This window comes from Anser anser (genome assembly GCF_964211835.1).
Source record: "Anser anser genome assembly, chromosome: 2".
NCBI classification, from domain to species: Eukaryota; Metazoa; Chordata; class Aves; order Anseriformes; family Anatidae; genus Anser; species Anser anser.
In genome coordinates, this window is record NC_139721.1 from 56,764,972 (window position 1) to 56,837,060 (window position 72,089).

The window sequence follows — 72,089 nt, forward strand, 5'->3', positions numbered from 1 at the left end:
AAATAAGCTAATGACAACACAATTATCTGCTTAATAAGTAAGCATTTTGCACAAGGTACCCATCTTGCTGGAAGAGCCCCAGCCTCTGTCTAGGAGGACAATATCTGCTCCTGATGTGAACACACAGTTGACTTCAGTGGTATTAAAATTGCTTTCATGTACGCCTAAAAATGTTTGTCTGACTCTCTGGTACAAATGTTTTCTATAATGAAAACCTTCACATTTTTGTTTCATATGTACCATCCTTTTTAAAAGAAAGACGAAGCTAAAGAAATTAAAGAGAAAAATAAATTTTAAAAAGTTTGAGAAAAAATGTTTGCTGATGTTTATAAAATGGTTATTAAAGCAGTTAGTATCAAGAAAAATTGCTACTGTGTATATACCCATGCTACATGAATTTTTTTGTAAATGTATTGAATGAAGACTTTCAAAATCTGCATTTGAACCTGTTTCTGTATGACAATGAAGAATGATTTTGCTTAAAGCATGGCAACTGGTCATTTTTTCATGGTACCATTACAAAAAGAAAATTAGACAAACAAATACAGTGAAGTGATTGTAAAAAATGCGAGTTGGAAACATTTATTTTAAAGACTGCTTTTCTACATATGAAAAAAATATATATATACATTTAATCATGCATGCCTAAAGATGCCATAATGCTAAAATAAATGATAATGATATTAAAGAAGTGTTTTGTTTTTGTTGTTGTTTTTAAGATCAAAGTTATATGTTATTAGTAAACAATTTACACTGAACACCATTCAATGTACTAGCTTCATCAGTAGTTTCGTCACATCCTCTCTATATCTGTTCCACACGGAACTAACAAAAGCTTTAATGTTGCAGACACTTTGCATTTGTGACAGCTTTCTAGTTAGTGTCAAGTGACAGTCTTCTACAGATGAGTAGGAGTAATTGTCTTCAATTTACAATAGAGATAAGAAAGCTAAGGTCTTCAGTTCCCTGGCAGGGTCTCTGTAAGTGATCCATTGGATCACCATAGGCTTCAAAGTGATGCTACCTGAAGGTTACTTGGGGTCCCCATGCCTCCTCCACCCCTTCTGTCATGCCAACCTGTTCTGTTCTTCAGTCTTAGACCCAGAATTCAAAAATTGTGCCAGGATGGGCAGCTGGACCAAAATCCAGAGCTTAAAGGTTTTCACGTTCTTCCTACAAAAAGACTGCAGGATGTTGCTTGTGCTGGAGCTTGTGTTTCCTTTAGCAGTGCAGGTGTTACATGCAGTTGCTGAAAGAGGGCCAAGGTCACGCCAGGACCAAGCAGTATGAGTTTCTAAGTGAGCTTTCTCTCATGTTAGAGCTTGCTTTTTGCAATGATGCTATGCAGGAAATGGTTTAGCAAGTCCCTAGACAGAAAATCTCATGCTGGTACATTTAAACTGTTACCTGTTTATGCAAGATATTTTCCTTAAGGAATTAAAAGGCCACCTTAAGTCTCTAATAAAAACACAGCTTAGAAACAACATGTATCATTGTTTTGTTATCTATTGCTTCAATAACGTCCCTATTACATTTGCTAGTCTTTTCTGGGCCAAACTTTATTTGCAGTATAAAGGCTCATGGAGTGGCCCATCTGGCTCCTGGCTTGGAAGAGAACCTTATGTGCCAAAATGCACCTCTGAGACAAAGCACAGGAGATGTGTAATGGGGCTCAAGCTAGAAATGTCAAAACATTTTGCATATCCTCATATTTGTGGCATCAATCACAAAAAAAAATCTGGAACTCCTGCAGTCTTAAAAATATTTTAACATTATATCATGTAACTATTTATGAGTTCTGCCTTATTCTTTGCTCACAAGCAAGAAATTTCATCTAGCCACCTCAAGCCTCTGCATTCAAGCCTGTTGATTTCTGAGTGAAGAGACATTTTGAAGAAAGATATGCTCAGAAATTTGAAAAAGCAGGTGAAAACTGCCGTGTTTTGGATGTCAGTATTTTTTGGGGTGTAGGTTAGTTGTCACAACAGAACAAGACATGCTGATATAAAGGAAAATATAAGTAGTTGGAGTGATGGTGTTCTTTAGGTTAACATGAGCAAATCTTAGTGCCAAAATCTCTCACGAATCTACCATCCAGAAATCCACAAAGAAGTTCTATTGCAGCCAAGAATCTGAACCTTGGCGAGTTTACTGGACTGAATTTAAGCTTGGAGTTCATCACATGTATTGGTGTTCCCTACCTGACTCATGTCATGACACAGAGAAGAATTAGTTAAGGAAAGTGCATGTATGAGCAGTGGGAATGTACCCTCACTGTTGACTTAAATTAATCGTACTAAAGGCAAAAGCTTATACTATGTACCTGACCCTGAGCAATGTTAGCTGAGAAGAGAAAAATAATTGTTCAAATGAGAAAAAGTCCCTGTGCTCTTAGCATTTACAGGAAAGAAAGGGTAGAGAAAAAAAAAAAAAAAGGATAAGAATTACTATCTTATATCTAATACCAGCTTAGCCAGCGTGGTTAGTGTTAATGAACCTTGTGTGAGGGGCCCAAAGGTTGCCACATATGGACTGTGCTCCTTTCTTACAAGAGTGACAAGCAGGAAATTTCTATTACTGCTCCAGCTAGGTCTGTAATGACTCCTCTGCCTTTTCTCCTGCTGTAGGTAATAGCTTACCCATGCAATTCCCTTATTTTGTCTTCACAAAGTTGAGTATAAATTATTTCAACCTCTTTGTGGGGGGCATTTGAAACAAAAGTTATTTTTAGGGAGAAATAAACTCTTTCATGTAAGACGCAGGAGTTGTTGCTCCTCAGGCAGCTGAGAGAAAATGAAAGGCACTTCAAGTCTTTTTAAAAGCAGGGTTCTGATGTTTAGCTTGAGATCAAAGAGAGAACAGAGAAAGGAGGGGAAGCTGAGTTTCTACTAAGCTACCAGTATATACAGCCTCATATATACATCCTTTGAAGGATTTGCCATTACGTTTCTGATCTTTGAACTCTTATTTTATGAAGGTGAGTTGAATTTTTTTTTCAGTTGTCTTATTGTAAAACTAATGACTATGCCTTAGATGGTTCAAGCAGATTGTACTATCCTGAAACAGAAGAGCACAGTGGCTGGAACTTGATTATTGCCATCACACTTCTGTTTGTGGGAAAAATGCCAGAGAATATTTAAAAGATTAACAGTGTAAAATAACATTTACCATTAAAAACAAAACAAAACAAAACAAAAAAAAAAACAAAAAAATCAGTATTTTGATGTCATACTATAATTCTTTAAGGTCAGTTCTGTTACCTTAGTATATTTATTTTGTATGCAGTAAGCCCATTTATTTTCTTTTCAAGTTGTTTTATTTTTTGAAGGTGATACATTTCAAAACCAAAATCACTTAGGACTTATAGCCTTGCTATGGAAAAATAAAAGATATATTTCCAATACTATGTGGGATGCCACACATTTGAGGTTCTGACAGGAATATAATCAGCAAAAATAAACAGGAATTTCTTTTAATAGTTTCATGTGGTAGTAAAAACATTTGTTAATACAAATCTTTTCCTCTGTAGATCTTTAAGATCTTTACTAAGATGGGGAATAAATGTAATTCCCATTACTTACAGCTTGCGAAATTGATACAACAGAGAGAAGAGCTGCCTTGCTCGAGGGAAAAGAGTTGGTTGAAGTAAGAAGAGTGGAAGCATTCTTGCAACAGTGGTTTGAGTGCTTATAAATATTGATGTGATACTGCCTTACATTGTGATGCTTTCTGAGCAACGCAAATTCATATGAGATTCTTGTTATGTTACTGTGTGGTTTTGTCAATAGAGAATGATAGTTTTTAATACAAAAAACAATGCACTTGCAAACATATGGTAGAACCCCTGGAGAGGTTCTGATTTGGATCAAATGAGCTGAGTGATAGAGTCAGAGATGATAACATGAGGAATTTGTTTTTGCTCAGTATGTTGAGATCTGTTTGTTTCTTCCTGGGACAAAGACTGAGTGGTTGTTCCCTTACAGCCTACCCTGTTTCTTTGTTGCAGGCCTATATCCCCATTGCAGGAATGGCATTACAGCAAACTATTCAACCTACAGACAAATGAAGTTCTTCAAGTAGGTTTTGTTGTCACTGTCACTCAAGAAGCCTCACTGAGGGAAGGTGCAAGGCTGCAACAGAAGGCAGAAAATTTGGCTGTAGGATCAGCACTGATTGTAGCACAAGCAGATTGCTGAGCAAAAGCAGAGAACATAATTTATGTTTCTGGGAAACACAGACGGTCAGTTCAACTGATGCAGCTTTCTGTAGGATCTCCTGGTGCTTTCTTGGCATGCATTAAGTGGGAAAAGAAGAGAGGGAAGCTTTGTGAATCTTTAGAAAATCACCCACTAAGCTCTCCTCCTTATCAAATATCCCTTCTTTGTGGGGAACTCATCCCTGGGAGGAAGCCTGGGCTGTGGAACCCTGTGGGAACATCCCTATGATTTCTGGATATATCAGGAGTGTGACTGGAAACACTGTGGCTTATATAGGTGTGTTCTTCAAAGGTTTCACAACACTTAGACTATTTTAGCTATTGAATCACCTTAACACAGAAGAGAGCAAGCAGTTAAAAGGCACAGCCACTGGAAACTGAACAAATTATCATACATTTACTGGATGACATTGCAGATACACACTGGAGTAAAATAGAGGTCAGTACTGATATAGGTGGATGAGCTGTGGGAAAAGGAAAATTCCGTCTTCGTGTCATCCATACTCCCAAAGCTCCTGCCTATTATTGCAATAGTCTGGGACCTGGCCTACTTAGCAGGCTGACACAGCTCTGCCAAACAAAATGAAGCCTACACACTACCCATTTCTCTTCCATCTCGTTTCTACTGCACTGTAGGTCCCAGTGCTCCTGAACTGCCAAATGAGACCATCACCTCAGTAAATCTGTCGTGGGCCTCTTCTGAATAAAGGGCTACAGATGTGCCACCTTTGGTCCCTAACAGCTCAGAATAACAAAACCAATAATCCCTAGAATCCCTCACTTCCTTCTCCTATTCCCCTCCAGTGCTCCCAGACACTACTGTGACTCCCAGGGCTGCCAGGTCTCCTTCTGATACCTGTGTCAGGAAGAGCCTATACAAGACCATCGCTCTAACAAGAGGTGGAAGAACCTTTTGGGCAGACAGAATACTCCCTAAGTCTGCGCAGCTGCCTTGGGTGATGAGAATGACAGGCTTTGTATCCTCCTTGTGGGTTTTATTTTATTTTGATTTTCCCTCAGTTTTCACCTTTGAGCTCTTCCACTTGGTGAACTGAGATGAAGTATCTCAAGGTGAACATACTGGATCCTCCTTATCACAGCCACCACTTTCTCTAACCACTTGCCCAAGAACTACTCCGAAGAAGCATAGCTCCCAAACTTGCCTCAGTTATAAAACAAACAAAAAAAACCTACCCTAAGCCCTGACGGCATTGGTCTCTGTCTTCTCTATCCCACCAGCTACTCTGCACTTATGTTTTTTAAAAATCCTGGGAAAAATCCAGCTTTTAGTAGTTACCTGCCTCTCTCACCTCATTCTTATTGCTAACCCTAAAGCAGATATGAGTGAGATGATAATCAAATCCCATGGGTAATTCTGGAGGCTTTGTGGTAAGCTGCTAAGACAACTTGTCATGAACTAGGCATAACTAGGGCTGAGTGGAAGAGAGGGAGATTTAAGTTTCTGAGAAGTGGGAGCTAATCATAACAGACCAGGCATGGGTATGACACCTAGGTTGTTAGGGATTGCATATTGTACCTGTGTGATGGGATGCCCCAGCTGTAAATGTACTTATAGATTTGGATGCCAAAAATGCAACAGGCATCTAGGGATGAGATGTTGGTCAGGGGTTAGTGGAGAGAAACTACACATAGACTCTTAGATCTAAAACATCCCTAGACATCTGAATAACGGTAAATGAATCTCACTGACTGGACATTTTATGCTAAGCAAATTAAACAATTCAAAGTCTTTGTTATATTGCCAGAACAAAGTTACATCCTGAAGCAGGGAAGGATCTGGCCACAATGGGGAGAAGGAAATAAGGGAGGCCAAAACTGGTCCAAAAAATAAAATAACTTGTTCATCCTGATAAATACCATCTTGGCTCATCGAATAGAAGACCTAAGGGAGGAAGATCAGAAAAAGAAGTCAGAGTTTGCATTTTTGACTTTTAATAATAATTTTGATTACATAAAAAGGAGAGGCAGGCTTTATGGGTTCCGTGAAAGCAGCAATCTCTCTATCTTAAGAAAAATATGTTGTATGGCTTTTCTACTTTCAAATCCAATTTGATCTTTCAAATTCACTTTTATGCCAAAGTTTTTTCATGACCACCAAAACAAAGGAGACAGTAAATATTTGTCTTCTTCAGACAGTTCAAAACAGATGAGTATGCACATAATAAAGAGCACAAGTATAAGCAGTAAGCAATTTTGGAAATATATAGAGAGGAAAATTCTCATTTGTTCATACCAATGACCTGGAAATATATTAGACATAGACAAAATCACCAATTGCTTGTGGCAAGAAATATCATGAGGTCTGTAGCAGAGCCCTGCAAAGTCTAGCTTGTTACTCTTGCAAGTGCCATTATCAATAGAAATAGCGATGTAGTCACTGCTGCTGAAGGATCTATAGTGGTGTCAAGTTTTTAACTCCCCCAATGTTTTATGCTTCAGGATACAATCATTCAAGGTGGTTACCTAGTTTAAGTGCATGGATTTGCCATAAAGGATGGCTGTATGGATCAAATCAATCTTCAGCCCCAATCTCTTACCTTGAATAATTCAGCAAATTTTGTTTTTACATCTGTTTTTCACCTGCAAAATGAAACAAGACATACCTATCTAAGAAGTTATAATCAGCAAAATAATGTCAAATATCATCAGGTACTCAGACATCACAGTAAGAATTATTCTGACTATATCAGATGTCACATAGCCCTTCATATCCCCCTCAGACCATTGGTTTCACTAGAAAGAAACTGCTGTGACTATTCTGCAGAGAAAAAGCAGGATTTCCCTTAGGAAGTCCACACTGAAATATGCAGAAGGAATGTATGACCAAATTGCTTGCTTTGTTATACATGTATAAGATTCATGCAGAATTTGCAAGTAAGGCTATTTAGCTGTCTGCGTATAAATAAAGAAATGGTTACAATCTGAAGGTCCTTTTTTTGACTATAATTCTCCTGGTACATAGCATGCAATTAAGTTTCTAGACGACTATATGTTTCTAATCTGTACACAAAATTTGGATTGAGTTAAAACAAAGAAGACTCTCCCTGCTATTCACACATTCACAAACTGCTGACATATTGAAAGATTAAAGGCTTTATTAAGTACAAGAAACATAAAACAGTTAGAGTGAATGACCACAACAATGTCCTTCTCTGCATTTTTCCAAGTATGGCTAAGAAAAAATACTGGACATGTTGCTAGAAAATCCAGTGCTACTTCAACAGCAGTGCAGCTTCCAAACCAAAATATAATATATATCCAATGTATTTTACTATTTTTAAATACTTCTCCAAATCCAATCTCAGATTCTTCCAGTGGCAATGTTTTTGATTTAAGCTCTTTCAGAAATTTTGGGTTCACACTTTCCTGTACTTATAGCTATGGATTTGAAGATTATTTTGTGTGATTGAATCCTGTGTGTACAGGATTTAAAAACAAGTGCCAGTGGATGTAAAGCAGCTGACTAGCAGGAAGAATACGCTATTTATTTATTCATTCATTCATTTTACTTCACTGAATTCATATATATTTGTCTCTCTGACCTGGTTTGGCAAAGACTGTATACAATAGGTGTGAGAAACATTGTAATGCAAACTACACTCAGAACGAGCGTCTATTTCCAAAGAGGAGTGTGTATAATTGCAGATAACCATCATCATCAAGTAATTTTCCTTAGTTAATATCTCTTTATTATAAATCCAACCAGAATGAATGTGACATGATCCTATGTGTACAAATATCCGTTATTATTAGACCAGCACTGTTCCAGAGAGCTTTTTCTAGATGTTAACTCTTCTCTGAGAAGCACAGCAAAGACTGCATTTACTCCTGACATAATTCTCATACAATTTTTAATTACAGTAGTTCTGTTTTCTCTCTGTCTTCCACCTTGTTCGCCTTTTGGAGGTCGGTCCCTCAGCATTCCAGGTGTGCAGGTATTAACATGGTTGGGTCAAGGCTTCTTGTAATAACATCCACTTAAAATGATAATTAGGGATGGACAAGCTGACTCTTACTTTGCTCTGATGATCTCAGTTCCATGAGACATCCCCACAAAAGGTCTAATTTCTCTGTCTATATCACAGAAAACCTGGGCTAAAAGCTACAGCTAAAATGAGAGTTCAAACAGCTTCAGTAAAATGCCCGAAATGTCCTCTTCTTTCCACAGTTTATTTTCTATTACTTTTCCCACTTGCTATTTACACTAACAGAGAGCTACGTCCTTGTGAACTTAACCTGAAAACTTTCCTTTACCAGCTTTAGATGTTACTGAGGAAATTGAAGGTTAATTTGGGGATTTTTCTTGGCTTGCTCCATTGCTCACCTTACTTTCAGTCCCTTTTCAGCCAAAGCTTATTAAACTCAGAACTGAATTTATTCATATAATCATCTCTGCTCTCAGGAAAATAAAGTGGGCTTTAGTCTAGCACTCAAGTTTGTTCAGAAGATAAATGCAAGTGTTTTTTTTTTTTTTTTTCCGTTTTTGAAAGAAGACACAACATCAAAGAGCAAAGCAAACAAACCTGCAGCTTCTTAGTTTTCTTTTTTTCAAAAGAACAGTGCAATTCAGATGGCGTTTAGGTTTCCCCCCTTTCCCATATTGAAAGTATCAGTTTGGGTTTTAATTGTTGATTTCTTTGTGGTAACTGTAACATATCAGATGAAGGCTTTGAAGGAAGAAGTCTAACGTCATCTTTGCAACTCAAATACTGAACACTTGATCAAAAGCTCTTCCTTCTTGTCACTTAATCTGATTAAAGCTCATTTAAAAGGTGTGTGCAAAAAATGAGAATTTAGCTTTTAGGCCAGATACCTGCACTGAATGGTCAAAAATATTTTATAGTGTCTGTAGGTAGCACAAATTTTACATGTCTGTGCTGTAGATACTTGGTGCATAAAAAACAGATCCAATCCTTGAATCATGTTCTTGTATTCTTATTTCTTTTGTTTGTGTTTTCCAGAAAAAAGACTTACTGACTAGTTTTTGCACTTTAGCACATCCTTAGCTGAAGAACCTTTGGACATCACCTCTGCTTTGGTGGTCTGCTGCTTCAGATGCTGTCTCATAAAATTTATCTCCTGGACAAAAAAAAAAAATATATTAAAAGCAAATCTCGCAGTTTCAGGACATACAGATAAACTAATGATTTTTTTCTTCCATGTGCCTATCTGTTGAGGGACTTTTCTTCTAGATACATTGAAAAATAAAATGGATAATTTATCTCAGTCCTTGAAAATCTGCCTTGGGATTCTGAGTGCTGCAATCACAAGTGCACAGGGGCATCATTCTGGAGGCCAGGGTGGAGGACCAGAAGGCTCACTGCATATGTGAGTGAATCGGCAGCTCAGTGCGGGAGACTTGACTCTGTCTTACTGCTGTTTAGGGAGGGTGGGTGCCACAGCCCATACAGTGGGGGAATGGAAGAGGAGCAGGCAACCAAGACAGGCACTGCAGCATCTGGCTTAACAACTAGCTTTTAGCTTTGATCCATGTATTTACTCAGCATGCTTCGCAGTCCTGCAGCACAAGACAGAGATGAATCCAGGCCTGTGGAAATCACACTGAACTACCCTTTCTCCAGACATGGAAATCACATTCTCTTCCTCCTCTTCCTCCCACCCTCTTCAGAGAACAAGTGGAAGGATTCAGTCCCTTCTTTCTACCTATGGTTACAGTGACTGTTGGTGAGGCGGCAGAGATGGATAACCCCATTAAAACATTTTTGTTTCTCAGAGCACGTTGATAAATTTTTCTCTGCTCATACATTATTAAAACTGTGAGACCAGATTCTCAGTGGGGGCAAAGTGATGCAACTTTGGAAATCAATTATGTTATAGGGATTTAAACAACAGAGAATTTCATCCCTCTGCCTCCTGCATCTTAGTTACTAGTATGGTTGCTTTACTCCAAATGCAATTGTGTATGCATTTCCTAAGAATCATGGCTTACAGAAAATGAGAAGTGCTAGGAAGTATTGCCATATAGAAAAATAAGAGAAGAAAAACAGAAGAGAAAAAAAAAATCCCCCAGCAACAATCTCTCAGTGTTTTAGTTTTCCAGAGTAATGATATATAATTTTAACTTCTTTAAAAACAAATCATGGTAATGGAGACTCTTATTTGTATTTATTTTATTTTATTTTATTTTATTTAATAAAATGTTTAAATATTTATTGCAAATAAAGACATTTATATATCACATTCTGCAGCAGCCCTTCACTAACCAATAGTTTCTTGCATGTCATTTGTTACTGTAGAATTACCACTGCCACCATTTGCTAACTGAGGGGCATCATAAACATCAAAATTTAACACTGTTACATTTTCTGCCTCTCAAATGGAATTTGTGGTATGTTCCCAAATTCTATTACTGCATGCATTTCCCTGGCTCGAAGAGGGGAGAGGGGGAAAGGGGAGGAAGAAGAAGAAAAAGGGAGAGGGGAAAAAATATAAGCAATGTTTTTATTAAACCTTTCTTTTAGCTTTACACAAGCTTTTTTCTTTTTTTTTTTTTCTTTTTGTAGACTGCATGTATTTTTAATGATTTTTCTGTTGCTTCTAGAAAGAAGAGAGGCTGAGAGAGAAGGAAAGAGAGAGCACTCAAATAGAATAATTCAATTTTCTACTTTGTGAAGAGAAAAATCTGTCTCTGGGCTACATCTGAAAAAATAATAAAAAATGATGTTTTCCCTTTGTAGCTTCTAATACATTTTATTTTAAGAAAAAAGCCCTTTTTAATCTCTGCTTCCTTTTTGGAAAATGAAGTCATGTGCTTTGCAAAATCACAGTACAGGTGATGCACTTACTTGAATTTATAAGGAAACAGGAGTATTTTACACTGGAACAGAAGATAGCTTACAAGAAGAACACCCCTCTGAAAAAGCGAAGTCACAGAGCCAGTATACTTTGCCTTCTTTAGCGTCACATAGAGGAAGTAGTGATGAAGGAAAAAGGAGCTGAGAAAATAATGTGTCTTTCTCCTAGAAGATGTAAGTAGATGGCTTAGTAACCATATTTGCTTAATGAAAATTTTGGTAAATTATTTGGTGCTATCGACTTTTGCAATCGTTTTCTGTGTCTGCCAAAGGTAACATTTTACACAGAGAAGATGGGCTTTTTATCCCCAAGTATATTCAGGTATTAGCTTTTGGTGGGAGTTTGGAGCTGAGGGAACAGTACAAACTACTACTCAAGGTGAAACCATTGCTCTCCAGGCCAAGTTCAGGAAGGAAAGTCTTGACACTGGTGGTTGCAGAAATCTTGTGTTGCCTATGAGATGAGATAAGAAGCCTACTACTGCCATTGTGAAAGTGTATGGAAGGGAAGCAGTTGCTGCACCCATTGAAAGGCTCCAGGTGGTATTTCTTCTAACACAGGAACTGCATCCAAAGTGATGGAAATTTGACATCCTGAGGGACAGAACAACTTAGGCAATTTTCACAAATTTAATGAACCTTACGTCTCACACTTACAGGACTAAAGGAAATGTATGTACACTTTTAATAATATAGAAACATAGGATGGGGAAAAAATTTCCAGGCTACTCCTCTGCGTTGCTTAGACTTGGGAGGAACAGGAAGATGTGACACAACAAAGCATAGGATCATGTCTGTTCCACCTATGCAGTTTTACATACCCTTTAGGCTAATGTGAGGGGAGAACTGGCTCAATGCACTCGTTTGGAAAATTGGAGCAGGAAATGTATTCCAGCATCTACCTATGTTCATATTTGGCTTTTGCAACAGAAAGTATAACTATGTTATACGTGCATCTACAAGTCTTTGTACTGGTGTCCATCAAAACAGTGATGGCTCACACCGTGGAAGACTGGTGGCTGAGAGGAGAATCACATGCAAATCAAGGAGATCATTATTAAATAGCAAAGTAAAAAGAGGTCTGAACTTGATAGAACACTTTATATTTCATAACTTGCTTGATACAGCTCAACATTGTTCCTATTACTACGTTGTTCCTATTGCAAGTAATTCCTTATACTGAAGTAGTGTGGGTAAAACTCAGTGTCTGAACCATGATTTAGTAGCAGAGCTGTGGTTTCACTGCGTACAATTATCTCTTTGCTTTAATGGTTGTTTGGGTTGAACATCATTTTTTGCTTAGGGGAGATTGAGAGCTGAGCACTCACAGATACCAGCAGGATTCAATTTGGATGTAAAACCAGATCTGTGCCTGAATTTTGGTATATTTATCCACTACTTACTGTTACAGGGAAAAACCTGCTCAGCTCATGTAGTTCAAATCAAATCAGGTTTGAAACAGTTTATATATCTTTTAAAAGCATGTGATTAACTCAAGAACAGTGAACTATATATTTGGGATCAATATCAGCAGTGTCTATCATCAGATAAACATGCAGGAGACCTTGCCTTAACTTACCACACCATCTTTTCCATGCCTATGAGGTGTTCTTATCCAGCTCATGATGGCTTCTGATGATGCTGAAAGGGTTTTGATGAAGGGACTCACTGACATCATAGCAGCCCATGTTTTGAAATGCTGTAGCAGAGAACATGTCCAGGACTAGCTCTGTGTTATGACTCCTGCTGAGGAATGAAAACTCCCTGGCTCCTAACAACTGTGTTTTAGAGAAGGTGAATTGTGATTATTGATACTTGAAATAGCTATTAATTTTCACTACTGATGAAGACCACTTTGAAACTGCAGCCAGCCCCACGTTAATGCTAATAGAAGATACAAATGAAGAGGAGTATTTTAATAGGAACACTCAAGGACTGATGCTTTTAGCTGTCATTAGAGCTGATAGAAGTTGTTCACATGAATCCATGTATACTGAGAAGTGAAGTAGACCTCACATATAAGGAACTCAAGCTGTTCTATTTAAAGCAAAGTTGAATGGTTTACTGAGAAACGGATAACCTGTAGCAGGATGGCAATTATGGCAATCTTTTTCCAGCTGCAGACTCTCTACTTTTCAAAATATCTACCATTTGCCACTGTTTGCAAAGAACATCTAAAGTGTTTTTGTTGTTGTTGTTTTTTGCTGTTGTTGTTTTTTAAAGGCACTCTGATTTATGTCAGCCTGTCTTTTCAGCCAGGAAACAATATGTTTTGTGCTGAACTGCTGCTGTCAAATCTACCTGGTGTCTTAAATACAGGAGGAATTCCTGCAGCACTGTAAACTTGTGTGGTGTTTGGTTGTTACTTTAAGGTATGCTTCATGAGTTCATAAGTTAAAACTAAACTGAAAGGTCTAAAAGGTTCTGTGAGTATTTCTTGGGGGTTAACATAGAGACCCATACTTTTAATGAAGTCTTACCCAAAGGAGTAAAGGCTCATTTTAAATTCTGATTTCCGTAACAACAACAACAAAAAATCCTTTCTGTTGGAGGAATTTAAACAGGTTTTAGAATGGAAATCTACAAATCTACTGCTGACCTAAGGTTCTCCTCTCATTTCCTTCTCAAGTTGTTTAATGAAATTAACAAAGCTGTCAGAGAGGGGGAACTGAGCTCCAAGATTATTATCTGAATTGATGGGGATTACCCATTGTTTCTTGTTCAATTGAGTATTCTCACTTTACCCAAGGCTAATATTCTTCTAAAAGATCTGCTGTTTTGTGAAAGAGAAAAAATCCACCCAGAGAGAAATTCAGAGTGGTTAAACTGGACTCCAGCTCTGAATTGTCATTTTGAGAGCAACTCTCTCTTCTCTGATGTCTGCAGATGGATCTCAGGGAGAGGTAGCAGCCTCACAAGGCAAAAGTTAACTTATAGAAATATCCACCTCTGTGTCTTACTGGCTCTCTAAAGGGCTGCAGAGCAATGCTGTCCAAAGGAGTGACTTTTATAACTGTTTTTGGCTAAAGGAGTCAGATTTTCTTTAAATATTTAGAATTTGTTATGGTGGCCCATGTTGGTTTTGCCATTAAAATTATTTCAATGTACTTAATAAACCCAGTTTACTGTATGTTAGGGAGTACTTCTCAGGAAGAGCATGGCTTCTATACTCTACCAGGTAAACATTTTTTTGTTTGTTTGCTTGCTTTATTATTTTGGGTAGATATTAATACACTGCTTCTGTGCAGTCTTAATGATTTAGCTCTATGTGCATTAGGAAACATTGGGCTAAGCACAGGAGAATGTGATAAAAATCATAGCTAGCCTACAAGTAATACCATTGGGAAGTATGCAGTATACAAATATATTAAATGGCAGTGCCTGTTTCATTGGGCTTGTGTCCTGAAAGACAAGGTGTAATAAGAAAATGATTTGGGGAGAGCCCACATCTGATATAACAGCTCGAACCCACCAAAATCAATGGTAACCCATGAGGCCCTCAAGAGACTGAATGTCACACTGAATACATCACAAATTTTGTTTCCTTCAAGAACTTCTATTCTGAATACTCTTTCAGCTGTAGCACTAAAACCACTCTTGTTAGATAGCTAGGAGTAATCTCCTTTCGATGGACTATGCCCTTTTATCTCTTTTAATTTTACTAGATGAGTCTGCCCTGTTTAATACTATTGACCATGAACAAAAAACCTTTTAATTATGATTCAGGCAATATTTTCTTCTTTCTGACACTGCATATCCTTTTAGGTTCCATTTATTTTTAATTAGGATGCTGGCATTTTCCAGTCTCCCAGCCAAATGAGTGCTTAGCAGTATGAATAAATAGTGGCATGTACATAGGAATATTTTGCCTTCTGCTGAGCAAGGGGAAGAAGAAGACTTAGTGTAACCTTTATAATTTTACAAAGGATGGATCAGGACACTTCAATAATGCTCAAAAGAGCAGTGAAGGAAAGACCTACACAATGCCCAAATCAGATTTCTACTTCTGTTTCAGGATGCCTGGAAAGACGCTACATGATAGCTCATCAGTTTTAATTTGCTGTCTGTTGGACCACATTAGTCTGAGGCACTTCTAACTTGTTCAGAAAAGAAGTCTGAGTGTATTCAGTCAGTAAATGGAGGATAATAGGTTGGATAGTTTTATGATGGTAGGATAATATATATCTGGTAGGATAATAGATGGCGGATAGCACTCATTATTAGCTTAGTTCTGTTCCATTCAAACCAGTGAAAAAGTGTTATGGCTTTTCACTGCTGAATAAAGGGTTAAGTCAATGGTAAGTGAATTTTCAAAATCCTTAGTGTGTAAAGTAAAATCATTTGTTTCTTGTATTCAGTCTGTTTCATCTGATTATTCATACCTGCCTTTGGCAACAGGGTATAGCGGAGCTAGCCAGACCAAAAGTAAAACACCTTCCAGGTTAAGCAGTCAGTTTTAGTGATGAATCAGATGCTTTGTCAGAATGCTATTTGTAGCAACCTAAGTTGTTCACAATTTGATGTGAAATTTTTCTACTTTGTAGACTTCTGTGAATTAAATTTTTCAAGACATTTTAAGGTGTTGGCTGGTTTGCAAGTGTACTGTTTAACAATTGTAAATATACTGTCCCCAACATATTCTAACTTTGAAAGTATTGAAAGTTTCGAAAATTATCTAGCTAACAGATAGCTGTCAAACTGCTAGAGGCTTGGAGTATCTATTCTAATAAACATCTCAAATTTATCCAAATTCATAAGTTGCAAAAGGAGTCTGTTAGTAGTACAATTAAAAGATGTTTGGAATTCATTAGCTTTCTGTTTGGCATGAAATACTCAGAAACATCAATTCTAATCATCTTCCATTACTTCCTTGATAAAGGAATGGTTAAAGGACAGCAGCACATAAAGTCTAACTCTGAAACAGTGCCTTTTGTCTGACTTCTGTGCAAAGTATTACTTTACTCCTAGGTGTTCCTCTAGCCTCAGAATGCTGCCACCAGTACATCTTAGCAAAATGTATTTGCTCAAGTGTCAGGAACCTTTTGTTTTTCATTAGGACATGACTAATTTGGTAACTGAGGTATAGGCTTATAATTTACTCAGATATTTTTCTCTATATGCTGCTTTGATTTATTATAAAGTATGCATATCTATTTATCCAGCAAAATGGACAGTTTTACAACTCTCTTTCAGTGATTCTTCTCAATATTCACATTATTCACATTCAAAAACAAAGAAACATTACTGTTGTGATCCACTTTTTTATTTATTTTTATTTTTATTTTTATTTTTATTTTTATTTTTATTTTTATTTTTAATTTTAATTTTAATTTTAATTTTAATTTTAATTTTAATTTTTATTTTTATTTTTATTTTTATTTTTATTTTTATTGTAACTTTGCATTGGATTCGTGAATATGAGACATTCTTCTGAAATGGAACAGAAGCTTATTCTTAAAAGCTGCTTACACATTTCCCATTTCAAATTTGTATTGATGCTAAATCAAGGCTCTAGGCAAGAAGCAGGAAAACTGCAACTCTTAGGAAGTGTTCATGTCTTTAATATGATTCAGATGGCTAATATTACTGGTTCTGATGCTTTGCAGACTGTATGGAGCTGACTTGCAGAATCCATGCAGGAGGGAAGCTGAGGCCAGGCTACTGCAGGGTCTCACTGTCACTGTGCCAGGCCTCCAGACAGGCAGAGAGGAGAGAAGAACATTTCTGTGTAGTTTCTCAGCATTGCTTTTATTGCTTGTGATGAAAGCTGTATAGAAATAATGGCTGTGTGTGATCAAATTAAGTTGCCTAATATATATCTTTAGCCTTGTAAGAAACCTCCATAGTTCTTTGTAGAGCCTCACTTTTTTTTTTTTTCTCATGATTTTGTTATTAATTTCCCATATTACATATTTAAGATAACTTGATGCTTCATTCATATACACTGTCTTAATTACTTTCACATAGTGCAACGTAAAAGGGATTGTTTCTGTTTGTGTACTGTACCATACAATTGTACTTGTCAACACCAGCAAGGCACAATGGATACCTGCTGCTGCATAGGGAAGGCTATGGAACAAATCGTCCTGAGTGCAATCACACAACATAAGCAAGAGAGTCAGGGTTGGGAACCAGCCATCATAGGTTCATAAAAGGTGAGTCCTGCCTGACCAACCTCTTCTCGTTCTATGACTGGGTGACCCACCTGGTGGATTAGGGAAAGCCTGTTGACATAGTCCACGTAGACTTCAGCAAGGCCTTTGACACGGTCTCCCACAGTATTCTCCTGGAGAAGCTGGCAGTCCATGGCTTGGATAGGTACTCTCTTTGCTGGGTTAAAAACTGGCTGGACAGCCGAGCCCAGAGAGTAGTGGTGAATGGAGTGAAATCCAGCTGGCAACTGGTCGTGAGTGGTGTTCCCCAGGGGTTGGTGTTGGGGCCCATCCTCTTTAATATCTTTATTGATGATTTGGATGAGGGAATTGAGTGCACCCTCAGTAAGTTTGCAGATGATACCAAGTTGGGGGAAAGTGTTGATCTGCTGCAGGGTAGAAAGTCCCTGCAGAGGGACCTGGACAGGATAGGTCAATGGGTGGAGGCCAATGGGATGAGGTTCAACATGGCTAAGTGCTGGGTCCTGCACTTTGGCCATGACAACCCCATGCAGTGCTACAGGCTTGGGGCAGAGTGGCTGGAAAGCTGTGCAGAGGAAAAGGATCTGGGGGTATTGGTCCTTACTTGCCTGAAAATGAGGTGGAGTGTGCCCAGGTGGCCAAGAAGGCCAACAGCATCCTGGTTTGTATCAGGAATAGTGTAGCCATCAGGACCAGGGAGGTGATCGTCCCCTTGTGCTCAGCTCTGGTGAGGATGCACCTGGAGTACTGTGTCAAGTTTGGGCCCCTCAGTACAAGAGGGACATCGAGGCCCTGGAACACGTCCAGAGAAGGGCTACAAAGCTGGTGAAGGGCCTGGAACAGAAGTTCTATGAGGAGCAGCTGAGGGCACTGGGGTTGTTTAGTCTGGAGAAGACGAGGCTCAGGGGAGACCTTATTGCTCTCTACAACTACCTGAAAGGAAGGGAAGTTGTGGGGAGATGGGTGTTGGCCTCTTCTCGCAGACAGCGATAGGTCTAGAGGGAATGGCCTCAAGTTGTGCCAGGGGAGGTTTAGGTTGGAAATTAGGAGACATTTCTTCTCAGAAAGAGTAGTCAGGCATTGGAATGGGTTGCCCAGGGAGGTGGTGGAGTCACCATCCCTGGGGGTGTTTAAGGAACGTACAGTACTGAGGGATGTGGTTTAGTGGGTAATATTGGTGGTAGTGGGATGGTTGGACCAGGCGATCTTGGAGGTCTTTTCCAACTTTAATGACTCTATGATTCAGTGAAATGCTAAATCAAGGGAGCTTAATTTCAAAGCAAGACACTGATCCTATGGTGATAATATTTTATTACATTGACAAGATGTCTGTTATACTGCAGCATGCCTATACGGTTGGGTGTAAACAGTTGGACATCCAGTCTTCCCTCCTCTGAGTGGATGCTGGCCAGCTCTGGCCTGGAAGCTGTAGCTGGTAGTACCTCTCTCAGAGCTGTGACCTAGTTAATAACCTCTGCCAAGGTTACATTGTCATATTAACTGGTGTCCTGCACCATGCTGGTACACTTCTGTGGCTTCTAGACTGAGCTGGGCTCACTTTGACCAGCTACAAGCATGAACAGTGCAAGCGTGCATCTCATCCTGTCTCTGTAGACACACCTTGAGTAATTGCATAAAGTTATTCCTCTGGAAGGCTGTAGGTGCAAGAGCTGGACAGTTTGTTCCAACTATCATATTCACATTAGTCTGTTTGGCTCAGATAGGAGGGTAATGTTCTACTTTACCTAAAAACAGTCCAAGAGGGGCTGCTTGTATTCCGCAGGTTTCTTTATAATGCAATAGCATCTAGGACTCCCAGGTGTGGCTCAGCACTCTCTGTACTAAGGGCTGGAATAAAACAGAATTTTGGTAAACAGAAATCTGACTTAAATTTGATGTTATGATTGCAAGTCAGTAAATCTCTGCTCTGAACAGCTGGGCCAGATGTGACTTCAATTCTGTCTACAGTCTGCACATTTCTGAAAACAAAAATATTTGAGTACTTCAGAGATTTTCTCATATCAGAAAGCTACTTTGATGCATTCTGGAGTATGAGCTAATTAAGCTCAGCTTTAGTTCCATTTAATTTTGACAGAAATGGATAAATTACATGTTCAGAAAGTTTTATTTAGTAAAACTCAATTATTGTGGGTGAAAGAAATATGGGGCAATGATTCATTCAGACAAAAATCTTATCATGCAGTTTAATGTAAAAATCACTGCCTGCTGCATAGTTAGGAAATGAAAAAGCCAACACACCACTTAAAGCATATGAGAAGCAAAAAGACAATATTGCTCGGAAACTCTACAAAAGAGCAGAAACTTTTTTATTGAAGAAGAAATAATATATATATTTTCATCTAATGGAAACTGCAGAGCACATCAAAATCAAATGTTTTAAATTTTAAATTAGCAAGAGATACAGTTCAGGGTGATTTTTGCCTGCAGGAAATCTTCCAGGCAGTTTTCTGTCATTCTAAATATAAAATACACCATGTAAGAAATGTTTGCCTCATTCTGAGGCATGTGATGAATGTTCACCAGGAACCAGAGACCATTGCCTCATCTCAAGTGGAATCAAATCAGAGCTTTCCTGGGGAAAGCAGAGATAGACCTCTGAAATTCAGTCTTTAATCTAACTTCCTTGTACACCTTTAATCTTACACAAACAGACAAAGCAAATTTGTCTTCACAACTTGATGAGAGATGACCACTGAGAACTGCACAGTGATTCTGTAATTGTGGAAATATGATAGTGGGTAAACAAGGTTGTTAGAAAAGCCACTTTTTTTTTCATTCAAAATATTTTCTCATTCAAAAGAATTAAAAAAAATACACTTTGTTCACTCGAAAGTCAGGAGGATTCTGTCTTTTGAATATGATCTTTGGAGAACCGCCTCTCTCTTTTTGGAACAGGAATTTCAGATAGATGTCAAAGATCTGCTTTTAAATGCCAGAATAATACAGATATAAAGGACAGGTATAAAACTCCGTAGATGTGCCTTATTTACAGACTATATATGGCCACAAAACATGCACACAGTCTTCAGCTATTTTGGAATATTACGTAGCACAAAAAGAATTGGACTGGAATCCCAAACTGAGTTAAACTTTCTGAAGTATGGCATTATAAACATTATCCTCTGATACAGAGTTTAAATTGCAGTTTGTACCACTAATGCAGTTTGTAGTACTGTATCACATCTCTAAGTTTAAAGAACAGTAATAGATAACAGCAATGTCTAAATTCATAATGCTTTTGCAGAGTTGTAATCCAGCATTCATGCATGTATTAACACCTCAAACATTACTATTTTCCTATGCACCTCCTGTTCTTTAAGAAAAACCTGGGTTTATTACTGGCTACTGCTTATATTTTATTTTTCTGAAGCCTCTTTTTCTTCCTCCCACAAAAACTAAAACATGGGAATTTCAATTTAAAAGGTCAAGTTAGTATTTGTTGCCTTTTAACTACAGTTTTCTATTATAAATCATTACTGAGAAATTATCTGGAAAAAGCCAGGAGGGTATTCTTTTTGACATTATTCCAGGGCTTAGTTTTCAAGCTGTTTACTACAGAGAAAACACCACATTACAAGTTCTGTCCACATGTAAGATAGCATGCACTGGGACATAGTGATAAGCAGATGGCATTATTTGCAGTGGAAGTAATAGCAACCAGAAGCATTGCTGCCTACATTATTTTGCAAATGCTTTTGTATTATGTTGTGTTAAAATGTGGAACTTTGTGTGCTTTCCCTTTGCAGGGCATAGGTGTTGATAGCAATTGGAGAGAGAGCTGGTGGTAATAAGTAAACAGAGAGTAGTTGTTTGGAAGTACGTGTTTTTTAAAAAACACAACCACCACATTCACTAACAAAAGACAAAGCAAGACAGAACAAATACTAGTGACATGTTCCAGGAAATGGAGGGAAGATGAAATTGGATGTTGGTTCTGTCATTAAAGATGTTGTTTCTAAAAGTCTTTATATGTATATGCCATTCAGAAAATCTGAAGCTTCTAGGTTTTATTACCAATAATACTGCCTAATTTACCACCACCATCTGCCTGGCAATTATGGCTGGAAGAAGTGCATCCAAAGCAGATTATTTCTGAAAATGACATGATGGGACACGAGTGCATTGTGAGATGTAGTGTGATAGGGAGATTCACAGGCTATCACAGACCCAAGTTAGATAATTTCCATAGTCTTATGCACAAAAAAACATATGCAGGTGTGTACGTAGATACACAATATGCACATATATAAATACCTATTGTGTATCTATGCATGTACAGATGCATAATAATGTAGAACTGAGACTTAACATTATTCCATTATGGAAGAGCTTCATCAGATTAGGGCAATATTCCCCTCTTGAGCCTTAAATATAGCTCTCCATGTTTAAAAAATAACAAAACAACCAATCTATAATATTATTAAAATTATTTCCTTTGGAAGAAATTTTTGTACGAACTTGGAATTATAGCTTTTCCAGATATATGCCCTCATTGCCTTTTGCACTTAGAGCTAGACTGTAACTTTTAGAGTCGACGATACATTGAAAGAGATGGTGCAGAAGGGACTTCCATCTGTGGCAAGTCCCAAAGGCATTCAGCCTCCAAAAGCACAAAGAACCATATGCAACAGTGGCAATGATACCTGCTGGAAGACTGCAGTGTGCCTTCCCTCTATCACTGGCTCCAAACAGCTGGTATGGAAAAAGGATGGGCAATGAGCATAACTCAGACTGTTCCCTGCTGTGCTGTAGAGCAAAGCTAGCTGTTTCTCCTTATCTCTGAAGAACAGGATGTTGTGTCACCGTGGGCTGCAATGAGAGGAGAACTTCTGGCACTGCAAATTTACTGCAAATGCTAGTTAGGAGGAAGGACACCAGAGGTAAGAAGCTACTATGTGTGCTACACACAGCTATACCCTAGAGACGATACAATCAGAAGAGAACCATGTTCTTGGGAACTGAGGTTTTGGGCGTGAAAGGAAGAATGTGCATCCAGTCAGAGGAAAAATGAAGTGATTTGTACCACAGTAATGGCAAGAGATCTGATGACCTAGAACAGGCACTCAAGTAATGCAATGCATGGTGCAGTCCTTGCACTAATGAGTTTACTGTCTAACCAGGTGGAACAGCCAAGAGATGGGAGAAGAAAATACTTTTTTTTCCTTTTTTTCCTTTTTTTTTTTTTTCACATGAAAGGGAGCCTCTGCCCCAAACCTCAGATTTCCTAATGTCTAGCATTTGGATTATGACATGGAAGCACACAGAGGCATGTGCTTAAAACTATGCAGGAAGCTCTCTGACACTGAAAACATTGGAAACTGGACCCCCAGATTTCACGATCTTTGCTCCCATGGGTTGCTCAGGAATATAGAGGGCAGAATTAGAAATTAAACTATGATTACCAAACAACTCAGCTTTAAGATCAACTTCTGAAAGGGTTTCCTCTCTAGGGTTCAGTTAACGTCACTGTGGCTGTAAAATGATGTACACAAATGTGGGAACTCTAAACTAGCTGTGTTGTGTACTCTTATTCAGTTAGCCTTGTAAGCACAGAAAACAGCAGTGATGGTGTTTTGCTCCTCATGCTGGCCCTTTGTGGTGTCAAAGCTTGATTTTCCACTGAGCTAACTAGTGTGAAAGTAGCTCAACTGTGTCTGCTGCGCACATGTGCCACAACTTCAGCAGACAGACTCTGTGAAAACAACAACATAGTCAGAAAAGTTATGCTACAAGGAAATACTAGCAGAAGTCCTGAGGAAACTGTTGCAATCATTCACACCTCCTAAGCTAACATGAAGTATTGTCTATGTCTATGTGAATGGATCAGCTGCAATCATAAAAAGGCTATTACAGAATGAAAAGAGGGTGACTCTGTTGTTTCCAGAAGAAAAAAAGAAATCAATGTAGAAAAAAAAATCGATTGTAAAGTGTAAAAGCTGTACCAATTAGTTCCCTAATATATGGCCTTTTGAAGTGCCAAAGAGCATTTTTAAGTGGTACATTTTTTCTAATATTTGAATAGATGGACTGCTTAATGGTAAGGAAACAATCAAGTAAAGCCAAAAGACTATCTGGAAAAAAAAAAAAAGTTCTTTTTTAAAATCTAAGAGCAATGTGTTAGAAATTCAATGTACTTTATTTTCATAAAGGATGTTATGCATACTAGCTTTCTACGCTAACCTAAATATTGCTGTTATATTGAGCTTGAAACCAATGAGGGTGCTTCACTGTAAACAAGGGAAATGTTTGACCCACTAAACACAATTAAGTTTGTTTTAGTCTGGAATGTGAACTGAAGTCTGTGAAAATCTTCTCCTCACAAAGCTTCATAGTATGGTACATCTGTTTCTCTCATCCAGTTTACCTCATTCTGAGTAGCCAGGTATTAGGTGAAAAACTAGAATGTTTTTAAACATGTACTATGCTTCAATGCAATAAAAAAGCAAAAAGCTATTTTTCACACATTATCTAGCTAGTGATCTACAGTATGTGATAATGAATAAAATTAGTATAGAACCTATTAATTCCATTACTCATCTGCATATCAATATACAAGAAATCTGCTGCACTGGAGATATAATATTCATTATACAATTCAGAAAATGAATTAATAATGGCTTTGAATGCATCTGCATGTATGAAGGCACATACAACAGTAAGTGAGAAGACCAGAGAAGCAAGTAGTCCATGTAGTCCTGAACACCACCATCACTGTGATCACTAAAATCTTTTCTCCCTTGATATCTAATGGAGATACCCAGAAAATTCTGGGCTACCTGTGATTTTCCAGCAATTTTCTTGACTTTCAGAGGATAAAGTTTGTATCCATATGTTCCTGAATTTTTCACTGCAGTGTCTTTTGCAGTTGTAAGTGGAAAATGAATTGAAATGTTTTTTATAGGAACATGTGGGTTAAAACTGGCTGAAAGACTATAAACAACAGATTATGATAGTGACTAGGGGAAAAATATCTAGTAGGGTAATGAAGGGTGCACTTTCAGGATTGTTTCTATTTAACATCTTCATTAGCAATCTGGAAGAATGAATAAACAGCATTTTAACGAAATTCACAAATGATACTAAACTAGGAAGAGTCACAAATACTAGTGAGGACAGAAACATAATGCAAAGGCCCTAGGGAGAAATACAGGCAGAAAATAACAAAACGAGCCACAACTTGAAAAAAGGCATACCAATACATTAAAACTAGAGTAGTATGAATCAATATGAGGGAAAATCCACAAAAGTAGTAATGCTGGAAGACAGTTAGTGAGCAACATATTAGATATGAATTGCAATGTGATATGCTGGCAATAAAAGCCAATGTACTCTGAACTGTATATGCAAAGGAATAAACTTATGGAACAAAGAGGCAATAGTTCCTCTAAATGGTTCTGTGCTTACTGAAAATGGAATATTCTGTTATGGCAACAGAGGGGTATTGATACTGAAGGAGACCTCCAAGTCAACACAGCTGTACTTGGATGTAGTGGTAGGTGTGGTGGCTAAAAAAATTCTGCAAGAATGCACATAATACTGTTTAATTGTAGATGTAAAAAAAAAAAAGACAAAAAAAAACCATATTTGTGAGTTGTAATGGTATTTTATGATGACACATTTGGTCAATAGACACCAGGACAAAATTAAGCTTTTTAAAGTGCTAAAGCAGAGCTGGGCTCTACCAAGAATAGAGAGACTAGAGGGGCCTTGCTTGTCAAAGACAAAATCTAGCAGATGTTCTTGGGTGTGCATAATTATGTCTATAACTTACCATGGGTTTAAGTGTTATTCATCTGTCTAGCTTCACTGCCAGGTAGGTGGAGGGGAATGTGTTCCCTGCACTGTGTATCACTGGAAAAGTAGGAAATATTGGTTGAAAGCCTTATTTTGAAGGAATGTCAAGGATTCCCTTATCCACAACAACTTGTGATGGAACAAGGTCCTCTCATTCCATCTTACAATGCTCCATAGATGCTGAAAATTTTGTTAGAACTATCATATGTTGTTGGTAGATTACATACATGCTTTAGTTAAATATGTGTTACAGTTTTCCATGTCAGGTGAGAAGAACAATTTTAGAGTTAGAGGCTTTTATAAGGGAAAAAGTAGCAAACGTATAAAAATAAATAAAAGACTTATCTTATGCACAACCTACACTATGTGGTGTGATCCCAGGGGAAAGATTAAGAAAGACATCATAAAACCCAGACTCCAGATTAGTAATAAGAGGTTAGAGAGATCTTTGAGAAACGATTACCAGTTAATTATTAAAACTATTTGCCTTTCTTGCCCAATAAGTCCTGGTACCAGCCATGAACTGTAGATCATAGCAGGTCCTGATTTTTCAGTTTCCTGAAAAGTTAAAGAATTATGCTAAAAATAGACAGATATGTACATACTTCATTCACTTGCCCTTTTCAGTTAAGTAAGGAGCAGAAGACGGGGAAAAAATACATACCCTGTGTTTATCACTGTTCTGTGATTATCACATGTATACAGTATACTATAACCATAACAACAGCCACCTCTATATAAATGTAATAAAACTCTGGAGTAAATACATGCTAAATTTAGCAGAGAGATATAATGAAATAACGCCCTGGCAGAGGACAGAAGACCAAATTCTTACTCTACTAGCTGTACATCTTTTGTTTTTTCTTCTGCTACCTGATCTTTCATTACAATTTCTTGGCATTCAGCACATCTCCACAGAGTATCCCAAGCACAATGCTTGATACTTGCCCAGTAAGATTCAAATGATGCTAACCTATCTACATGTGTATGCAAATTTACAGCTAGGTAAAACTATGAATAAAATTCTTATTTATACTTAAACTATTTTGGCCTGCTATAGAACTGACATAGTGATACAACATTTGCTTACTTGTGGTGCCTTTTTTACCCTAGCACAGTGATGTAAAATGGTGATATTGTAAACGAAAATCCTGTGTATTGTACATACTTACTGAAATTGTCTTAATATATTAAGTTTGACAGTATCAGAAAGTTCAATACATCGCTATTTATTAAGACTCAAGAGAGAAGTTGGTCATTTCTTTATATCCCTTCGGTATATTCAGTACCCTTTATAGCCCTTGGGAGTTATGCATAGATATGAATGGAGAGATTGATAAGCAAAAATATTAGAAACATATCTTGAAGTTTTGCATATGCCTTGGAAATGTATAGTCTACTGCATGTGCAGGTTGGATACGAGGAGAAAATTATTCTCAGAAAGAGTAGTTAGGAATTGGAACAGGTTGCCCAGGAAGGTGGTGGAGTCACCATCCCTGGGGGTGTTTAAGGAAAGGCTGGACGTGGTGCTTAGGGACATGGTTTAGTGGGTAATATTATTGGAAGGGGGATGGTTGGACCAAATGATCTTGGACGTCTTTTCCAACTTTAATGATTCTATGATTCTCTGATTGTATGAAATAATGGATTTGCTTTTGAACAGCTTATCAGTATGAATAAAGTAGTCCATAGATGAAGAACAAAGTTTTATACTTTCCAAGGAATTTATCACATCTAAAGTGCTATGAGACTACAAATTGTTAGAAATACACTTTGCCAGAAAGTAGACATCCTAAAGTGTATGGATAAAAGCATCCTATAGCTACATGTTGTAAATGTATAAGTAAACAAGCACAAGCATACCATTACTAAAATAAAAATATATAACACTAATAAATGATGTGTAGATTACCAATTTGTAGCAAATTTGTTCTACTAGTTACCAGTCTTCAGTGCTGGAAAAAAAAATCAATCACTCTTGTGAACTATATCTTGGTAAGTGTAATATATATCGGGGTTTAATCAAAATTTGGTAAAAAAATTAGTGCAACTACCTTTCTGTTTCAGTACATCAGGGCTGCTAGTCTATAACAACTGAGCTTAACTCAGCAAAAGTCTATGTTTACTGCTTATTTAGAGAGCAGTGCCAAAGCAGACATTGCACTGGCTTCAAAGAATGTAAGCACATGCTTTATGCCTCAGCATTGATAAGAGTAGCATACTTTCTCTAAAAATAAATTAATTACCTGCCATCTATTAAGTGATAAGCTTAAGATTGTAAGCTATTTCCTGCTGTGTACATAGCTTAGTGAAATTTAGTATGGTATGTTCATAAAATTACAGAAACTAACATTTGATTAATAACTGCATAATAAATATTATATCGTAATAAGAAGTTTAGTTTGCAGTCCTGCAGATACAGTCTTGTGAGACCCTGATGACACAGTGTAATCCTATTAATTTCAAAGGACATATACTTGTAAAGGAGGGTTCCTTGTTATATATACCTCAAGTACATAGAACCAAATTCTCTGTCTGTAAAACAGCTTTGGAAAAAGCCTCTTTGCTTTGACTGCTACAACTTCAGAGTGCAGTTTACAAATGCACCATTTTCCAGAAGGGAAATCCCTCTGCTCCTAATGTTCCAGTATTACTAAAGACAGTCATTACCAGGGTCTAGAGACAGCTTCTGTTTATTATTGCATATTACAGAAACGTCATGCTTATCCTTTTTTGAGTAATAGATAATATATATATATAAAAATGCACTTAGAATCCTTTGGGTAACATCTCCTACAATTCATGTGAACAAATCCTCTTCTACTAGGAAAAAAAATATCTCAATGGTTTTATTACTACATATATACTAGTGTCCACTCTTCAAATAAGCACATGGGGATATTGTTAAATACATAATTCAAAAGCTTCTTTCTTAATGTCACTGTAAACGTATGAAATAGCTGTTCACAGGCATATTTCTATGTAGAAAGCAAGGCACAGATAGGAGGTGCAGAATGAATGGCACGATCCCATTCCACAGACCAGAAACATTTACACTAAGTATGGCTATTAATTACATCAAAAGGCAATTGAAATAAAACTGTAGACTGAGAGTAGATGACATGAGGGGCCTTGATGGGGTAGCAATAAGCAAGGCTGCTTGACCCAGTGTGTGGATCAGGATGAGAAATTGGCCTGGCTAATGTGAATGGCTGAATGTTGAGCACAACTAAAATTACTTTCACCAGCTATTTACCTGGGCAAAGGCATGGTAAAGGAGAAAGTTCTCAAGAGACATTATTTAACTGACGAACAGCTGACCAGGGAAGAGATGATGTCTTGACACTGCTGCCACAGTGTACCCAATAATATGTGCAGGGTCATATTTTGGGGAAGCTACTCTGTGCTGTGTCCTGTGACACTCCAGAGGAGGACTCTGAAGACTCTCTTCCTCCAGAAACATGGGGGAAGTTCCTCTCTCTCTCTTTCTCTGGCTGCTTCAGGACAATATGATGACCATCTACCCTGACACTGGGCCAAAGGTAATTTCATGGCTTTAGAACTTAGAGAAATATTGGATGAAATCCTGGTGATGAGCTTGGCATATTCCTATTGCTGCAGAGGCACAAATGATCTCTAAAAGCAGATAGTTGAAGTCTCTTCTAATACTATGGAAAATCCTAAGCACAAACACATACACACAAACATCCAGGTTCTTGTCACAGAGAAAGACATATCTACAAAATATAAGTAGATTAATATTAATCTCATTAAATAAAAGTGCAATATGGCAATGTGGAAGATTTATGTTAAAAAGAAACCCAGAAATTAAAAGCATGAACAAGAAATAGAGAAATCCATATAGATTTTTAATAATGTTTATTAATGTTTGATACTTGCTGAATCTGAGATCCTGCAAACACTTCTGACAGTAAATGTAATATTATTGAGTTCCTGTCAGTTGAATGAGACAGTTAGTCTGAGTACAATTATTTCCATGTATACATGTAAGCAGGATGAGGACCCAACACATACTAAAATCATCAAGAACACTACTGCTGACAGGAAAACTGCTATAGGTAAAGTGAATGAAAAAAATCTTCAATATACAATAATTAATTTCACAAACATGAAATAGAGCAGATTGAATTATCTGTAGCACAACTCTGTAGAGAATTAAAATTCTTTAGAGATAACTTTGAATGTTGGGATCCTTAAAAGATAAATTTCAGCTCATAACACCAAATCTGGTTAATAGAAAATGGCATTACAAGGTATCACATGATATCATCTGATAGATTATAATAGGAAATTAATTAAATGGTGATTAATTATTTAAAAGTAGAGCAGATGATAGCAATATCTGTAATCAAAAGTTATTACATTATACCAATATCAAATAACACAGTGAAGATACATATTTGAATAACACTGGTTAATATGTACCATTTCATTTATCTTCTAAATAGGGCAAAATGAACTCACTGATAAAATATCTTTTTTTTTTTTTTAATGAAGATATAAGAGAAATTGGATAAAAAAGAAGCATTCCAGTTTTCATTTTACTGTCTTCCTCAGTTACTCTAATTTTTTCCAAGTCATGTTAAAGGTATAGCTACTTCAAGCCAAAGGACTTTTGGTCCTTTTGGTTGTTGTTGCTCAAATTGTTTCTGTGAAATTCAACCAGAGAAAAATATATTTTGGGAAAAAAATAAATTTGGCATCACTAAATACAGGAAACAAGAAGTATAACTGTATAACTCTACTTCTCTACTTTTTTTTTTTTTTTTCATAAATGAAGGAGTTTGGTTTTGAATTTACTAGTTTTGTGAAATATTTAATCAGTATTATTTGGGGGGCTGTTGGACACTACCCAGATGTGTAAAATTCCTTCAGTCAGAAATATTATAAAACTGTGTATCACTCCTGGTTTAGGTCACTTTCAGCACCTTGATATCATATCTGCTTTCTTACCCTTAGGCAACTCAGCCTAGTGGCTGCCTTTGGCACTTGCTTTCCTCTAGGACTTCACACAAGATGACATATATATGCAGCTAGGCATCGGTAAGTCCTTACAAATGTGCTTAAATCATCTTGCTCCTCCTAATTTTTCTGTTCTTAAAAAGATCCATGTAGTTACATATAAAAAGCAGTTGGAACCTCTCTTTAAACATTCTTAAATTGCGCATCCCAAGAGAAACATCTAAAATCACTTTTGAAAATTTTAGGTCAACTATCTAATTAGAGCCCCAAGTTACCCAAGAATATCAGGTTTGAGCTGTGTAATGTCAGACACGTGTGTTGACAGTTTGGCTATATTCAGTGACAGTTTGAAATTCCAAACACAGGCCTGTGAAATTAGTGGGGAAAATAAATTCCTAAAAATCACGAAACACTGTGTCTATTTGTTCTCCTTTTGTATGCTTACAACAAACAGTTTTCAGCAGATATATTTAATAGATATTTTTAGTAAACTTTGTGAACCCAACACATTCATGACAAAGTACAAATTTGTCATAGTACCCTTCAAGTGTGAAAATGTAAGTGAGAGAGACTAAAGAGCAAGATACTTCTCTAATCATGTTTCTAGTTAGAATTCATGACACAAAGTGGAAAGAAAGACAAAAATATGAAAAAACTATCTTTCAGTCTCCTGAGATAAACCCACTAATGGTTTGACTGGAGAAGGACTGCTGTGGCATTGTTTTGTCCTAATGCCATGTCTAAGACCTGTGGGCACTGGGAATTTGCATGCCTGAAAAACAGAGCTCATTGAGAAATGGCTTTGGTCTGACACACAGGGAAGTCATCCTTCAAGTTCAGATACAAGGATCCAAAAGGTGACTGTACACCTATTTAGCCATTTTACTCCTGTGACCATGCCTCAAGTACTTGCTCATTGCATATGGTTAGCATATACTTAGACAAACCTGGCAGCTTAAACTCTCATTTTAATCCTTCCTGTGACTTCTTGAAGACCAACTCAGTCTAATAGGCATGTTGCTCAGCTGCAGTATGGGACATATCTCCCCACTGCATGATAGGAAAGTGTTTCAGACCCCAATATTGCAAGAATAAAAGGCAGTGACAATGATTTACTTCTTAGAGCACTGCAACTTTATCAGTGAGAAGTGTAATAGAAGTTCTGTGATCAAAAGAATAGAGTGCGGCTTCCTGTGGGTAACTGTCTTGGAGTAGGGTTTGTTTCCGTCTGATAAGAGGCAAATGAGAAATGAAGTTTTATCTTGCTTTGATGCAGTTATAAGATCTCTCTCAAGCTTAAATCTGATCAGGGCTGAGTTATACTTTATCTTTTCCTTAATGTGGGCACCAATAGAACCTCTCTCCACTCTGCAACCTGCCAGTATTTATACAACTGTTAGAAGTGAGCTGTTTATGACATATCTCCCCTCCTTCAAAAGGTGCTGGAATCTGGCTGACTGCTTTGAAACCTTTCAAAAGGACTCATATAGACATATGCAGTCAATGCAGGATTACTGAAATCTCATATCAGCAAGAAGCCAACCAAAAAATACATACAAGGAAAACACCATCCCTGATATGTAGCTGTTCCTGAAACTGTACAGGCTGGCTGTACAAATCAGGTTATCCCATTTTACTGTGAATTTTATGTTGGCATTCATTGCCTTAACAAAGAGACCTGAACTAACTGTCTTCAATCTATTTTAAGTGCATTGTGAAACAGAAATTTGCTTCTATTTGCAACTTACTGTAGTTTTCTGCCATGGTAAATTTTCTGCACTTTGATTCTAGATGCATGTATTATACAGCTGTATCAGTGCCACCTACTTCAGCCATACTTCTTCCTCTCTCCATATCCTTCTTCCTTTAGCAAGAAAGCCTTTTATATTTCAGGCTTAATCCAAACAATGGCCTTTAGTTAGAGTTTAAGTTGTGAACTCTCTGATAGGTTTCTGAAGTGAGCAGGAACAGTAAGTAATGTTTCTTCTGGGATACCGCTTTAGATAAAATAAACTGAAGGCTTCTTTCAGGTCAGGTATACTTAAGTTGTTTTAGGAGGGGTAAGGAGCAACATTTTGCATCAGAAAAGCTCTCTATTCAGTAAATACTGGTGGATAAATGACCTCTGGCTGTCTCCCCAAGCACTCTGCTGATAGCGTAACTGAAGCAGGTTCAGATGTTTTTTTAAACTTTTGGGTTTACATGACCTTTATAAGCCTCTGAAGCATTCTCCACATAATTTAGTTTTCCAGGGAGATTGTACATATACTCACACACATACATAAAAGTGCACCTTACACAAATGTACATATACATAACTAGCAGAAAACATTTGTTTCTTTATAATCGCTGTCCCATCTTCCCCAGTAGCCTAACTCTAAAGGAATATGTTCTATGACACTTGTGCTTTCAGACCTAATTAGAAAGACTGTTTAATACTTATTTGAAGACTGTTCCTTGGCATAAGTCATAATTCTAAATTTAATAAATAAATAAATAAATTCTAAAACAAATTTTAGAGGAATAACTAGATATAGGACTGTCTTTTTGCACTCCATAAGGTTATGAACACCCATGAAAACTGCTTTGAGTAAAACAATAAATTGCTAACTCTAATGTCTAGAAAAAGTACATCCCTTAACTACAAGAATCCTCTGGAAAAATTCATCATATTGATCTTAAAAGTGGACAGTGAATTCATATGAAAATTACTTAATAAAATCAATCCAGTGATAAGGTTGAATCCTCCAGTCCAAAATCAATAGGATCAATAGATTCAAAGGAAGTAGAGTAGCACACAGTCCTACATAATTTTGATACCCTGAAAATCTGTCTAAATCTATTCTATTCCTAGTTTCCTATTTTCTATCCTATTACTAATTTGACATACAACTTTCTATATAGATCTTTTTCAAAAAGCTTTTCAAAGTAAATTTCAAAGACCACCCCTACTAAACAAGCAAATATTCAGTGTTGCCAAGTTGCTGGAAAAAAAGTATAAGTGAATGATAGCCAAAGAAAATGAGTATGTTTCTTCTAGTTGCCAAAGCACGTTCTAAAATACTGCCCTGTGCTAATAACGTCTACTATATTTTCTTTTGTAACCAGTTCTTAGGTTCATTTCACTTTGTCAATCACGTACGCTTCAAGTTTAGCTATGCAAGCACAGAGCACAAGAAAAGAATATACTAATCTTATACTGTCAAAAGCAGATCCTATTTCTTATTCCCCAAGGCCAACCAAACCAAAGCTAGGTTAAAACATTATATACAGCTAAGCAAACAAACACATATTCTTATCTCTTGCTAAAATACAGACCTGAAATGTGAGACAAGATATTCCACATATTTTTTTTTCTTTGTCACAGCTTCAGCTGATTGCAACAACACACAAGTAAAAACAATCCCTTACAACCACATGAGCAAATTTTCAGGTGTTTCAGTGCAAACCATAATTCTGAAGTTGGTTGAGCCACCTCCTGCCGTTTTGCTGTGCATTACTTGTCTAGTAATTTGCACATTGCATGCACAGTGTAGGAAATAGTGTGATCATTCCTGAGTCTTATAACATTCTTTCTGTCAGCTTCTGCAGAGCACATTGCTTAAATATGTAGTTATTCAGATACCTGATAACTTTGGAAAAAATGTTGGGAAGTACCTCTTGGCTGTGGACTTCCCTGACAGGTAGTCTCTATTCTGTATACTCAGAGATGCTGAGGACATTTAGGAGACATAGTTTCACCAGCAGTTTCTCTACCCATCTGAAACTTTTTCAGTAAGTTTGGTTTCACTAATTTTTGCCCCAGAATTCATTTTCTAGGGACAGGTTTCCACTTTGACTTGAAGGTTTGCCTACCTGAATCTCATTGAAAATGCATAATAGGGATAAAGGATTTTCATTTGGCTAATTAACTCCTCAGTAAATGAACTCCTTTGATAAACTCAGGTCTTTTGGACATCCAGCCCTTTGGCTCACTTTCAAGTACACTCACATAAACAATTGTATGTAGAACTTGGATTGTCTTTTTAAAGGCACACTATTCCTGCTAAATACCACATATATCTTTTTTAAAGAGCATTGCTTTTTCTTTGATATATTTACTACAGTTAAGTGTAGCCTTGAACACTATGGCCTGCTGGACAAATTTCCTAGAAACTATAACTGAAAAACTGGAGTTCTTAAAAACCTATTATCTGCAAAGAGACACAAGGGTAAAGGAGAAACTCATCATTTTGGCTGAAGCTCTGTAACTGTTTTATTGTTCTTATTGTCCTTTCAGTATACTAGATTAATATTGTACCCTAATTCTTTTTTTGTTTGTTCATTTTGTTTTTTAAGGACACAATTCTATGCCTACAGTCAAGAAAACACTGTTTCTATTTTAGAAGATTTGAACAGTTAAAGATGTAGTATAATGGATGAACAATGACAGTAGAATGAATTTGCTGGTTTTCTTTGGAAAAACAAAAAAACTCATGAAAGAGTGAAGCCATGGCAGAACAGTTATATGCTAGCTCATTCTTCAAAATGGATTTCTCTAGATTCTAAAAAGACCTTTCTGCAATAGAAACCAAATTAGCGGTACGATTTTGAAGTAGCCTTTGTGCTACTTTACCTACCATGAAGGTGCTTTTTGTGTAGATGTTTCTGAAGGATTAATGAGACATGTTTACCCTTATCTATGTCAAAACAGTAACATCAGGCCTCAAGAGGGAAAAGTTAGCATACAGCACACCATGCACGTAACTCGTGAAAAAAGAAGAAAGTCTTCCAAATTTGCCACACGAAAACATTCCAATGGGTTTGTAACAGAAACACAGATAATTTGGAAAGGAATTACTAGACTTATTTGGAATTTTTTTTTTTTTTTTTGCTACAACACCTTAGAGAAGTATGCATGTATGCATTAACAAATAAATGCTTTTGTGCACACACCAAAATGGGCACAGCAGTTTGAAGAGCACTGCTGACAAATAATGTGGCATCCAAGCAGAAACAAAATGACTTCTGATGTTTATGCATGAATAAGGTCATCTTTCCACCCTCTTGCCCTTCTTCTTGCCTGAAAGATTCAGTGCTGTCATTGCAATACTCAGACCATTAAATCTAATCATTAGAAAGTACTAAAGAAAGTATTTTTTTTTTTTGTCTGAGACATATGTGTAAGTATGTGCTCTTTTCACAGTGTCTGAGTGATTGCCACACCAAGTGCCCTATTATTGCCCAAGTACACATTACAAGTATATTGCTACACTGGCATAACTCAAAACTGAAGGAGTTTAAATTGTCAATACTTTTCTTTCTTTTTGCCAGTTGAAGGTGATGGGGAAAAGGGAACATGCTTCAAGTGGCGAACATAGTACTTTTTTTCACAAAACACCTGATGATTTGTGGATGTCTCTCCAGTTTATTCAGCTCCTTTGATGAAAATGGAAACAAAAGTTTTAAGTTCTGCTTCTCAATACATATCACTCAAAATCAGACAGTGCCTTTGAAATCCTTACAACTATCAGAATATGGATCAAAAAGATGTCTGAGTTTATAGAGCTAGGGCTAAAACTTCTTTTATATTTTATCAACTAAGATGTTAAGCAATGTATTCTCACGTGCTTGAACTTTTTTGGAAAAAAAAAGCATTTTAAAAAATGCATACCATTTTAGGCAAATTTAATATCACTGAGAAGAACACCGATTTACCTGCCATAGAAAATAAAACACTGAGAATCAGTAAATAAATTGTATGACTACATCCATAGTATTAGAAATTGTTCAAGACAGAAAAAAAAAAAGAAAAAAGAACACAAACTGATCAGCAGTAGTGAAAAAGAAATTTGGCATAACAATTGTTGCCATTTTGGCACACTGAGGGGGGACAGAAGGGTCAGAAATCTGTTCTTCATTTGAGCACTCAGTTATGACACAGGTTGTTTTGGACATTAAAGGTGATCACACACACCTGTAAACTAATAAAGGTTGTAGGAATATGGAATAGACTGAGACTAACGTCTGAGGGATAATGATATCTGAAAGATATTCTCAAAAAAAAAAAAACCTATTAGTTCAATATTCCTTATTCAGGACCTCATTTAAAATTCATGGACAGGACAGAAGAAGAAAGAAATCTACAACACATTAACAATGCTATTTTCTGCTGATCTGGAATCTACTATAAAACTGAAGCATGAGCCTTTCACCTGTGAAACAGTTCATAGATGAGTGCATAAAGTGGACACAAACAATTACAGAAATCTTCAGCATAAGTGCAGGAGATTTACAAAGCAAATATATTTCTTTGGAGGTAAATTAAAACTGCTAAAAATTAACCTCGAATGTGTAAGCTTTGAAATAACTGGGGGAATGAGAGAGAAAAGAGCTGCATTCCTTAGGTTGTGTCCTATGTAACATTTGATAGCGGTCTGTGAGGAATTTATAGGTCAGATGGCAGTCTCCCCTCCTTGCTCCCAGTTCACTGAAGGGAAGAGGTGGGTGAGAGAATCAGGTGGCAAAGAAGGTTGTACAGGATGCAGCAGAGGAACAGAACAGATGGGCGTGGGAGACAAAATGAGGAGCAAAAGTGACAGCACAATCGTTGCATTCTAGACAACTAAAAATACACAAATACTTTTCTATTTGTTTCACTCACAGTAGTTGCCAGAAAGATGTCACACAATCACAAGTAGAAAGAGGAGGCAGCACATGTAAATCATTCAAATAGAAGTCACAGTGAAGGAGATGCACTAACCACTCTCTGCTTTAAATGATGCTCCAGCATCTGAAAGTCAGAAGGCCTATGGCTTATGAAATTCATGACTGCTGTTGTGGTTTTGTCTGGGACGGAGATAATTTTCTTCATAGAAGCTCACACAATGCTGTGTTTTAGATTTTTGATGAAACCAGTGGTGATAACACAGGGATGTTTCAGTTGCTGCAGAGCAGTGCTTGCACAGAGCCAAGGACCTTCCTGCTCCTCATGCTGCCCCACCAGCGAGGAGGCTGGGGGTGTGCTAGGAGCTGGCGGGGGGGACACAGACCGGACAGCTGGCCCAGGCTAGCAAAGGGATGTCCCACACCATGTGGTGTCATGCTCAGCAATAACAGCTGGGGTAAAGGAGGAGGAAGGGGGGTGGGGGAGGCATTTGGAGTTATGGCGTTTGTCTTCCTGTTATGTGTGGTGAACCCTGCTTTGCTGGGAGCGGCTGAACACATGCCTGATGATGGGAAGTAGCAAATGAATCCCTGGTTTTGCTTTGGTTGTGTGCATGGCTTTTGCTTTACCTAGTAAACTGTCTTTACGTCAACCAGTGAGTTCTCACACTTTTACCTTTCTGATTCTCTCACCCATGCCACCAGGGGAGAGTGAGCGTGTGGCTGTGTGGTGCTGAGCTGCCTGTCAAGGCTAAACCACAACACCTCAGACAGAAACGGCATTCCCTCCAGCTCTCCTGTGACAGAATGTGTGAGGATGTTAACAGAGTTGCCTTGGACAAACTCATCTGTTATAACAGACATGAGGGGGGAAAAAAAGAAAAAAGAAGAAAATGGAAGAGATATTTCAGATCTTCAAGGTTAAATCTTACACTTCAGGAATCATAAAGTTCAAATTTTTATTTTATGAACAGAACCATTGCAAATGTCAAAAATTAAGGCTTATTTATAGCTACATGAAAAGTTAATAGAACAACAGCTCAGATGTAATTTGTGTGGCTAATATGGCATTATTAGGTAGTTCCTCCTCTAGTTTACTGCTGTTAGTAAAAGGCACTGAGCCTAAAGGTGAGAAGAAAATGGAACAATAGGAAGATATCTTTCTTTTATCCAATGGTTAAAAAAATCATCTGATAAATGGGAGCAGTACCTGTGCTTTCGAGATTGTTTTGATATTTATTGTAAACAGACACTGGATAAAATCTACATGCATTCTTGGGAGCGAGGACCAGCATCCAAGTCTCTCTATCCTTGGCTAAACATCATCATGACTAGATACAGTAATATTCCACTTCCTATCACTTATTGAAGCAAGTTTTTCTCTGGGAAGGACTGCTGCTTCAGCAGCCTTCAGAGGAAACACTCTTTTTGCCTAGTTCTGCTAGAAATATAGATTAGAAAGACCTGAATGATATGGAACACAAGAACAAAACTTTTCAGGTAAAAAGAGTTTAAAATTAGCATATCGTATTAGTATAACTCCACCATGAGAAGGTTATACCAGAACCTTTGTGTAGGAATAAAGTGATGCTGACACACTCCTCTGAAAGAAAAGGTCTACATCACCTACTTTCAAAGAAGGATTGAAGTGTGGGAATTCTGAGTACCTGGAATTGTCTGCCTGAAATATGAGGTTACCATGGAATTTGTCTTCGCTATGAGTTGGGTAAAACTCAATATATAAATATATTAGGAAACTCCCTATTAACTATAATGCCCTTCGTAGAGATTGTTCTGAATCTTCCTTACCACAAAGGGATTAAAGAAATGCAGACACACAGTACGGTATTTACCAAGAACTTGAGAAGTCCAAAAACCTCTACACAGGCTTTTCATTCCTTCAGGTGCAATTAATTCTGTCCCTTTGCACACTGCCATAACTGCCCTTGAAAGGGGACATTAATATCCCCTCCAGCCACCTGAGATCAATCACCTTACAGAAAGTAGGCAGGGTATCACCTATAGCCCCAAAGGGCCTGGGTAGCAAAGAGCCTGTATCAGAAGGCATGTGCTGAGTTCCCATTTGTTCTGTGGAGATGAAAAAGTGCATGTAAGCCTGTATGAACATACATGGAAATCAACACTTACATAACAACAGTTCACTAACACCTAAAAGTCTCTGAACATTATGTAACTGATGAAATATTTTGACATGGATATGTAAACACTGTTATTTATTAACAGAATCATTAACTTCAATGGCCATGTTCCTGTACACTTCAAAAGAGAAATATTGTTGGCAATTTTTATGTAAGTTAGTCAGCAGCAATGCAGAAATATAGCTGAGAGGAGACATGGTATGCTTCATTTATATGAGGCAGCATATATTTGTGGAGTGAAGCATTAGAAATCAAAAATCATATAAACATGGTACAACAAGCAACCAAAATTTGCTTGTTTAGGTGATGAGTTATCTGTTCTATTTTAAATATATATATGTATAAAAACAGAGAAAACAAACTTTCTATAATGTAATACTTTTTGATATGTTTTCTCATTTTTTAAATAAAACATATAAAATAACATTTTAGACAAGCTGTCCGTTTCTATTTTAAAATCATGAGAGGACATGTGTCCCCAAATCCATCTACTCTTCCAACCGTATTTGTTCTCCCAGTTAAAGAAGCTCTCTCTTCTTATGGAACTTAACTTTCTTATGTTCTTAAAGCACCCTGGCTAGATGAAAACAATCATTAACTTAAAATGGATACTTTAAATATTCCTGTTTGTGTTCTTATTTTTGTTTTAAAGAAAAAGAAAGACAGGCCAAAGGTAGAGGACATCTGATCCTTAACTGAGAACTTCAGGAAGTCAATAAAGTTCACAAACTAGGGAAAATGTTTTGAGCTGGTTCAGGAGGAGTCCTAAGGACAGAAGCATACCTGATCCTGTTTTTCCTCCTGCTCAGTAAATTGAAGGTATAATTCTCTGATTAACTTCACCAAACACAATTTTATCCCCAGCTATACTCTCAAATGAGCCTAGAAAGCAAAGAAGATTCAAACATACAATAGAATCAAATACTTATCATGCATGTTGCAGTTAGGAAATGATTCAAACAGATGAAGGTACATGTACTGGGTTTACACGACAAGGGCTTGGTATTGGGGGGCTGCAGGGGTGGCCTCTGTGAGAAGAATCCAGCAGCTGCCCCATGTCAGATCAGAGCCAGCTCCAACCAGCTCCAAAAGGGACCCAGTGCTGGCCAGAGCCTAGCCAATGAGCAACAGACTGGGCCTCTGGGAAAGCAGATTTAAGGAAGGGAAAAAACTGCTGCACAACAGCAGCTGGGAGAGAGGAGTGAGAACCAGCCCTGCAGACCCCAAAGTCAGTGCAGCAGGAGGGCAGGAGGTGCTCCAGGCACACAGCAGCAGTTCCCCTGCGGCCTGTGGAGAGGCCCCTGGTGGAGCAGGCTGTCCCCCTGCAGCCCACGGGTCCCACACGGAGCAGATCTCCATGCTGCAGCCCGTGGAGGAGCCCCCAGTGGAGCAGGTGGATGTGGCCTGGAGGAGGCTGCGGGCCATGGAGAGCCCCCGCAGGAGCAGGCCCCGGGCCGGAGCTGCAGCCCGTGGAGAGGAGCCCACGCAGGAGCAGGGGTCTGGGGGGAGCTGCCGCCCGTGGGGGACCCGTGCTGGAGCAGTTTGCTCCTGACAGATGGACCCCGTGGTACGAAGCCATGTGGGAGCAGTTCTTGAAGAGCTGCTGCCTGTGGGCAGCCCCCGCAGGCTCAGTTTGGGAAGGACGGCATCCCGTGGGAGGGACCCCACGTGGAGCAGGGGCAGGGAGTGACCGTGAAGGAGCGGTGGAGGCAAAGTATTATGGACTGACCGCAGTCCCCATTCCGCATTCCTTTGATGCTGCTAGGGGGGGAGAACATAGAAGAGTGTGGATGGGGGGAAGGTGTTTCTATATATTATTTTTTTTTTAGTTTCTCACTGCTCTAGCTTGTTAGTAATAAGCAATAAATTATATTAATCTTCTTACGCTGAACCTATTTTGCCCATGACAATAACTGGTGGGTGATATTCCTATCCTTATCTCATCCCTTAATCTCCTTTCATTGTATTTTCTCTCCCTTTTCCTTTGAGATAGGGGGAGTGAGAGAGTGGCTGTGGCAGAGCTCAGCTGCCCAGCTGAGACTATACTGTCCAGCTGGGAAATGTTAGCCCACCAGATGACAACTCTGAGAAAAATTTAGATGTTTGTAGTGCACAACAAGCAACATGTGGGTTCCCAAAAGGAAGACTTAAAAGTATAGACAAGGAAATCTTGTGTAAAACTAGGGAGCAATACCATCTTAGGACAAGTGCAAGCACTACTGGAATGCAGTGCCCTTTCTGGTAGTTGAAACAGGAGAAAGTTTGGAGAAAATCCAGGAGAATGATTAAAAGATTTAAAAACATGCCTCCTTGAGGTTTTAAATCTGCTATCAAAGAGATAAAAGAGAAATTTAAGGTGGGGGCATACATGCTTGCCTGTGTGGGTGAATGACTGTCTCTCACACTGGAAGTATCTCCTGGCAAACAGAACTTTGATCAAGGGTTCTGCAATACAGAAGACAAAAATGTAACAAAATTCAATGGCTGGAAGCTGAAACAAGACAAATTTAGAGTGATAGAATAAGGTTCCAATTTTTAACAGTGAAGATATTTAACTAGTGAGTACCTTGACAAAATTGTGGTTGGTTATCTCTGCCAATTTCATTTTTTTCTCAGCAAACTCAGTTCTAATTCTGCTGCAATTAATTCAAGTAAGTCCTATCATCTTGGTTATTTATGAGGTCAGTTTAGATTACCATAATAATAATTTCTGGCTTTGCTATCTGCAAACTTTCTCTTACGTTGTTAGTTCTTTCATACAGACATTTTCATTTATCTCTTTTTTCCTAACCCCACATTTTCTGAACATAGCTTTTCCTTGTCCACTGGCCTCCATTCCCTGGGACCCTGTACTCCAGATCCCTGTTCACATGTATGCTTTTTTTTTGGCTCAGAAGCTAACAGAAGCAAACCAGTAAATTCAAGCTGTAAGAGGTCAATAATTTTTTGTCTCTTTGGTCAATAATACTGCCTCCCCAAAGAAAAAAATGGTAACTTGTGTCAGAAGATATAGGTACTCCAAGTGCAAATAAACCAAGTAAAATTTAAGACAGTTCAGAAGCTTTATGAACTACAGTCATAGTGAAAGAACGTTTGGACAGCATTTCCTCCTCTGCTCCCCTGTTCTCTGTCAAGTGATTGCAGAGACCTGACTTATATACCGTTTCAGGAAAAAAAAAAAAAAAGAAAAAAAGAATAAAAAGTGAGGAAAAACAATCATTCCAACCTTAAGAAGGCCAGGTATCCATCCCCAGGAGGGATGGACTCCAGACAATGATATGTATTAACAAGGCCAGGTGCCCATGCCTGGAAGGGATGGACTCATTATATAGCTTGTTGACTGCCAGAATTTTATGAAAGAACCAAAGAGTGACAATACAGAAAGATGACTCTGTGTGGAACTTGTAGGAGGGGCAAACCCAGAATTAGATGTGAGGGTTTGAAACAGTCACAGACTTAGTTTTTATTGGAAAGAAATGTTCATTTAGCTAGAATAAAATTCTTAAGCAGACCCCTCAAATCTTAATAGTTTTACTACCTCACTTTGCGTTAGTTGATTTAAATATCAAGTGTCTGAAAGTACATGCAAATGAGTAGAAGTATTGTTTGAGCGTGCAAAGCTTTTATGATGTTGATTTTGTGAAGCACCTATTTTTTTTTTTTTAGGAGGATTGTATCTCTGGTATGTCTGTCTCCAGTGGTGTCCAATGAACTAGGTTTTTTGTTTGTTTTTCATTTAGCACTCTTGGTATGGTCTGTTTTTAAATAGAAGGGAAACCTCTACTACAACAGAAATGCTGCTCTGATGTTTTCTGAACAGTAAATGGATCAAAGTGCAAATTAGGTCTTCACTGTGTCAGGTGCAGTGGTATCACCCAAACAAAATTATCCCATAGCCTTAGGTATGACAGTCTGTTAAATGAATTTGTATGCACACAAGAAGTGTCTTTCTGAAACATGAAGATACCCAGGAGAGAGACTCTGGAAAGGTTTTACAGACATTTAGTAGTTCAAGACATTATTTGTTCAGTAACGAAAGAAAAAGGTTTAGAGAGCAATCAGATTTTCATGGACAAAAAAGCTAGGCTCTTGTCCTGAGGGGAGAAAAGATCATAGGCTATGATTTTTGTATGTGTCAGGAAGAAATGCAGAAAAAGGGTTTGATAACTGGTGAAGAAAGTGAAGAGAAAGAGCTGCTCATTCTATCTCATCTATTTTGTATGCTTTTATATTCCATTTTCTCCGAGTGTGATTCCTAGCTTTTTCTTGTTCTCTCTCTTAAACTCTTAAACTGGTTCATTCTTTCTTTCCTCTCTCCTTAGCACAAAAAAAAAAAAAAAAAAAAAGTTTGTTGTTGTCATATCACTGCTCAGTGCTTTTTCTGTCTCACTGAATCACCTGTACAACTCTCAGCATTGTACCACAACATTTCCAAAACTTTTCGCAAGTGCATCCCCATTTTGGTCACATCTGCGTTTACAAGACTGCTGTAGTTTCCCTGAAGTCCACTGCAAGCATTTCACTGGTTGTGTAGAAGCTACTGCAAACTGATTTCAAGCACAAATATCTATGCTCTGGAGGTACCTGCCACCACATAAAAATAAAGAACTTTTTCCCCAAGTAGTATGACCATTTCTTGAAATCCTCAAAAAGTTATGAATAAGAAATCTACCCTAAGAATGACCACCCTAGGAACCACGTTGTAGTGGTGTGGCCAAAAGCTGATCATGCACTGGGAAGAGTGCCTTGAGTTAAGTAAATGTTTATTGGGGAACTAAGTAAATGTTAAGTAAATGTTTATTGGGGAAGAATTATAGCAGTGCCAATACAAAGGGGAAGGTACTAGTCTCTAAGGCCTCTCTCAATTTCACTAGTTCTTCCACCTTAATACACTATTGTTTTTTTAATGAAAATGAAGGGATAAGCCAATGAAACTGTACTAGTTTTGAATGAGACAAGATAACCTCTATCTATTCATCTACAATGCTAGGATATGCATTTGGATAAAAATAGGGTCACTAACTTATTCATGCGAGTTATAAGTGTGAAAATACTCCCCTATCCCTAATCGGAACAATGCTTCTTCTCAAAAAAAAAAAAAAAAAAAAAAAGATCATAAATGTAACTGTAGAAACGTTTGCTTGCTTATTTATTTATGTTTTTATTTATTTTTCCCAGATTTTATTCTGCATGGGACTTGGTTTAAGCCAAATAGTTGAACTGAATCTCAGCTGGCCTGGGTTTGCTGTACACACCACTAAATTTTTTACATACAAACAAATGCTTTTTACATGTGGGAGGGTGATGGACTGGAACGTGTATTTTCACTTTTGACAGGGATTGGGATGATGTTTGTGGCATAATGCTTTGTTGGCTTTGCAAAAAACCTGAGTGTCGGCCTCTTAAATATCATGGAGTTTTCATAGAAAAGATTTTTATTAGGAAATGTCAAAGCAAATATCTAAGCATGGGATGGCTCAAGGCTGCCTGTCATACACACAGTATTGATGGATTCTTGGCTGTGTCTTTTGTTAAGTAAATGAGAATACTGGCTTCATGAATTGTGGCTACATATCTAAATGCAAGAGCTACCCACGCAAAACCTGTGTTGGAACTTTTCAAGCTGACATGGTCGATAGAAGTGAGAAGTTCTGATTCAAAATAAAGAATCAGGACATCTGTTTCGAGTTTCATGCTTTTGGGAGGATATGATGGAGGGGGAACATATTACTTTAATGTGACAAACACTGATCAAATTATTTCAAACTTTACTTTGATGATAAAGATGTAAAGTATAGATACTCAAACATTTGCACTTTTCTAGAAACACTGATAATAGATATCTCCTAACCCTTTCTTTTACACTGAGGTTAACATTCTCCAATATGATTCAGGCTTAGAACGTGGAGACCAGGAATAAGATGCAATAGATCTTTCCAGAAGTTTATATCAGGAAGAAATATTTACACAATTATATATAAAATTGACTTCTTGATGGTGATACAAAGAAAAAAAAATAGAGCTGAGTACCAGCATGAATGCTGATGCAACTGCTTAATTGTGCCTGAGTTTTTGAAGACAGAAGCATATTTGTTAAGCCTGCATTCTCTTTGACCAATATTTAGGTATATATATCAATAAATATCTTGATCTTATTAAACTTGGGAGTTAATTTTTAAAGAAGATACATTGAGAGAAACAAAGAAACACCAATTTTATGTATCAAAAGACAAATCATTGAATGAGGCACTGGAATAATTGAAAATAATGTTTTTGTTTTAGTATATTTAGAGTTAAAAAGTGAAAGCTTTCCTTCCTTTCTCTCTGTACGTAGTTTAAACTCTATGTAATTTGATAAATATCAGTTTCTAGCAAAAGCTATAGAAAAGTGGCATAATGAGTAATCTCACATTTTGTCTAGCATTTCATTTAACATCCAGGTAAATTTAATTAAATGCAAACAGTTCCGGCAGAAAAATAAGTTGTATGAATATCCCTAAGTTTGGAAATGTTTTGAGGGTTTATAATAAGTCTTGATTTTCCTCAAGTAAATTTTGTTACATGTTTTCTCTCTCCCTTTCTAATACGAGATTTGATTGGGGATTTTGCTCTGCCTTATGTGTGTACTTAAGCTAGAGATGATGCTGGCTGGGCACTGGAAACAAAGCTCACTTTTAAAAAGACTTTACTGTTTTGTTTTAGTTGCATTGTACAAAAAGTTCTGAAGGTGAGCTGAAAGTGTGTGTCTGTGTAGTTGCAAAGGATACACAAATACTGAGCTAGTTCAGACCTAGAATGATGACTTGCTAAACTGCTATAATTTGACTGTGTTTAATTTTTTGCCATTAGTGTAGAACTAACATCAGCTCTGATGGGTGTTGGTATCCTACACCTTATGAACTAAACTTGCACAAAATCATTTCATGAGCCCTAAAACATTTCTGTAGTAGAATGTACAGTGTTTTTACACATTGTTATGGATGTGCTGTCCTAACTCCCCAGATGTGAATTAGAGCTGGAATATGCCTAACAAATGCATGCAATTTAGCAATGGGTACTGAATGCAGTTCTATTTCCTTTGGCAGTGGTATGGTAGTTACTGAGCACGTGTTGGAATCGACTCTGTGTGGGGCAGAGCAATGAAAATTGTGGTAGCTTGTCTGATCTTTTCCTCTCCTGAGATTCCTCTGAAAGTATTAAAAAAAAAGCAAACTGTAATATCAGTTCAAAATGGTCCACTGATCTTGTCATCCAGTCTCTTATTGATGGAGCTTTTCTTGGGAAGAGTCATTGACAGGTCAGGAGATTTTAAATTGCCCCCTCAAATCTCCATTACATCTTTAGAAGAGCTTTCAATAATTTGGGTTTACTGTGGTAAAAATCCTCCAGCAGGTACCTGTCTGTCATGAAGAAACTTTGCACTAAAGTTGTACAGTTGTAATTTGTAAATATAAAGTAGGTAAGGAATTAAGAACACTTCAAACTGAAGCCTTTAAATAATAAATGTCAAAATTCGATTTCCAATATTAATAGTTTATGGAGAGCTTTGTGTTTTAAGATTACATTTATTTAGTTTTGGTCTGATGCATGACTTTTGCAACTCCCACACTTATGCAAATCTTATCCATGGGATGCAAAATACAGCTGTCATACATATGTTACCCATTGTTCCTGATCTACTTCTGTGTTAAATGCATTAGCTAAACAATAGGACAAGCTTCAGTATAATGATGTTAATCAAGTTATAATTTCAAAGTACAAAATGAAATGTGACATTGTACAATGGTGTTTGATTTGAAATATGTCCAAATTGGTATTGCATTATACTTTCTTAATTGTTAAAAAAAAAAAAAAAAAAAGGAGTTTAAATAGGCAGAAAGTCCCTTTTATAATGATAATGTCAAAAACAGATAAGTATTTTATCTATGGGAATATTAATGTAAAATGCTTTTACACAAAGCAAAATGAGCCCTCTGCAAAAGGCTGCTACTATGATGAGGAATCACTTATCATCTATTAAACTTCTCAAATCAAGAGTTAAATAGGATTTAAGTGAGGCACAGTTTTTCAGTGAACAGATTTTCATTCACTTAGTAAAATCTTTGGATTCTTTCACCTTCTCATAACAAAAACGAAGGGCATATGTGTTGCAAATAAAAGTCACATCATCACACTCAACAGCTAGTATCTGTCTGTTAGTAATTTCACGGGCAATAACTACATCTGCCTGGACTCAACGCTGAAGACAAAGTTTTGAGAAAGAAAGAACCTTCAGTGTCACCTTCAAGAAAATGTATTACATGATGTGGCACACTAAACCTTTAGACCTTGTTGAAGTTTCCCTTTCCCTAATGGCTAGAAAGGATTTTATTTTTACAGTTTGAAAAACAGTCTCCTTGCTTTTTGAGAAAATTGAGAGGAAGGAAGTAAAAAGTGGTATATATTAGCATAATAATATAGAATACTCCATCTGTGTTTGTTCATACCTGTTCCGTAAAGATTGCCTTGAAGAAAGATGCACGATGACTAAGCAGGACTTCCAGATTCAGGTAGCTCTTGTTCTATCACTTACAATTAATAAGGGTGAAAACCCATGATGACTATCAATGAGGTGTTGCCCACCATCCTAAAAGCTGACCTTTGCATTAATGCATTATTTCCTACTAAGACTACATTTTGTGTGTGTCCTAGAGAAAGAAAATAAGAAAGATTTTTCCTCTAAAATGTAACAATGAAATATAATGTATATATAATGTACAAATGTAATGTACAACATAATTATAACAAATCTTATAATTTAATTTTTGAAGACACTGAGAACTGAGGATGGTATTACCATTCAGAAAGCATACTTTTTTTTTTTTTCTTCCAAATTAGTATAAAATAAAGGTATTCTATCTGTACACACAAGCAAGATATATTAGTGGTTTTTTTTTTTTTTTTTTTTAATTCCAGTCATCCTATGTCAATTAATCATCTTTTACTAGAGAAATAAATACTTCTTAATTTTCAGGATTATACAGCATGTCAATTGGTTAGACTTTTAAGTGTCAGTTTATCTGGACTGTTAGTAGGCTCTCTACGAAGGAAGGATATGGTGATTGTTAATTTATGATTAGAACTATTACTTCATGATCAATATTTGTTCACTTGAAGCATAAACATTTTAAGATTCAACAGAAATCTAATTGCCATAAAGCTTGTGTGACCATGTACAAGAGCTGCGAAAGAATGTTTATTAAGAAGGACTGTGGCATTTTCTTTTAGAGAGAAACACTGCACATTGACTCAAGACCTGATTAGAAATTTCCTTTAGAATTCTAAAGTTTTTGACGTGTTTGAGCCTATAAAGTCCTAACTTTAGTGGGACCTCCAGAAGGATACCATAGGGGAAAAAAAATGGCATTTTAGGCTGGAAAGGTTTGACTTCAAAAAAAGAAGTGAAGCTATTAATTCTGCAAGCTTTCACCTTCACTGTTTGTGAGAAGCACAACATAGATAATAACTTCACAGATATACTTTAAATGGCAATTCATTCATAGAGAGTGTCTGAGATTCTTGAAGAAAATATAAAAATGCCTTATACTGCCTGATTTATTAATTTAAGTCATTTCTAAGTGCTGCACGAACCTTTCAGTGTGCTCCCTAAATCAAGTTACTTTATTCTATGAACACCAATAGAATTTGCAGTGCTATTTCAGACAGGAGTGGGATTTCCCAGCTGGCAGATGGTCCACTGCATCTGGAAACTCATGAGCAGAGCAATATGAAAAGAATCTTTCACACAGCTGAATGCTGTCATTTAAAGAGTCCTGCTTATCAACGTTAGATATCTAATATTCAAGTCTCTTGGATGTTGGGCTTTTGAAACACCTTAAAGGAATAAGCGAAGTACTAATTTTCATTGAAAAGAATGGCCTCTACTGATCTATGTGCCTCAGGCCAAATCTGATTCTTAGTTATACCTGCAGAATATTATTCAAGTCAATGGGATAATAAGGACATAGATGAGAAACCAGCTGGATAATGTTTTAAGTAACTGAAGGTCAAGTGAAATGTACTTTAAAAAGAATTTAAAACCGAACAGCCTTTTCTTTGACTAAAGTGTATCTTTTCTTTCACTTTTTGATCACTTTTTTTTTTTCATAAACAAACAGTTTTGTCTTTGTTAAGTAAGCAGAAAAGTTATTCTTGGTGGACAAAAATGCAGTGGCTGGAATTTTAATTGAAAATAATGTAAGTGATTTCATTCTACTTAACACAAGTAAATTTGCTTATGGAATTTCAGAGGGGATTGAACAAATACAGAAGTTAGTCAGAGAAAATTAATATGATAAAAGGAATAGTCAAACAAAGGACAAGTCAAATTATTGTCTCACTCTTGCCCTGAATAGATATTAGGAACTTAGACTTGATTAATAAGACATGAATGCTGTGTGGTGTTAGCTTGGGTCCTGCAGATATTTCTCACTTTCTGTTTTGTCAGTAACTTTATTTCATGTAACTTTATTTTCAGGTGACAAGACATTGTGTTGGAAAATTCCCAACAAGCTCTAGATGCATACTTATTCTGAGATCAGATGTCTTATCTCTAATGAACTGTTGCAAAACCTTGCCACTTCAGGAAGCTGCCACTATATTCTGGAGGTTAAATAAGGAAATGGAATCAGCAGAAAGATAATCTCGGGTCTTAATCCTTCTGACTTCCCATATAACTTTATAACAGATGATTTTTTTTTTGAGGGAAAGGAGGTGGAAAGGAAGCACTCTTCATACAGCCCTAAACCTGGACAAATTATCATCTGTTTATCATGAAAATGTAATTTTTAACATTTTATCTTTGTTTACACAATGTTATGTCACATAGACATATTACAAATTAAATGAGGAATACTTGTATGGTTTTGGAAAACTAGCACTCTTCACCAAAATAAATACAGTACCTTCCACATCTAGAGTACTGAACTTGGCAGATTGGTCCCTTGATAGTTCAGAAAATAGTGATAGTCCTTTAAATAAGCTACTTTGTTCTATTAGAACATTTGTGATTCTTATGGTATCCCTCACCTATTGCAGTGCTGTGTAGCATAGTGCATGCACCCTATAAACATATATAAGTAAAAGGAGGCATGGTGGTAGAAAGGAATTGTATTGCTGTGCTTTGTCTTAGTCTCCAGCTTATCCATGTACTCCATGCACTTTGCTCATAACACATCATGTTTTTGTCATTGTTGCTGTTTTGTGGTTTTTGTTTGTTCTTTGTTGTTGTTAAGTTTTGGGTGTGTTTTGTTGTTGTTGTTTTTGTGTGTTTTTTTTTTTTTTTTAAGTTTCAGGAGCTATAGATGAAATTACTTACTAAATTACCCTTTTTTCTTGGATAGATCTGATTCACAAAAATTAAACCACATCCAGCTAAGAGATCTAGCCAATCAGCATATTCCAGTATTTCTGCCACATGGAATATGAACTTGTGTCCCTATTCCACCAGAAAATTGAAAATCGCAAGAAAAGCTGCTTTCTAAAATACATATATCCATAAACAGTTTTCTGGTTTAGATGAAATATTGCTTTTCAGCCCCTCCATAAGAAAAAAAGATGTTTTTAATTGAGAATTTTTCTAAGTTAGTTTCTAAAGGGTAGGTAACATTATACTAATAATAATGTATTATATTTTTTTTGGTTGAGACGGTGATTTATTAATTTCAGTGTTAAACTCCTGTGCTATCCCTACTGAGCAGGAAATTTTCTCAGCTTTATGACACTTTATCAGCAGCTAGGATTTGCACTTGGAGCTCCCTGGTGAATGCTCTATTTGTCTAGCGGGCTGTAGGACTGGACTACTTCAAAGGCCATTCATTGGTAAGAGGAATTTTTTAAAAAATGAAGTGTGTGTTTTAAGTCCCTGCTGTTGAACCGTAACCAGTTGTAAGTACAGCTAACCAAAAAAAAAAGTGAAACTTTCTGTTTTAAGTAAATGCATTGGTGGTTTTCTGAGGGTATGTGCATCAAGGAAAATTGAGCTTTTATCTTCTGCTGGTGGGAGTTGTACCTGTCTCAGGAAAAGCGTTCGTTAATTTTCCAAATACCAGAGTTCTAGTTTTGTATGTAAAGTCCTGATTAGTTTCTTAAAAAGAATTCTGTCTCTTATGTTTCACAATCTGTGTTCAATTTCTCAATAGTTTTATTCTTCTATCAATATTTGGAATGGAATCTCACTCAACATCTTCCATGTCATGAATAAGCAGAACTGCTGTTGTTGATACACACATCCCTCTTCCCCTACCCTTTATCTCTTTTCCTTGTCTACCTATGTATCACATACAATAGTTCTAGGATACCTTCTCAAAGACTAAAAAGTTTAAAATTAAAAGAAAAACATTAAAAGACATGGAAAAATCAGACAGTAGACTATGAAATCGTGAAGAGCAATGAGATCATCTACTTCAGTTCTTATTCGAGACACCACGTCAGGCAAACTGATACAAACACCCAGTCCTATGTTTTCTAATTTTACACACACACACACACACACACACACACAGGAAAAAAAAAAAAAAAAAAAAGCTATGATCTCTGGAAAGCCAGGGTTCTAGAGAGTACTTCTCATGCCATCCATACAGGACAAAACACTTTATGGAATATGAGGCCTTGTTCAGAGTGTCAAAGTATTCTTGGCTTTTTTTTTTTTTTTTTTGACAAGATAAACTCAGTCTAGTAGTTTGTGCTGTTGTAGCAGGAAGAACTGCAACCTGTGTTTGAGGTTTGCTGGATCTGTGCTCAACCATAATCTAGAATAGACTAATGTAGATAAAAGAGTGCTCATAGTGTCATTGTAGCAGTATGAAGAGATCCTTTGCTCTTCTGTATGAAGAGCAAGAAAGTTAGCTTCTGTAGTGACTTAGGTTCTCAGAGGTCCTTTTCATTCAAATAATTTGGACTGGAAAAATAAATCACACAAGTGGGGCATTTAAAGCTCCCAAATTTAATTGTAAGATGGAGAGAGGGAATTGGGATGAGGTCCAGCAAAGCATGACTAAGGAAACAAGGAGTAAGGTCATTAAGGTCTGAAAGGATCAAAGTATTAAAAGTCTTTTGCATGAGATATGTAGTCTTGTAATTGAAGTAATGTTTAACATTGAGAAAATATATTCTGATTCAATCAAGTGATAAAACTCACTGTTATATTCTGAAACTTCTGGACCCTGCACAATTGCTTTATCAACAGAGGTTTCAAACACAACAGTGCACTAGTTCCATCTCCCATATATGAGTAAGGATGTGCAAACCTTTGTATAATTGAACTACAGAAATGGAACAGTGGCTTAAACAAATTAACAGAAAAATCTGCTAGAGAAGATATATCTCTACTAATTTCAGCTAGCTCAGTCAGAAGAATTTGTCTCTGTGTTTTCCTTACTATGTTCCTAAATTGAAACTCAAAATTCTCGTTAGGAGAAGGAAGTAGAGACACAACAGCAGAAATTATTCCAGTTATGTTGTGTTGCTCACTCTATAAAAAGTAACACAGTGGAGCTAGGCAAAATTCAAGCTTTCTCAAATTTTAGGGGGAAAAGATATAGGGTGAGCATAAAAGTAGAGGAAATTAGCTTGAAAGGTAGCTGGATAGATAATGGTGTTATTGAGCACTATAGTGACATGACCCTTGTTACTCTGCCTCTATATTTTCTTGACAGTCAGCCCAGTTTATTAGAGAACAGTGTAAAGTATACTGCTGAAAGTGAATAAGACAATTTAGGAATTCACAGCCATTGCTAGCCTTAATGCATTTTGCCTTGGTAAAAAGGCTGAAAATATAGTGTGGAGATATGCAATGTGATAAACCGTTCTATGCTAAATATGTTTTACAAGGCAGCCACATAAAGCCAGCACTTGATGCAATACTTTGAGTAAACACTATTATTACTCCCTGTTATGCTCAATTTTGTGTATTCAAGCAGCCCAGGGACCTCATGGTCTAAATTGGAGGGTAGGTGAGTTGAAGGGAACAGGCAAAAGGAATTATTGTCTTTCCTCTATAGATAGGGAATTTTGGCAGGCTGAAAGTATGTGCTTTGGTGCCAAAACATAAAATAAAATCAGATTACCATGTCAGTTCTCTAAAATAATGCCCACTTTTACTTCCAGTGAAACATCATCTTTGAATCACATGGCTATTATTAGATGGTGCCACTGTCAGTATTTGTGTGACAGGCACTGAATGCTTGATGAAGTTATGGGTACCCTGGTTCCTAAGGCTGCTTTCACTATGTATAAATTCAGTCCAGGTATTTCTTCAATCTGAAACAGATTAAGTTTTTCTTTTGGACATGTTTGCCTCTATATTTACTAAAAATCCACATCCCCAGCGTATTCCAAAATGCTTGTAGAATGAGCAAAAGCCTATTCTATCACAGACTTTTACTAGGGAAACCATTCCCAGAGTGGGCTGGTGAACAGATTCAGTATGGAAACAAGAAGGGTACATAGTTTGCACAGACTGGAATACACCACTGTAATATATCACTTCAGAGAGCATCCTGACTTATTTGGTTGGTCACATTTCTGGGTTTATTCATGTGGATTTCCTACCCACTAAGTCAGCAAGATTGCATGAAGAGAACTTACACAGAGAGAAGGTAATATAGACACCCTAGATGACATTGACTGAATTGTGAATGGATTATTTCATTTCAATATTGTGAAGAATATTTGATAAAAGGTACAGAGAAGAGGAGAAAGAGGGTACATAATATTTTGTGGTATTTTTTTTAACGAAGAATCTATTATTTGTTTTGTTGAAACAGGAAAACAAATATAAAACATAGCTACATTGTTTTCTGTTCACTCTTTTAATCTAGTATCAGAGCTAAATCTCAGAGAGACTATTTCACAGAAGAACCAAGGATGTTACAGAGAGACAATGACAAAGTTGAACAAGCAGCCTTTTTATAATTTGGACAGCAGATAGGACTGTTGACTGCAGTAAAGGAATAGAACTCCCTGGGGCCTTCAGAAGGAAATGTGGTGAAGTGAGCAAGCTAGGAAAGGGGTATTTGCAGCAGAGAAATAATTACTACATAGCTATTAAAGGTTACAGTGAAGGCCATGGGATAAACACTGCCATCTTCAGCACAGGGCTCGATGGCTACAAGTCATGGTGAGAATTGCATCTGGCTAGGGTTTATTGTATGAGCACTCTTAGGTGGAGAAAAAATACAGAGAGATTTTTCTCTTGATAAGACTGCATTATAATGAATTGACCTACATGTCAGTAAGGTGGGTGAGCTCTACCTGAGTCATAGAACTTCACATCCAAAAGAGTTAAGAAGGAAAAAGATAATACTATAAAAAATAGTATTAATCCATCATTAATTTTCAGAGGCATTATGAACTTGTGTTCCCTGTGAATGGGGTGTTGTGCATTTCTCACCAGTGCTGTCCAATAGGTGGATGCTGACACGCTGCAGTACTGCTTATTATTTTGTTTTCTACAGCTTAAAAGCCAGCGAATAAATTTGTTGCTTGAGGAAATTTAAGTGAGTGAATATTGTTACTGAAGATGACCATCAGGTTGTCAAACTGAGATACCTACAAAATGAGCATGTAAAGAGAGTAAACTTCGTGAACTAAGAACAGAAGTGCTTTCATAAGCAGAAAATATTTTTCAGTGAATTACATATTTGGTTTCACTACTTCTGATGGTCAGTGAATATGTAATAGACACTTCAGTAGCAATTACTATTCCAACAGGGTACAGTTCATCAACTTTAGGTAAATTTCCTCTTGCTGAAAGTGAAGTCATCTAGGGGTATAATTAACAAGAACTGGGGCAAATTTTATTATACCTCTGTGTGGGATTGGATATATTTAGTACATTATCGGAGAAGATCGGAAGCTAAGGTTCAAATTCTCCAAGGCAGAAGGGGAAATTAAAAGTAATCTTCCCCAGAGAGACATTTTCTCTTTGAACTTTGCCTTCTATTTTGTTACATTTTCTGGAACTTAAAGAATTAAGTTCAAATATGATCTGTTTTAGTACATTTTAACTAGTATATTATACATCACAATAAAACTTCTTCTTCTTGAAAGTTTGTGGCTGGATTAAGGGGAGAGGAGAAACAGATTGCTGAAAAGAAAAAGAAATGAAAGTATGCCATTTTCAGTGTAAAAATAAGACACCATCATTCTTGAGCCATCCTGCAGTTTTGAAGTACTTGAATTGAAGTACTCAGGTTTAAATACGTGATGGAATCTTGACTTTTTACATTTTCTGAAAGAAGTACTTATTTCTAGTTTAGTTGGTTCACAGCACCCCAACTTTCTTATTTCTTCGTCTTTTTTTTTTTTTTAATAAATATTCAATAGTTACATGTTCCATATATTTTATTTGAATATTTAGAGAGGGGATAAATTATGCAATCTTGCTCTGCCCAGTGTTGTGATTATGCTTATGGTTTGCTATAGTGGAATATATAATAAGTGGATGAAGCAGAGGTTAAAAAAAAAAAAAAAAAAAGACTGTGGGAGCAAGTGAAGGAAAAGGAAAAAAAAAAGAGGGAATTGTTCTTTATCTTTTCACTGAAATAACTTAGGCTGCGAGATCACTTATTGCAACATTAATTGCAATCAAATTTCTAGAATGAAGGTGACATCTTTAAAACACTGAAAGGCTCCAGGAGTCTATTTCAGGTGCCAGTGACTGATCTTATTTACATTTTCAAAAACAAGAGTTTCAATTGACTGAGTTATTAAATTGAAACACCCAGAGCAAACACTTTACTGAGGACAGATCCACGTACTCTTTCTACTTCCAAGAACACAGGCTGTATTTTTTAAAACCAAACAGAAAGGAAAATATTTGTTACCAGGAAAATTTCAGGAGACAGAAGAGAGATTGAACTACTGAGCTTATATGTGTATGAAAAACAAACATTAAAGTAAAAGTTGCTCTCAAACTCTGAATCATCTCTGGAAGAAATCAAACATAAGCAGTGTCAGAGTGGGTTGCCACTGATTTAATGGAATTCCAGATACTGTGAATTTGTTGTTACAAGTCTAGGTAGGTCAATGGTGCTGAAATATTTGTGGATGAATAAGCTAGATAAATGTGCATACCCATCTTGGGACTGGTAAATAGACGTTCTCATGCACTTACCAGAAAACTGTGCTGCTTTTTCTCTTTGAGAAATCTCTATGAATGGACCAACATTTTCTTGAATTGTGTAATTTTGACTCACCAGAGGGCTGTGCGGCTATCCAGAGGGACCCTGACAGGTTTGAGAAATGAGCTGACAAGATCTTTATGAAGTTCAACATGGAGAAGTGCAGAATTGTGCACATGGGAACGAGCAACTCCAGATACCAGTACATGCTGGAGACCACCCAGATGGAAAGCAGCTTTGCAGAAAGGGATCTGGTGATCCTTATGGACAAAAAGTTGAACACAAATCAGCAATGTGCCCTTGCCAGTAAGAAGGTTAGTGGTATTCTTGGCTGCATTAGGCAAAGTATCACCAGTAGGTCAAGAGTGGTGATCCTTCCCCTCTACTCCTCATTGGTAAAGCCTCACCTGGAGTGCCGTGTCCAGTTCTGGACCTCCTAGTACAAAAGAGACTTGGACATACTGGAAAAAGTCCAATGGAGGACTACCAAGATGATGAAGGGACTGGAACATCTCTCCTGTGAGGAAAGACAGACAGTTGGGACTCTCTTTGTTCAGAATGGAGAAGAGAAGGCTGATGGGGGATCTCATCAACATATGTACATAACTGAAGAGAGGGTGAAAAGATGATGGAGCCAGTCTCTTTTCAGTGGTGCCCAGTGCCAGGACAAGAGGCAATGGGCATAAACTGGAACATGAGGGGTTCTGTCTAAACACCAGGAAGCATTTCTTTACTGTGTGCATGATGGAGAACTGACACAGGTTGCACAGAGAGGCTGTGAAATCTCCTCCTTGGAGGTCTTCAAAAACCATCCAGAAATGGTCCTGGACAACCTGCTGTAGGTGGCTCTGCTTAACAGGGGGTTGGACCAGATGACCTCCAGAGGTACCTTTCAGCCTCAACCATTCTCTGATTCTGTAATGAGCACTGAATACTGGATGACCTCTGTAAAAATGTTCTCTGGCTTGTTTGACTGCTATTCTTTATTAGGTACTAAGTATTTAAATCTCCAGCTGTTTTAATACAGCATTTAGGACAGGTAGGTTTCCTGATTAAGTGAGATAAATAGTGCAATCTAGACAACCCCTGTCTTAGAGGTGGTGTACATGAATCATTATGTGTTTGCATATATATCTGTGAAGAAAACTAGCACAAATCTTATGCATTGTTTAAATTCAAATCGTAAAAGAAAAACACACAAATGACTTATAGGTGTCAAACTGTCCCGGTACAGAACTGGCTGTCCTGTACCGTGCAATGCTGGACTGGTTATTTGTGCCTATATTTGTTAAAATAATCACCCAAACCAAAGAGATCACAAATTAAGAATTCATTCAAATAATGTCCTCCCTCTCAGGATTTCAGCTTTATTTCTAACACTGACTGTTCAGCAGAGGTCTGCTGTATGACAAGTTAATCGTGTCATCCTCAGCTAACAATAGTCTGATGTCCTAATGGCAAAAGATATCACTGTACCCAGTACATACTTCAGTACATTTACTATGTGAGTAATCTTTTTTCAAGTCATCATTATGTTGAGTTGCAGAGGTAGTCAAAACAGTAAAAATTGTTTTTGTAACTTGCAGTCAAATAAATAAGCAGTACTCAAGGTTGCAGGATGAAATCCTAAATTATGATATCCCCAGCTTTCTTCTGGGAAGAAATCATAGCATTGTCAAGAAACTTGCCTAAAGAGACAAGACTTGATAGCTTCCTGCCTGCTGACAGCACACAACGATGTATGAACTGCAGTGCTTGTAGGGGCAACCTCACTCACGCTATTTTCCAGTTTGGCCTTTCCATTGTCATTTAACACTGTTGTTTAATTCCATATTTCTTGAGGTGTGAGGTAAAATTTATTGTTCCTCATTACCACATGCTGTTCTTTCCTTCCCCCCCTAGAGTTATGAAAAATTACCTTTTGGGGCTGCAAATAAACATCTGTAACTAAATTTCTGGACCTAGACACCCTCAATGTTAAGGTCACAAACCTTTCCAATTTTAGTCTCTTGTAACCTCCACACAGGTATTTCACAGCTTTCAACTTATCAGGCACCAAGTAACATACCATGTATGCCATGGGTTGCCTGACAGCTAGTGAGCACTCAAGTTTAATTACCATTGGCTTGGATTTCCCCTGCTCCTTATCTCCTTTAAAAATCCAATTTAGCTACAGCAGTCATTCTGAAATGAGTATGCCTACTGCTGAGCTAAAAAGACTAGGTAGATTGAAAAACAAACAAAAAAAATCAAACAAAAAACGAACCCCAACAAAAAAAAAAAAAACAAAAACAAAAACACAGAATCAAAACACCATAAGGTTTGCCTGTAGATATCACAGTCCTGAAGTAATTTTAAATACTGAGGCCTTAAAACCTTAAAGATCCTCAAGTCTGGGCTAAAAAAATAAAAGTATACGTGTTTTCATTTGAACACAAGCTGCTGCTTCATCTTTGATTTATCTTTGAAACAGATGTGTTTTGAGTTGAAGTTAAACTTCAAAGGAGAAAGTAAATGCTCAATAGAAAATATTTTTCTTATTCAGGGTAGAGCCTGAAAGTGTAAATTTTGCTCTGAAAAGATAAAATTGTATTCTAAATGTTCCATTTAGAAGCTTAGAAATGGTTCAGAATTTTAACTTTGAAAAGTACAGAAAATACAGTACAGTTGTGAGCCTCACCAGCATTTCATCAACTGGCCAAGTCCACAGTATGAGGCCAGAACATATAATATCTACCTGGTGTGATAATTAACATATCTTTGTACTTGAAATGCTTAATATCCTCTCTGTAAAGTTGTTCAACCAGTTTTACTTCCTTTCCCCTACAAAGAGCCCAGAAATAGTCTGGAACTTCTCTCTTGTTCTTCAACTCAAACTCTTAACATCCATGCTCAAATCTCTGATGTTTTCGCATTTGCATCTAATCACTATCCTGATACACATCCAGATAGTTGGCTACCATGCTAAAGTTTCATATCTTCAGTTAAGCTCTAGTTTAGCTCCTACAGTTTTCACCTCCTCCTCAGCATGTGCAAAACATTTCCTCTCACCTTTCAGCTTTGCCCAACTGCTTTCTGCCTGCAGCTCTGCTTGTGATCCTTTCTGCTGCTTCATTCTCTACTTGTGCAATTTGCAAGTCTCTCTTGTTTTCCCTTCCCTTATGCTTCCTCAGCTTCCCAGCCAATTTCTCCTATGCTCAGCCTTGCATCAGGACCTCCTATTTTGCTCTGTTCTGTCAAATGACTTTCCAGTCTTTCTACTGATGGAAAACATACTTACCCAGAAGCTGGTTTTACCAGTAATCGAGTGTATTATTATATATGCGAAGGAAATCTGCCTTCTTCCTAAATTATGTTTTCCAGACACATATCCTGTTGCCTATTAATAAGAGCAATATCTTGTGTGAGCAATGAGCAGGGTCAGGGCAATGGATGGCAATGCTCAGTTCCATTTTAACTCTCTAAAGCTGTTAGCTATGTGTTATGATCCAGCTGCATGATCATACACACTGTTGGAAAAAGAGAATGATTTTTTTTCTGTGTGAAAAATCAACAAGAAGAGATTTATAACCATGTCCTTAGTAATATCAACTTCCTAATCCCTTTGGGGATAGAGAAATATTATTTCTATGTAATATTTGGAGGGACGGATCTTGAGTTATTCAAGGTCAAGATGGAGCATGTATTAAGGAAGTGATTGTATGTTTTATCTTTAACTTCACATTGTATTTTTAGTACATTTCCTCCTTTTGTATCATCACTGTGAAGACAACAGTGGTAGTGATAAAGAAGATAAAAAACTATCAGGCATTGAGGTTTAACCACTCTGTCATTTAGGACTGCTCTCAAGGGCTTTGTATAAATGAGTTCTGAAGTGAATTTGACCACCTTTCTTTTAGTCTGTATGAAAGAGTGGTTTATACTAAAGCAGGAATAGGAAGATTTTAGCTATAGTTATATGCATAAAACTATCTATTACTATAATCATTTGTAGCCTGCATATTATAAATATAAAACTATACAAACCTAAATAATGCTGCATACTGTTATTGTTTATTGTATGTATAAATATGTTATTAATCTCCACCATTTAAATAGCTCACCTATTTAATAATATAGCTGTAAATACTGAAAATAAATTGGATTGCTATTTTATATAAAGCTACACATTTTTGTCTTAATTATGAATAAACTAACCTGGGCTAAAATAGCTGTCAGAAAATAAATGAGTTTACTATAAGCTATATGTCTAATTTGAGTTTACAGCATACTAAATGATCATGGAATTCTTTTGCCGCCTATCAATCACATCTGCTGTGTGAGCCCCCCCCCCCAATTTATTTCATGCAAAAGAAAACAACAACAACAACAACAACAAAAACAACCAACAAACTCTTCCCCCAAACAAACAAACAAAAAAACACAAAACACTAACTTCTAGATAACTCAGAACATCTGTTTTTCTGTTGCTGGTTTCATCATCCCTCCTGTTTCTGCTTCCCATGTCTGACTGGCTCCTCATTTCTAAAGGTTCTAGGAGTAGCTTGAGTAGCATGAAAGATTGCACTTGCAGGATAAAGACTTTTAGAGAATTATTATTATTATTATCTCTCATTATTCTAATAAGATTTCTGAGCTTTCTGCATCTTCATAACTGCTTCCCATTACTGTTATGCACAATGATCTTAGGAGCAAGGAAACAGTGCAATGTACCAAGACACAAAATTGTGTGTATTTATTTCGTAATTAGTGTACAGTAATTGTAGTAGGCGGCAACACTGACAAAGTTGAGATGTTCTCTTTTTTCCCCTTCTTCAACTCTTGCTTTTGTTCCATTAGCATGAATCTCCAGACTGCAGTGTCAGTGGCAGGGAGGAGAAGCCTATTACTTAGCTATCTGTGGGAAGCCCTCACAAGGCTGAAGGCTGGTTCTGCATACACATATGGGAACTGCTCCAGAACTAAGCGGTATGATCAACTGTTGCCTTGCAACCTGGATCTGATTCAGCAGACAGTTTTGTTCGTGCTTATTTCATTTGCTCATCCAGTTTCAGGGGCTGATGAACTCAGTGCAAACCTTTAAAAAGATGCCAGTCGGTCTTGGTCTTGATCACTAAATAGTGCTTGGCCTATGTACTACACATGCTGGAAGGAGATTGCAATATCTGCTCCTAGCTCAACATGTTTGCTTGTGAGAAGAGAAGATAGTCAAGTGATAGATCCTTCAGCAGCAGTTTTTTTTATGTGCACGGGCCCTGTTCCTTTCCCAAACTGAGGATGGATTTGTATGTACTGTCCTCGAAGCTCTAAGGTTCCCACAGTATTGTTTTCAGCCTGGTATCTGTTCTGTGAATGGGCGGAAGGACCAATGAAGGAATTATCCAAGCTGGAAGGGACCTATACACAGCTTCTGGTCTGGATCTATTAGCCAGTATTGGCTTCTTCCCACCATATGTCTCACATGTGGTCAGAGCAGCACAAAAGACATGTGGAAAGGATACAGCCTCTAGACAGAAGAGTTTTTAAGTCTAAACTAACAGAGGAAGACTAGACACACAATTTCACTGTGAGACCAGAAGACAGATCTGACTTCAGGTGTCTTCAATCTTCTGATTGAAGTTAATAGCATGAATCAAAGGATTATTTCAATTTAAACTGTCTTGTGCTAGTGTCTCACAGACCTGAAAATTAAAGAAATGTAAATAGTATTCAAACCTCTTAATTGCTGCCAATAGCAATTCTTTTGTTACTCTGCAAGGGAAACAGTGGAGGCACAGCTTTTAGAGAACAAAGCCCCAAGTAAAAAAGCAGAGCAGAACCTCATTAGCAATACTGTGCTACAAGTGTGCCTAAGACCCCACAGACTTCAAGCCAAGTGTTAAAATAGGTTACCTTTAATGGATGACTAAATTGTTCCAATGACAGTCTCTCTTTGATGAAAGATGCCTAGAGCTAACAGTTCTTAGGTTTGCCTACCATACCCATCTTTTACCATTCAATATAGTTCACTTCTCTCTCATTTCAGTATCTTCGAGGTATCTGAAAGTTGGGAATTAAAGATTATGAAATAATAGCTCTTGCAGTAGCCACTCACAGTTAGGGATTGTTAAAGTGATTGGATATTTATTTTAGTGAGCATCACAGAGCACTAAAACAAATAAAAAATCCATTACATGTAAGTTACTGAAGGAGACATTTTGAACCATTAAAGGTGGGTGAATCAAGCCTAGAAAATTTAAAATATTCTTTGTGTGTGTGTATATATATATATATATTACTTTCTAGATATACTCTAAACCAGACTGCAGGCATTTCCCTTTCATCTTCTGTATACTTAATAACTTTCTGAAATGCATTGAATGATATGATAGAGAGAAACCATAAAAGAAAAGTGCCTGGCCAATTCCTGCTTGCCTTGCTCATGCAATTATGTAGTGCCTGCATCTGTAAATCAAACAATGCTTTTTCAAGCACTAGAGAAACTGATTTCTCAGCTGTCTTCAACAACCAAATGAGAAAACTTTTAGGTCTCTTCCATCTTAAAAATGTTCTAAAGTAAAAAATAAAAATAAAAAAAGAGAGTGCTCACTGAAAAAAACACCCCTTTTCTTTTAATAGATGCAGCAGATGGGACAAGTGAAGGCCAGAATGGTAACTTCTCAGACCAGCACTGTAATTCAAGGCCCAAATTAGAGTTTGTGCCAATAAAAAGTAGTGCATAAAATTGAGTCATAAATTTATAAATGAAAGAAATCATTAAATAAAATGAAATGCATCTAAGTAAAATCCAAGGGTTGGTTTAAAAATAAAACAAAAAGAATCTACTAACACATGTTTTTTCAGCAGAAAGGAATGAAGACAATCTTCATGTTTGATTCTAGTCACATATCATAGCATTCAGCTACTGGGAATGTAGCATAGAAATCTAATTAGAAGAAACTTTTTTCTCTTGCTAACTCTGCTTTACTGCAGTCTTTCACAAGCAAGAACATTCACTGAAGTCATTCAACGCAAAGTAAGTGGCATTTAAAGGAAGATACCTTTTCAAAATGTGTCTATGCTTCATGTAGTTGTGTAAGTAAGGGAGTTCACTTAAAATATCTTACTACCTTTTCCTGAAGCATATGCTCAGCATAGTCTTTCTGGAAGGATACTGCAGACTAAATATGTCATAGCCTACATCTAATCCAGTTCCATCAGTAAAGCTGGGGAAAGCTCCTGGACATAGGGACTCCATTTCTTCTGTCATTGTGATAGCACAGTCCTGCCACCAGCTATAACTCAGGCCAGCTATAACCCTCTCCCTGAACCTCTTAAAGTCTATGCACAGTCTATGGACTAAAAGAACAAAATAAAACAAGTTACTGACATGCATGTTGGCTTTCCTGCACAACTGGACTCATCTGCAGGGACCAGTTCAGAGCACATTTATAATGGTACAGTGGTGCATGGTGAAGGCTGTCCTGTTACATTGCCCCAGGTCAGGTTTTCCTCAAGGGAGATTGTAGTTCTGGCTTGTCTTGGGTAAGAATTTTGACAGTGAGTTTGCTACATGTGAAGAGCAATCCAATAAAGAAAGGAACATTTAAGGTGTGGTCTTTGGCTCCTAAAACCAGGTATCTCCTAAAAGCTTGCCTTCCCTTGGCCAGATTTCTCCTGGGATGTTGATTTGGCTTGTTGCTACAGCAGCTTAACTGCAGTCAGTATTGAGGTGACAATAATGGGAGCTACCAGCTCAGATAGTGATGTGAGAAATGTTCCCTCATTCCCTGCTGCCTTCTTACTGTCCTGCTTACCTAATGCACCACAGTTACTGGCCGAGTGACAGCATGCTCTTGAGCTGCTTGCCATGTCTGCATGTCTGTGCTTATTAGTGGAAATAATGCTGCGAGTAGGGAGGTTCTTCATGACCTCTTATGACTAGTGTGGATTTAAGTACTAGCTGCAGCCTGTCCTAGGTGGACTTTTTTGTACCAAGAAGTTTTTTTTTGTTTTGTTTTTGTTTTTTCTTTCTGGTAGTACCAATGTCTGGCCCTTGCATGGAGTGATGAAGTGCTTGTTACCAGAAGGTCAATGAAATGGTTGGTACCAGCAGTTAAGCTTCCACTAACTTAAGAACCAGGCTATGAAAATCATAACCTTAAAGGTTACTGAAGGCACATAGAATATATCTGGCTGTTGGAATGCGTTTTCACCCATACACAGAATAACCATTATAATGCATTGCAATGGTCTCTAATCAATATGCTTGATGCATTTCTCCAAATATGGCCCATCTGATGGTTTCTAAAGAAATTTCAAAGTTGACCTGTATTGATAATAGGAAGGGAGACAGATAAGATGGTTGAAAATTCAAAAAGAGTGCTGAACATGCTCAAAATTTCATTGTCAGTTTGGTAGTATTATGTAGAGACAGATCTTTTGGGATAACTCCCTTTGAGTTTTACAGACAATAAGGTTTTTAGTTATATGGAAATCCTTCATGTGATTAATTCTTGTGAAAAAATGGACAAACAATATTTAATTATTTTTCTTGTAATATAATTAGTGTCTTACTACTTCATCTAAACTGTTTTCTATTTTTCTCTTTTCTACATTATAATAATTTGTTGAAAATTTCCAAGCTCTTTCATTATTTTCAGTCATTTTGGATAAGATGATGCCTGTCAGTAAATTAACTAAATAGTTTATGCATGGAAAAATAAATAGACAAATAATGTAAAATAATGAATAGGAGTGATCAGTAAATATTTTATCACTAAAACAACAAATAATTTCCTCTGTAACAATGCACAAGCATGACATTTTCCAAAGACATAGAAGAGTCAGAATCAAAATATCACATATCAAAATAAGATGTGATTTTAAGAGAAATCATTTTTTTAAAAACAGACTTATGAATTACACATGATCTCAAATTGGATCTTTAAAATCAGAATTTCTGTACATCTTTATTTGGTATAATGTGAATAGATAATACTTAACACAATGTCATTTTCACGCATATCACTTTTTTTTATTTCATAATGGCAATTTATCTGTTCATTGCTTGGCCAAGAAATATGCTAACTGGTAAATAGATGTTTACATTATTTTTTTATCCTGTGCATGGTAAATTGGTCCTAATTAAACAGGATTAAAGTGGTATTAATGTTTCCTTAAAAAAAACAAAAACAAAAACAAAAACAAAAAACTTCACCACTAAGGGCCAATTTGCATTCTTATTATTCACCACATGTGAAAATAGAATAGCTTTGGCATGATAAATGAGGATTCTTTGTCAGCAATCCAGTGTCTGCAATATATTTGGAACTGCTTTCCTTGCTCAAATTGATAACAAATATCTGATCTGAAGAAAATGCTCTCTTTTGGTTTTTCAACATGCTACACTAGTTCACACTGAATTATGTTGCATTAGATCATGAGCCAAGAAGCGGGGGAGGAGGGAAAGGGAGGAGGGGAGAGGACTGGGGAGAAGAGAGAATGTGTGACATAATCTAGAGTGCTTTAAAATAGTTGGAAACACAGAGGAAGCAGCAGTAAATCAGAGACCCCGTTGAGTCCTGTATCTTGGGTTAAAAAAGATCCTGACCCTTGCCTTCTTCATCATGTATTTATAGATTTCAGAAACAGAAGATTATGTAGGTAGGCTGTGACAAGATGCAGAAGCACAGCAGCCACAGCTTCACAGCTGGCAGATCCTAAAAGCCCAGCCACAGAGAAGTTCTTAGTGCATGAAGCACTGTTATGAACAAAGAACAAAAAAGCAAATTCCCTGACTGCCCCACCTCACAGCAACATACATTAGACTAGACAGTTAATAAAGAATGAGAAAAAACTACTACCCAGCACTTTATAGTTTACCAGCAGTTTATTATGCAGTTACATGATATGACACTTGTGTAATTTATTTTTCTTTAAAGTTGTATAATGAAACCCTACATTGTAAATCTAAGTTATTATTATTTTTTTTTCCTGCAGAAAGGAAGAAAAAATTGTTGGGCTAAAAGAGTCTAAATAGATGTTTAATGTGGGTGGCAAGAAGGAATAGTAATAGAAATAGTTGTGGAAATTGATACAACACCCATCTGCTTGCAGAGATCTCAATTTCTTTGTAAACTAATGGTTGAAAAAATATATATTTTTTTTCAAATGCTAGTGTAGATACCTATTACAGATTCAGAATATGACAGCCTATAAGTGTGCTAGGCTGGGGGGGGGGGGGGGGGGGGAGGTCTGATGAGGTTGTTACAGTCTCTCTTTGTCTAGACTCTTCTGATTACATCCCATTTGCTTTCCCTTTTTACTGACAAACTTGACTTCCAAATTATGGTAATGTTATCATGCTCTTTCTCTAACTGGTTGTATTTACATTTCGTTATCTCAGGCTGAGTTTGGAGATATTCAACTGAAAACAAGTTTTCCTTGTTAAGTTTTTTCATCATCCAGCCAGTTGCTGAGACAGTCGCTTGCAGGCTACTTGTTATTCTTCTGTCCTTATTTGCATCCAGACTTCTCTGAGCAGTATTTAAGAATAGTTAGATAAAAGATTAAGAGCTACACCTTAAGCACTATTGTGTGCTAGGCAAAAGAGGAATAGACAGGAAGTTTAAGACACAGTGCTCAACTGAAAATTGTTTTGTGCATTTCCTCTATTGGAAGTCTGATATGAATTGTTTAAAATGCTAGAAAGCAGTGCTATGGCCCTCATCGTGAGTGTTTATTGAGGAGTATCAAAAAGAGGTGTTTTTTGACCTTTGGTTTCTGAATGATATAAAAATGGAAAATTTCTATACAGCTTATAAAACAAACTGATCTACCACAATATCATTTTGCAAAAAGGAAACAAAACAAAACAAACACAAAGCCGCCCCCCAAAACCCAACCAATCAAATAAAAAACAAACAAACAAAAAACCTTCAATTGCGCTACAATGTACCTTAAAACACAAGGGACATTTTCATCTCACTAAATGCACAAAATGTGAGCAATGTGGCTAAAACAGATGAAGTTCTGAGACAATGTCCATCTCACAAAAATGACTGGTGCTTTTGTTACAACAGAAGGTCCCAGTCTTCTCTTTGCAAAGGAAACTGTTTCATCTTTGTTTGAATTTGATCAAGGAAATATTTATTATATTTTGACTTGTCTGAGAGACCTCCACCCTACTTTTTGAATTAGTTTTGGAATTCACATTCCTCAGGTACACATTTGGAGACATAGAAGGACCCTTTCTCATTCAGAAAAACAATGGCCCTGGAAAGGTAAATGACTGAAACCTTAACTGCAGGTAAATGAGAATGCCAACAAAAAGTGACACTCATAAAACAGGGAGAAGAGCAGAAGAGAATTTTCTTCTAGCTAGCCTACAATTTAAGTTATGGCAGCAGAATGTCTCTGGCACCTGGCTCATTGAGACTCCAAAGAGAAAAGAAAGCTTGGTATAATAGAGTAGAAAAAAAAATCATGGTAGGAAATTTCTATTTTTTCATTTTGATTTGGAAAATCCAATCTTTTCCTATTTTAATGCTGACATTCTTCACAGTATGAATATTCTGCCTTCCAGCCAGCTACGCCAATCCTTGAAGAGCCTTTCCAGAATGCCCTCAAAATGCAAATGATATCGTAAAAAAAATTTTGCTTGAGTATGCAAATCTGACATACATCTAATAATCATAAGCCAGAAACATATTTTCACTGAAATGAGAAAATCTGTCAGCAATGTAAGCAAAGCAAAAACCTGATTTAGGTTTATTTGGCTCTAACTGTGCAAAACCACGCTCTACCCTGGGCTAGATTGCTTCAGATTCCTGACTTTTTACTCACATGCTACTTACTTGCTTTATGTAATGTAACTTGCTTTTACTTCTTACCTTTCTGCTGTCTCTAGCTTTCTCTTGTGTTGTGGATTGCAACAGACATTTGGATTGCAACAACTTCTCCTTCTTCTTAACTCACTATTAATTACCTTGCATGTACAAGCATTTATGTTCTAATTTTTACTTTTTTTTTTTTTAATGCTCTAATGTTATTGGTCCTACTTCTTCTACAATTAAGAAATATTTGTCCCCTTTTTATGATAAGGTCACCTTCTTGGTGGATGAAGGGAAGGTGTGGAGGTAATCTTTCTGGATTTTAGTAAGACCTTCGGTTCCATCCCTCACAGCATCCTGGACAAATTGTTCAACTGTGAGATAAACAGGTTCATACTACATTGGGTGTTGAACTGTCTCAATGATAGAGCTCAAAGGGTTGTAGTGAATAGGGCTACATCTGGTTACTAGCAGTGTTCCCCAGGGCTCAATTCTAGGGCCAGTCCTGGAGGCTAGGAATGAACAATAACCTAAATGCTATGCGCAGGTGGAAACTTTATGAAGTCTTGGAAAAGAATAGCTTCCCAGAGCTTGCCAAGGTATAACCATAGTGTCCATTTTATAGTGATGAGACAAAGGCAGGAAAGGGGAAGCCTGTATTGTGAATAATGGATTGAAATCAGACTTTCAATATTATTTACCATAACCTTTGTGTTTTCATTTGCTGTTATGTACATCTTTCTGCACATTAGTCTGAAAAGGAAGCAATATCATTTCTGTTCATTGTGTCTGATGGCTTTACCTATCACCAAAGTTCCCTGCGAATGATTCATGTAGTCTAACAAACTTTCTTTTCATTCTCTAACACCAGGACTTTTACATTTAATTTACATACAAAACAAGAAGGGAGATTCCTTTTATCAGATGAATGAATTAGATCTGAATGGCAAATCATCTTACTGGTTAGTGGATCTCACCGCCACTGCCCTCTTATGACAAAAGGCTTTTTGTTGTTGATGTTGGAAATTTTAGGACTTGGAGGCCACTTATTTTTTCTTTTTTGAAATAATTTCTAATGAATAATTCAAATGTCATGGGAAAGCAAAGCTGCTAGAAACTCACTTTCTCATTATTAATTGTAGATTTCTTCTTCTATTAGTAACACTGAACTGGAAGTTTGTACTGAAGAAATCTAATGAGTGTGACTTGGAGCATTTTTAATTCTTCATCTTCCACCAAAGGTGCAAAGAAATAGCCTTTGGTTATGTGCACAGACTTTCCCATGAGATGTAGAATTGAAAAGATCTCTTCTGTTTCTCAGAGAGAATTTATTTTACTTCAGACATGAATAGCAACACCAGGGATTTTCCTTCTTCCTCTGCAAGTACTAACTTAACTTTCTTCATATGATTTCATGATGATTAACTTCAGCAACATAAGAACATTAATCCCAGAACATGAATAGCACACTTTGATGTTGCTCATGGCCAAAATGCACCACCCATTCATTTAAATATCACAGAAGAAATCATCTACTTTGGGAAACATTTGATTTTTTTTCTCTGACATTATAACAGGTATGATAAGATTTTAATGAGATTTAAACTTAATTTATTTTATTTTATATAAATAACTCCAAGCCTTTTGTTCTGAAAGATCAAAGTTATTTGCATATTCTCATCTTCACTTAATCTCACAAACAAACATTTTCATGGGATTTTTATTTTTATTTTTATTTTTATTTTTTCCCCCAAGTATTAATATCTGAGAGAAATTCCAGAAAACTATCCCAGTCTTCACATATATGAGAGGGAGCAGTTCCTCACAAGCTATAAATTGTCATAATATACTGCAAATTTGCACTGGCTGAGGACTGGGTATAAAATAAATCCGTGTTTATCTGGCAGCTTAAACTCAACTTTTCCAGTAGCGATAAGGAATGACTAAAATTTTAACAACAGCATGTTGCATCTGTACTGAAATGCATGAAGAAATACAGCAATGAGATTAGACAAAATCCCACCTGCTTTTCAGTGACAGCAGAATAAAAGAAGTGGCCATACTCATAGTTGCTATATCTCTGGCAGCTAGACCTCGTTTTAGAGGTACCAGCTGAATCTTTGTGCATGTAGTTGAGTCTCATGGGTTTAGGCACAAAGATTTCACGTCTGTAGCTGGAGGCTCATCCAGGAACAGAATATTACAATAAATAAATGAGTATATAATGGAGATAAATTGTAACAAAATAAGATGTTGCAAAGTTTTGAATGCCCTCTGCTGGGAGTTGCAACTGTACGCCAGTGTCAACTATTGTGAGAACAATAATAAGGCTAGGATGGAAGATTTTATTTTTTATTTTTATTTTTTTATTTTTTTTAGATTTAGGTTATAACCAAAGTGATATGGAAAAAAGCCTTCCCTGCTTCTTATGTGCTCTATAAATGATATGTTATATTAAGCACTATATACAAATATAAGGATCTTCAAAACTGCATGTGTTCAGAACTCGTATCAGTGCTAGAAGCAGTCCCTGTTTTGAATGGAAAGTTCTAATATTACGAATATTTTTAAGAACCTCGAGTAAGCACAAATTTGTTGTCATTTATAAATATATAAAAAACATATATAAAACTTTTACTGCATTATTGGTATAAGGTGAAGTCAACCAAAGCTAAACTGTTCATAGATGTCTAAAAGCAGATCCAAGATTCCTGCCTCCAGGTCTGCTGCTCTAATAGATTTGTGAGAATGTATTATAACCGATTAATTTAAAAAAAAAAAGAAGGTGTCAGGCTCAACTCATTTCACTATGTACTGTCATTACATGTGCCAGGAAATTACAGCTCACATGAACTAGAAACATTGCCTGTATTACACATAAATGAAAGGATTCAGTAAAAGGATGGTTTAGGTAGGCTGGAAGATGACATGACTGCAGCATTTACTAAAACAACTATTAAATGTCTGTTTTACATGCTAGTTAGTAGGTTTGAAAATTTTTGATTTTTTCTGACAATTCTGTGGGTACTAGCACAACCCAAACTTTTACACATTCTTTGTTTAGAAGGGATTTGCACAATAAGTTTTTTTTTAGGAGGTGAATCACTGGTCTGCCATAGGGAATTATGAAAGATATTCATCTAAATGGCTGGAACTAACAATATGATCCATCATCTAATTTACTGTCCCTAAACACAATGATATTTATGTGGGTACTCCCTGAAATTCACCTACCAGCCATTCACTATGGATGTTCACATCTTCACAGCTACCTGCTAGTACACTCAAAGGCATCCAGAATATTTCACATGAATGTGTCTTACACAGTGGGCCCTGGCTGTTGGAGGTTTAATATGATGACCTGGGAGAATGTGATAACCTCAAGGTCACCCACCTTCTATTTCAGCCAGATATTCCAAAGGAAACATAGGCACCTTGAAGAACAAGTCCAGTTTATGAACTTAGCTGCAAAGTCCCACCAAGATGGGATAAAGTGAAGCATAATAAAGTGGGATTTATGGATTGTTCTGGATAGTAAAGGTGATCACAGAGAAAGGTGTTTTCATAGATCAGGCATCATTAGGAGGTCATTCTTGAGCTGACAAAGAGTTCTGATGTTAATACAGAGGATGGGAAATGATCAGATGTAGTGGGGCACCTCAGTTATGCCCAGATGTCTTTGTGGAGATAACCCATCCTCATTCCCTCCCTGCAGGTGCTAACTTTACTAAATATCACCTGTTTACCCTAACAGTTTCAAAGGCCATTAAAATTATTTGCAAGAATATTTTTTTTTTTTTTGCAAGAACAGACTCAGCTTCAGAAAGCAAGCAAACATTTAGCTATTACCTAGGTCTTGTTGGGACTCAGAATCCAAGCAAGATTTTCCTACACTGTTATTCATAGTCAAATTTATATATCTAACATGCTAAAATACTAAATTCAGTGGAAAGTCCTGAGGGTCCTGGGAAGCTGGAAACATCATTACTGATTTCTCAGACAAAGTTGTTAGATCGGAAGTTTTTTTACCAAGTAGGGGAGCTATAGTCATGTTTCTCAGTAGTCTGAGGGATTTTAAATTCCACAAAAGGTTTTCTAACATTTAGGTTGGCTGAGGGCATGCTACATCTATCCCAGCACCTGCTTAGAAAATAACACAATATTCCTGGATTTAGAAGTACAGCAAACCAGAAGTGGACTGGATTGGCAACCTAGTGAGGGGGGATGTAGCTGTGCAGGGATGGAGGACAGTGCATTTGAAATTCATGTCACTAAATGAAATAAGAAAAAGTCTTGAGAAAGGGAACTTCAAGTCTTTTATTGTAA

General features: G+C 37.0%; 1 protein-coding gene across 3 annotated transcripts; it reads right to left on the minus strand.

Annotated features, from left to right (window-relative positions):
* Positions 1 to 561: 561 nt before the first annotated feature.
* LOC310893718 (uncharacterized protein) lies at positions 562 to 60,277 on the minus strand. 3 transcript variants are annotated; one of them, XM_083823055.1, is made up of 3 exons: positions 59,002 to 60,277; positions 56,358 to 56,467; positions 562 to 9,316 (listed from the first exon to the last, which is right to left on the minus strand). In XM_083823055.1, exons 1-3 carry the CDS (start codon positions 59,063 to 59,065, stop codon positions 9,215 to 9,217), a joined length of 276 nt encoding a protein of 91 aa, XP_083679181.1. In that variant the 5' UTR covers positions 59,066 to 60,277; the 3' UTR covers positions 562 to 9,214. The 3 variants fall into 3 exon arrangements, 2 of the variants coding, with proteins under 2 accessions (XP_083679181.1, XP_083679180.1); XM_083823054.1 differs by lacking the exon at positions 562 to 9,316 and adding an exon at positions 54,321 to 56,210; XR_014579240.1 differs by lacking the exons at positions 56,358 to 56,467; positions 59,002 to 60,277 and adding an exon at positions 18,932 to 19,025.
* Between the last annotated feature and the right edge of the window lie 11,812 nt (positions 60,278 to 72,089).

Excerpts from the sequence above, each read along its gene's own strand:
- LOC310893718 (XM_083823054.1), bottom strand. The coding sequence starts at position 59,065 with ATGAAGCAGCAGAAAGGATCACAAGCAGAGCTGCAGGCAGAAAGCAGT. Across the intron at positions 56,468-59,001 it reads CAGTTGGGCAAAGCTGAAAG|GAGAGATGTTCCAGTCCCTT; the intron begins GTGAGAGGAAAT and ends CTTTCCTCACAG. Across the intron at positions 56,211-56,357 it reads AACTGGACACGGCACTCCAG|GATCACCAGATCCCTTTCTG; the intron begins GTGAGGCTTTAC and ends TTTGTCCATAAG.